Genomic DNA, 70985 nt, shown 5'->3' with positions numbered 1-70985 from the left:
GAGTGGAAAGGGGCTCTGCAGAGGGGAGACGAGGAGACAAACTGGGAAACCTCAGCTGTGGTAAAGCACTCTCATCCCCCTCTTGCCTCCCCCCTTATCCCTAACTTCTCCTCCACCCCTTCTGCCAAGGAAAGATCATCCATAAGCAAAGCTCTGATGACAGAACAGCCTGCTTTGGATATTTAGGTAGGCAAGGGAAAAAATTAATTTTCAGACCGTGTGTCCTGGCCAAAGAAGAGCAGTCTTTCCCAAACGGACCTAACTCCATACAATGTCAACAGTAAGCAACATGATATTAAACAATAACAAATCAAAGCTGACATCATTTGGAGCACGTCTGGACCCTCCCCTGTGGGGGTATCACTCTTCTGTGTGTCAACAGAGGGAAGAGAAAAGCAGAGGAAAACCTAATCTGAGTCAAATAAAAGACAGTGGGCCTAGGATGGTGTTTCTGAGAGAGAAGACCCCTCTTAAGGACTTGCTGTGGACACCACGAGGGTCACAGGGAGGAAGGATGGGGCAGGATGACCTGTTTCCTGTGCAGCAGATAATTGTCTAGAACAGCAAAGCCACCCTTGGTGCAGAGGGCTGGGACCATCCGTTCCCGCTGCAGCATGCAGGACACCTACCGGACCCCCTGCCTTTGCAGAGGGATCCCTTCCTCCAAACTGCAAGAGGGCTGCACACCTTCGTCCAAACCAGCAAGCCCAAGATCTCAGACACATATGGGGAGCAGCAGGGCAGAAGGGGAGCCCTCACAGTAGCTCTGGACTGGAGGATGTGGTGGGAGTTTGACAGTGGCGTAAAGTGCCAAAACAGCCGTCCAAAGTCATGAGGATGGCTTGGGGAGACATCCTTGAGCCAGCTTTAAACTAGCTGGGGACTAATGAGAGAGTATGAGCAGCAGCAGACAGGGCAGCTTGGCCTAGGAGGGGTCTGCAATCCAGCCCTCTCTGTGACACACCACTGCTGGTACCTACTCTAACAGGCAGAAAACTAGGTTAAAACTCAGATTAAAACCCAAGCTCGTTAGGGTGTGTTTACCAAGCTGCAATCCCACCTCTGGAATGCAGTGCAGACATACCCAAGGGATGACTGGATTTAGCTATCTCCTTGTAAAATACTAATGGAGAAGTGACTTAAGGGAGTTTTACTCCAAGGCCAGTCCTAGAGCTGTATACTAAGCACTTCAGGGTAAACCTACGATTTGGTGTCTTTAATGGGAGCAGAAAAATGAAGCTGTTTTCACAGCAAGGGACACCAGTGTCAGGAAGGTGTGCTGCAGATGTGCTTTCTGCTCGTGTCTCCGCTCTACAGACCCCAGGTCAGGGTCTGACACATAGAAGTCCCTTCTCTCTCTAGTTTGGTGCTCTCATCAAGGGCGTGTCCAAGAAACCAGCCAGCAGGCAAGGGAAAGTTGGCAGGCAGATGGTGTTCAGAGACCACAGCTTCACCCTAAGAGCTGAGGGCATCTCACAGGTGCAGATCTACAACTGTGCTATGGGCAGCGTCAGCCCAGCGCAGGGCAATACACAGCGCGCAAGAGCAGTGCTGTCCTTCGGCTACTTCGGTCTTTATAAGAGGTTGCAGACATCGGGGTGGATGGCTCTGAAGTAACCACAGTCCAAGGCAATGGTTGAAAAACGAGCGCTGGATCCCATCACTGACAAGCCCATCAGGCTGGAGGGAGCTACTGGGGGCCTGGGGCTGGACTGGCAGGAGTGGTGGGGCAGGAGAGAGGGGCAGAGGCAGAACCAGGGGGCCTGGTGCCAGGCTAAGGGGGGGACGTAAAGGGGGCTAAAGTGATGGGGTGAGCAAATATCTCTGTCACTTGGTTCTCCCACCTCCCTTCCCTCTGGCCACGTGCACTCCATTATAATTATTTGCTTCCAGTGGTGCTGGAAACTCTTCAGACCAGAGACTAGTTCTCCAGAAATGCTGTGCAGCTCCAAGAACCAGGGATTATCATCCACAGAGCTTCTCTCTCGGCTGCCATCACTGCAGACACTGAGAGGTGCACATGGGAAGAGAGGTGGTTTACAACAAGGAGAACAAATAAGGTGCTTGAGCTGCTTCCTTTCAGTTTTAATGGGCTTCTGGTAGGTGTGCCACTGCTAGTGAGTGTTGAGTCATGTTGGCCAGAGCTTTCTCTTGCACAATCTCTCCCTGCCTCCCCAGGTTGCTCTGTATGTGCCCTCTGATAGTGCTATACCTGATGACTAGGGCAAGCACCACTGCCAGCAGCAGGTTTTACACAGTATTTGCTGAACTTTACCAGAACGGGACCCGATTGTTTCACTCTGGTGGCTGTTTGCTCGGCCAGCTCACTGTTTGCTCGGCCGTTCCTCCCCGCGGCCCCTCCAAAACCCTCCCCAGGCGCCCTTGCCACGCTCATGGCAGTGAAAGGTGAAGCAGCCCCAGCCAGCCCAGCGTGCACCCCTCAGCAGCTCCCCCCTGCCATCGCCCACACCCACCCTGCTCGCCAGCACCCGCGGCCCCGCTCCCTGCCCCGAGCACGGGAGCAGCCACCCACCCGCCACCCGAGCTCCGCTGCCAGGGCCAAACCCCCAAGCTGCAGGTGAAACCGGCTCTTCCCTGCTGCCCCGGACCCTCTCCCATGCAGACCCCCGCACAGCATCACACCAGCACCCTTTGGCCCTGCCTGGGCACAGATGAACCCTAGCAGAGAACACACCAGCTCAGTGCAGGCACAGCTCACACCCCAGCCAGTTGGAGGCAGCCAGGAGCTTCAGTACAACATGACCGGCCCCCAGGCACACCTTTTTTCCCTTTTCTTTCATATTTCTCTTCCAGGCTGTCAGCGGAGGAGTCGCACGTGGCAGGCAGGATCCAGGAACCCCATTCAGTGGCATCAGTCCCAGCAGGACTTTCCTGACAACCTCTGTGCACAGGGGAGCACTTCTCAAGCTGGTGCTTGAAACCTCTTATACCAGGACTGTGAGCCCAGAGACACCGTGTAAATAGGCAGTGTTCCCTTGCTGATTCAGCTAAATGTACTGGCACATCATGGGGAAAAAGCTGAAGTATTTTCACTGACTCACACGGTTCCAGAGATCCTGTTAGATCTATCCCAGGCTATGAGAGCGAGTAGAGCCTGTCTCTGCGTCTCAGTGCCTTGGGATTGCAACAGGCAGGAGAGGAAATCCCTTGTGGGGAGGAACTTGGATCCTGTCTAATACACCAAGGAGAGCAGAGACCTTCCAACCTGCAACAGGCGCAGGCTGCAGGGCTGCATGATGCAGCGCCCTACGCCAGTTTAGACTCGTCTCTGAATCCCGCCTTCAGTCTCCGAGTGGCTCCGCATGCCAGGGCACAGTGTCCCGGCATTAAAAATACCAAGGCTGACAGATAGTGTTTATTAATAGCACAAGTGGTGTTTATTGCTGAGCAACAGTCAGCAGCTCGGAGGTTACTGCTGTTACAAGCCAAGGTCTGAGAGCGTTGCCACATTGCTTCGTTCTCAGGGGAGCAAGGCTCCATCTTTGGAGGCAGGAGCCATGGGGACCAGGGGCGAGGTGGGTGCCCAGCTACCTCGGGGAGCTGCTGCGTGCAGGGGAGGGGGTTACAGGCAGAGCATCCTGACCTGAGGCACAGGGCAGCCCCCACGGACTGGGGGACCCCAGCTTCCCAGGGTGACCTGCGTAACACACAGCACAGCTTGTGCGAACGGGTGGAGAGCAGACGTGCCAGCGCTGGGCATCCGATTTCTTCCCATTGCCTGCACTCGGCTGCGCTGGAGGCACCATCCCCTATCCATGAAGAGTCCTGGTCTTCTGGGGTCTCGCTCAGACCTACACGTGGCCCTGCAGCTCTGCCCCTGCCCCTCGCTCCTGCCCCATGACCCCGACAGCCTTTGGGCACCAAGCTGCTGTTTAGGAGGATGTCGGTTTTAACATCCCTGTTTCACAGTGAAGGAAACTGAGGTGCAGAGAAGCGTGATCTTCTGCCTGTGTTCCAGAGATGATCACAAGATCTGGCAATTACATCTTAGTGATCCAGAAGTGATGAAGTGGGGTGCTTCACTGGGTGTTCTGCAGAGATCTATGCATCTGACTTGAAGAGCTCTGAAACGCCCCTGGAAGAGGGGCAGGGGTTCAGAGACTGAGAGAACTGGAAACCTGATAAGCAGCTGTCATACCCCCAGACTCACAGTTCATACTGTGGAGGTGGAGGCCACATCCCGCTCTCAGCAGACATTTCTTTCCAGTCCCTGATCTTACCCTCCCAGCAGACTTTGTGTGATGCTTTGCACTCCCCAGGTTTCCCTCCGCCAGAGCTGCGCTCCCTAGCTTTTACCAGTTTATGGTTAAAGCACTACAGCCCCAGTATGCTACAGGCAACATCCCACTTTGCTCTTTTTCTCCTAGGTTACTTCCCTTTTCTCTGTCATCACAAGCAACATGTGGGGGTCTCCTAGAGTACGTTACCCCTGCATTATCTCTTTACACATTGCTTCAGGGGAAGACAGTTGCATCCTGCCCACACAGGCTGCTGCACACCTGGAAATAACAGCACAAGACTGGTGAGCGCTTCTCTTAATCAAGCCGTGACTTTCCTTCGGAGCCACGCAGAGAGAAGCAAAGGCTCAAAGACAGGCTGCAAAGTAAGCAAAAATCATGCTTTGCACAGCATGCAAAACTTCGGCTCGCCACTTGCTGCCCACTGTCGTGCAGTCTCTGAGCACCCGGCAGAGGCTACCAATTAACCCGTCTTTTAACTCCTCACCATTAATTCACTCGCAGATCGTCCCCCAGGGTAGCTCAGTATTGTTATCGCCTCTAACAGATGAGGAAACTGAGGCAGAGCCCAGAGACCAGAGTAGTGATTGACACCACCCTAATTAGCAAGCGAGGCACAGGGTTGGGAAGAGGACCCAGGAGTCCCAGATCTGGCACAGGACCAAGGTACAGGATCACCGCAACAACCCCGTCACTTTCAGTCAGTTTCTTTTACACCAAGAAAAAACACAGGATTTGGCAAAAAAATTCTTCCATAAAGGCTGAAGTTTTGGTTCATCTCAGCTAAAAGGTCCTATCCAAAACTGCCTTCATTCTCTGTAGCAGCCTCCAAGCAGGTTTCCTGTCATTACCGCAGCTTTCTTCTTTACCCGCATCCCCTCACACTCAGCGAGTTAGAGACCAGTCATCCAGTGCCAGCTAGCACCCTGGATGCAAAGGATCCACTCTTTTCTGGTGCAGGGCTCGGTCTGCCTGGCCACCTGGGCTGGGAGAGCCACAGACCTGGTTCAGAGGTGCCCGCAGACCGATTTTGTCACTAACATGTTCCACACGCTTATAGTCTGAAGGAGAAAATGAGGAGCCTCTGGACGCATCAGAGCCCGTGCATACAGGCAGGTCTGTGTGGAGATGCCGAACAAGCGCACAGATCTCCTGTGCTCCCAGCATAGCAAAAGCGAGGCTCCTTCTCTCCTCCCCCAAGGAGCCCAATCCGGGTCAGGGAGTCGGACCATGTGTGTTTAGTCTGGAACAGTCTGCGGGACACGATTTGGTGGTGTTCCCGTGATATTTCGCACAATAAGCTTAGAGAGGACAATGCAGTCGCTTTGTGAGACATGGTGATGCTGTGTCTTGTGACACAGCCTATTAGCAGATTGGCTAATGCTGGGTGTGCAGCTGCTTTCTGTCACGGGGAAGGCTGAAAGCAGCCAGAATATACCTGTGAATCCTGCCTCTAATTACTTACAGCAAAAAACACTGTGCTCCTGGTTTTCCCGTATCCGAGTACCTTGCAGACACATGCAAAATAACAGTCAATAACCAGAACAAAAATCCCCTTCTATGCCTTACTAAAATCCTGCTCAGTAAACAGGATTATACTTGAAATAGGCTGCGACAGAGATACAAAGAAAGAGACAGATGCCCACATTTCTTTTCACGAAGACAACTTGCTAAACAGCTGAATGGATTTTGCTACTTCTGCTTCATCCCAGCTGCCTCTACAACCCCTGTTTCCTTTTTACAGGGTCTGTCTGGCAGCCCTCCATCACTGCCTAATTTTGCTGGGGTGGGATGCGAAACAGCTCGAAGAGGGAACATCACTTTTTTCCATTCATTTCACCGAGGCCGAGATTTCCCCTTCTTGCTGAGGGTGGCTTGGTGGTAACAAGGATCCTGGCAGCGAACCCCCTGTGAAAAGATGTGAACGGCTCCTCTCCCGGAGCGAGGAGACAACATCTGAGGGCTCTGGACGGAAAAACGAGGTAGTCGGCTAATAAAGAAAATTAACCCAGTGGACATGATTTGCCCGCATTCTCCAAAGCTGGAGTGCTTTTATAAGATTTGCCACAGAAAGCTCTTAAGGATAACAACTAATCCCTGAATAGGGGTCAAAGTTCTTGCTGGGCATTAAAACTTGGTGACGTGATTAAAGAAAAAGTGAAAACTCGCTGCACAGAGCAAAGCCTCCAATGAGGAAGCCGCAGGGTGCCAGTGCTCTGGTCGCTGCTGAATGGTCCCAGGACACTGAGGATGAGGAGCTAATGGGTTTGGTTCATGGTGATCAGATGTCTGAGGAGCCTGAAAGGGATGTAAAGATGCTTTGGAGTGAAGCAGAATAACAGCCCTCTGAAACGGCCCCTGGAAAGGTGCAAGGTGACGTACCCTGGCACATAACAGCCAAAACTTCACCTCTTCACCAACTGGTCTTGAAGGTCCCCTCTGGAAAAAAATATTTAGCAGTTGCTGTGGATACCTCTGATTGAGGCCTGGGTTTTGTGTGTATCTACAACCCAAAGGGCAAACAGGGCTCAAGTGACTTAAAACCGGGAGAGAAACTGTAAAAAATACTCACAGTGAGACAAGGGCGTATATATGTAGTCCTCTTCCAGGCTTAGGAAAGGTCTGAGATTGACAACACCAGAAGATGGGGAGTGGATTAAAAAGAGGGTGGGACCTGGTTGTAAAGGGATGTGGCGAGAGCCTGGAGAGCAGAGTCTGAAGCATGCCCGAGAGGACTCCGTGGCAGGATTCAAGGCTAGGAAGGAAAGTCATCACTGGCAAATCACCTGCCCAGTTGAACTCCACAGCAGTTTGAAAACTAACGCAACCTGGGGACGTTTGCCTTCCAAGCTTTTGAGTATACTTCGGTCATGTTGGATGATTTCATTTTTTTCACGAGTATGAAGGACTGAAAGCTTTTTGGTTTGTCTAAAAGCAGGCAGCCTTGTACACCGCATGGCTCTTGTGCTGGTGTAAGCAGCACAAGATTCTCAGCGTTGGCCACGCTGGGCTCCAGCTGCTGCCTCATGGCCTGCATGGTCACCCCGCAGAACAGGGAGACGCCAGGGAGTCGGTAGCCACGGAGGCAGCCGTGCAGCATCTCACAACCACCCTTGTCGCAGCAGGGCTCTCTGTGGCACTGGGAGGCTGAGGGGCTGCCCAGGGAAGACTCCCCAGTTGTGGGTGAAGCTGGCAGCTTAGGCATCCCTGCAGACCCCAACTACAAGTTTTCCAGCGCTCAAAGCAGTTCACACTGGCGAGAGATGCGTCCACGGGAGTGCAGGAGGTTTCGTAACTGGGAGGGTTCCTGCGCCCAGGGCTGCCCGATAATCTCAGGCCTGCCGCACTCCACTCCTGGGACACAGTCAGCCGATTCCTCCTCATTCTCCCACCTCACAGGACATCTCTTACCTTCCATCCTCATCAGTCTTGCACTGTCCCCTACCTCTCCCAGCCAGCAAAGCCCCTCCTGAGCTGTGCTTTGCTGTTTCCCCTCCCCTCCACCCCCATACCCCATACGCTCCTGTCCCCTTCCCAAAGAGCAGATGGAAGGAGGTGCTATCGGTACCAAAAAACCTGTTCAGGTTCTCTCTCAAATGATGGAGAGGAGCTGAGAGATGTGACTGCAGCTGGGACTGGGTGGTGAGGGGACAATGACTTACCTGCTTTTTGGGGAAAGTACACAGGGATCCCTAATAATTTCAGCAAGATGGGAAGCTTTCTACTAACTGGCAATAAAATACAAAGCAGTGAATGGCACTCGCTCATCTGTCAAGGGTCCTAAAAGAGGAGGATGGGATTGTCTTCTGCGTGGAGAAATGAAGGCAGGGAGGGAAAGCTGAGCAGCAGTGGCCCAGCTGAACCCAGTTCCCTCACTTCCCACACCTCTGCTCCGCTCTCCAGACTAGGACCCACTGACTCCCATGGTTCCTCCAGCTGCGCTAGGCAATTCCTATCTGATGGTGAGGGAGGAATACAGCTCACCAGATGACTGAACACAGCTACGTGCAGGGCTGCACCTGCGCCCACACTGCGGGGCACCGCTGGGAGCCACAGCACCCTCCTGACTCAGCAGCGCCAAGGAGAAGGTCCGGCCATCAGCTCCCCGAGCTGGCACCTCCAGCAGAAGAGCTTGCGAATTCCAGGGCAAACTGAGAAATCCTCCATAAGGATTTAGAGAGATTAGAAATGAGCAGGAAACAAAATGAGATTTAACTTGGGAAAAGATAAGCTAACATATCTGGGGCAAAGCTGCTTTGCGGTTGGAGTGGACACGCTGGAAAGCAGGACTGCCAGAAGAGGCTGAGAAAGAGCAACCACGCAGAGATGCATCCAGAGAGGGACACAAGGGGATATGTTCAGAGCCAGCTGTCTGTTTCCTCTTCTGCAGTTCTGGAGTGATCCATCTTTGAGTGTGTTCAGCAGCAGACACCTTTTGAGGGAAAAGGAGTACTATTGCTAAATGTGAAAGGTGTCAGGAGATGAGGAACAGGAGTTATCGAGGGCAGAGCTTGATGAGCTAATACCAGGGACTTTGAAGAACCATTTTATGTCACCGGCTGAGAAACATCCTCAGAGGAGACGTGATGAGACTCCACAGGCATCTCAGGGGTCTGTGTCAGAGAGGAAGGGAAGAGATCTACTGACACATCTGCAAACTTAGAGCAGCAGGGTGAAATTAAGGCAGAGAAAACAGAGGCGAAAGAGCAGGACAGAGTCCAGGCAGTGTACCATGCTAGGCTGTGGGGTACAACCTGAGCAAAGATAGACATGTTTGGAACAGCAGCGCATTTGATACTGGTTGACAAGACAACCTAAACCCAGAAATTGTTCCTCTTGGGATGTCTCTGGGTCCGTGACTGGTCCCAACAATTCAGCAGGGGTGTGGATGACACTTAGTCCCACAAAGTGACTCACGAATGTCACAGCCTCTCGCACTGTACATCCAGCCACCCCAGCGGGTAGTGGTGCAGAGGGCAGTGCCACTCCCTGACTCATCAGCACCACCTCCAGCAGCTCAGCCAGTTCTCCTAGGTGCCATATATTGACTAGGTCCACACTGCACATTCATAACCAACAGCTCTGGCAAGCCAGTACTGCCTGCAAGACATTGGCCCTCAGCCTCAAGACCAGCCTCACATTAGTCACTGAATAACTCAGGATGATCCTATGACTTATAATTTATGGTGCTTATGGAGACTGGAAACAATCAGATCCAGTGCTGTTGACCCCCCCATTCACTGCACTTCCAGTGGTGAGATAAATCAAAATAAGTAGGAGTTGGCTCATTATTCCCCAGGAGCAACAACACCTTGGAAGAAACATGATCTGCTCAGGAATCTCCAGGCTGCTTCTCCCAGATGTGAGGTCCTCGCAAGGCAAAAATAGAAGGCATGAGCATTCCAGCAAGCTGCCCAACATATGGAAGGGGACTTGACAGAGGAATAAGCCAATTCAAGCTGGGGAAAAAACTGTGGAGGTGATTGACAGCAAGTTGCTTTTCCAGAAGTTAGTACCTGCACTGGCCCCTGAGCAGCCAGGTGAGTGGTTTCTTTGCAAGAAATGAGTCCATCGTAAAGCTCTGTTGGGGCTTTTGCTTCCGTCCTCATGGAGTCAGAGCTGAGCACAGGCAGGAAGGGCACGGAGCGGTGCTGGTGGGAGCCCACCTTCTGGAGAAGAGGCCGATGACACAAACACATACTCCCCAGGTATCAATATGTTCGTGGCACGGGCTGCCTCCAGTGCCAGCAGGTTCTCTGTGGGTGAGGAGGACAGGAAGGCCAGGCAGTGAGACAGCAGCTTGGGTACCTCTGCGAAGTGTACACCGCAGCTCAGGTAGGAGTCATGGGCCAGACAAAGGAGAAGGGCTCTTGTTGGTTCAGGCAGGTCACATGTCGGCCCTTAAAATCTCTGAAAAGGTGATGGAACTGGATTATTTGTGTAATATGATCACTGTACTCATCTTGTGCCATCTCTCCTGAGCTGTCCATAGGGCTTGCAGCTGAGAGGTTAGGTCTTTTGCCCTTTTGCTTAGATAATGCTCCTATTTAACGGGGTTGCACACAAAAGGCCCAAGGGCTTGCATGAGACACACCCTTCCATCGCCACAGACCCGTTCAACCAAGATTCAGAGGTATTGCCATCCGCAGCCAAAGCTTCTCACCTCCAAGGCACCACACAGGTTGGGAGCAAGACATCTTGTCCTGCATCCCAGATTATTTCATCATTGCCTGGGCCTCCCTGGGGAGTGCTCAGCAGTAATCACCACTCATCAGCAGTCCTGGCAGGCCACTCAGCAGAGCCAGACACCTTTCCCAGCCCGAGTCCCACAGAGCAACACACTCCAAGCGAGAAGCGCACCAACAGCTCCCAGAATAGCTAGCAAAGGAGGTGTCGAAGTAACCCCATAGATGAACCCCTGCCACAACGCCTTCCCCCTGCTGTGTGCACCAGCCTTGGCCAGGAGAAGGGCAGTGCAGGGTGGGCAGCATAGGGACCCTGGTGCTGAAGGCATGTAGGTGCCGACGCAAGCAGGTTGCAGCGGGCAGCCCCAATGGCTAAGGAGATGCTTGGGCACTCCCAGGTAAGGGAGGGATTGGGCTTTTTTTTTGTGTTTTAACCCTCCAAAAAGTGTCTGGGGCATCCGAAAGAGCGAGGTAGAAACAAAGAGCATAAGCCAGCAAGATTAGCCCTGTACCACAACGTACAGATATAGCACAGAAGTGCAGTAATTTCCTCACGCGTCCCTCAGCCTGGATGTACAGAGGTGGCTCAGGCAGCATGTCAAAAGAAAACCTTATGAGAAGGCTTTTTGGGGCTCAGATGGCCAGCCTTGGGCAGGTAAACGGGTGGCACATGCCCAACAAGCCCATTTGCCAAGTTTGCCTGCATAAACCTGTAACCTCCTCACAGAGATGGCAAGCTGCACCTCTGGGAGATGCCTTGGGAGTCCCTCCCTGACGCGTGCAGCCAGCAAACCACTGGCATTTGAGGGGGGACTTTACCCTCGTCCCCTCCATGGTGCAAAGCCCCCAAGGTCCTCACAGTTCCCTGAACTGAAGGGAAAGCCTTCCCCAAAGCTGTGGTCAGGCGCTCTTTGCATTCCTCTTGCACCCTCCTTCACTGCTGGTGTGGGCGATATCAGCTCCCCGCTCTTATCCACAACTCACCACCTCTGACGAGATAGGGAGGAATTGGCTGGAGGTCCAGGCACAAGTGCCTGGTCCCGCTGGGATGGCCGGCAACTCAGCCACCCTGCTGTGCTGTGGGGCATTGGGTGCTGCAGGGCACGGCAGCTGCCTGTGGGGTGGCAAAGTGCTGCTGGGGCCACGCTGGCCCAGCCCCAAACAGGGTGCTGGGAGCAAGCATAGTGCCTGCGCGGACTGGGACTGCAGACCTTGTGCTGGATGATCAGGATTAGCCTTAAATTTCAGGCGTCCCAAGCACAGAAAAGCTGCCTGCACGCTCGCCACGTGGTCTGGCATAAAAATACACATCTCTCACTACCAAAGGTCGCACAGGTAGACGGTGGAGGACGTGGCCTGTGGGATGGATCTCCTTTGGGCTTCTGAGGTGCTCCATGGGACCACGCTGGAGGACAGAAGATTACAGGCATTTCTAAGAGAGGTGCTGCAGCTGTTGGCGGAGCCCAGGTAGAGCCTGACTGACTTAGAGCCCCGATCAGGAGCATAACACACTAGCAACCAGGGGTTGAAACAGCCAGCAAGGTGCCAAATGGGAAAGACCGCAGGGGTTTCCAACAAAAAGCACCCTTTTCCCACTGCTGATGGGGATTTCTGTCATGTCTGCCCAGGGCACCTTTTTCTCCGACTTGAGGTGCCTCTGCTCTTTGAATCCTGCAGAACAAACAAAGTGGGCACGAGGAAAGCACCAGCCAGCTGCCCGGAGATAGCATTTTAATGAGCCAGCCACCAAAATGCGGACGTGACCAGAAGCCTCTGAGGGAAAGTTCTCTTGCGCAGGCTGAATGGCTGCGTGCTGGGATCAGAGCACCAGCCTGCAAACCTGGCCTCACTCCACACGTCCCCGCTGCGCCTTGGCACGGGGCACACGTGAGCCGGGAGCAAGACACGGGCTCAGGCTGGGCAGGGTGAGGACAGCCACACTCCTGCATCCCAGCTCCTCCAGGAGCGGGGTCCTCACCCACGAGCGGCCTCCCCAGCGAGGCGAGGCTCCGCTCCAACATTGAGCTGCAATCGCTGTCCTCATGAGAGGTGACAGCCCAGCCATATCCACCCTGGAGGATAAAGGAGAGGAGCTTGACTGTTCCCAGGGCCCCAGGTACCTCATTCAGAGCTGGCTTGGGCAGGTCCTTGCTGCAGTGGTTTGAGGCAGCTGCCTCAGCTCTGCTGCAGCCACACGCAAGTGAATCCTTGGAGGGGGGAGAGTTGTCCCAGTCAAAGCATGCCACCCAGCCAGGCGCAGACACAGCTTCACGGAGTAGGTGGCTACCAGGTCACCTGGCTCTGTAGATGTCCTGCTTCTCCTGAGCCCTCATAGGTAGGAAAAGAGAGGGGTGCAGCATGCTCTTCTCCTCCAGGCACCAGGAGCAGCCAGCCCAGATTGCCATCAACAGGCAGGGTTTGACTTGTTACGATTGACAGTAGGGACCCGCTGCCTCATCCACCCAGGAGACACCTGGATTCCTGCATGCTGAGGTTTTACATCCAGTGAGATCTCTGCAGCTCAGCCCGCAGGAGCAACACTGACCTGCCAGGTTCAATCTTTTCAATATCTGATGACTTGTAAACATGTCCCAGGTCACACGGAGAAAACGTGGGTTTACTGAGGATAGGCTTGCTGTCTTTGACACTTTGCACAGCCATCTGCGAAACTGCCCATAGATCCTCATAAACCAAAAGCCAGTGGCGAATATGCAAGGGAAGCAATTCCTTGGGTTCTTCACGCAGCAGCGTCCACAGACGGTTCCCGCTCACCTTCTCACCTCATTGCTGCACTCCATGAGAACAAAATGAACCAGAACCTCCTCAAGTACTTGTCCTCTTTCCTCCCCTCTGCTGTCTGCAGAGGCTGTGACTGCAGATCCACTTGTTCAGCTGCCTAAGTCCGCCCTGAATAAAAGCCGTATCCTTCACCTTCACAAGAGTAGGCCCGAGGCAGCCATGAACTCAGTGGTCTGTATCAACCCGGGTGAGTCGCCTTCCAGACATCCATGAACATACTGTACGCTCCCTTCCAGCATGGCCAGATGATTGACAACGTGACACACCTCCATGGCTGATGAGGACAGGACACCATTTCCAAAGAGCTTTTCCTCCCAAAGACTCCAAAGCACATCACAAAAGACGCAACGGTATCAAGATCCCTCACAACGAGATGAGTGCGGTCAGAGCTGCAGAGTCCTTTGTTCAGCATCGGTCAGGATGGTGAGGTCCTGCTGAGCCATCACTGGCAGCGGGTTACACACACAGTGCTCCAGCTGCAAAAGCCGAGTCCGTCACCAGTGAAGGGAAGGCTCAGAGCATTACTTTCGTCTCAGGTTGTAAGCTCCACCAGGATCGTGTCTACTCGTGTCTATACAGCACCCAGCACGTGGGGCTCGGCTGCTGGCAAGATAGAGGCAGGGCTGGGACCATCTCCACGCTCCTTGGCATCAGAGGCTGGGAAGGAACCCAGAAGTCCTGCCCCTCAGACCACCCTCTTCTCACCGAGCAGGGACCTCGGGCTGAGCTCCGCACAGGTATTTTGGTGCCTACCTCCCATGCATTTCAACAGACTTTAGGTACCTAGACGCTTTTGGAGGCTCTGGGCCCAAATCCAAGAGTCCGACTGGCAGGTTGCTGGCGCCCTGTAGCCTCCAGAGGCAATGCTGGAGGGTCTGTTACACAATGGAAGAAAAACAGGATGCAAGGCAGAAGGAGAAGGCAATGAAAATCAAGGTCAGAATTAAATTCTTTAATACAAAAAAAAGTTTGTTTGTCGTCGTCGTCGTCGTTTTTTTAAGATATATCTGTAATTTCTTTGTTTAAAAATAAATATGTGCTAAGGAATATCTTGAAAAAATTCACTAGACACAATATGTAGTGTTAATATCTTTTTTCCCCGCAATTATTACAGATAAACAGTAGCACCAATAAATAAAATGATAACAAATATTAAAATTAAAAAGGAGAGAGATTCAAGATGTAGAATTTTCTATTTTTCCTGTTTCTTCTTTTTACATATATAAAAAAATCGTAGCGTCTATTTAATCCGAATCACACATATACATAAACATATATATATATATACAAACACATAGCCAAATATATATATAGTATGTAGATGTATATCTAACCCTTGTCTCAATAGGAATGTGTAGGGGTAGGTGTTAGAGAAATTAATTAAATAACTGCCCATAACATGCTACTGACTCTGCCAACAATTGGGGAGAGATGGGACGGAACAACAGGAAGGTTAAATTTATACACAACCAGTACAAATAAAAAAAAAAAAAAAAAAAAAAGGAGGTACGGCTTATAAATAGTTGAAATTAAATATTAACAAAGAATACTGAAAAATCCCTACTCTTTAATTAAATTATCTGTTTAATTTCTAATTTAAAAAGGGATATTAAATAAGTATATAAAACACTTTCTCTTTCCTCCCCCCCATCGGAAGCCTCTGTCTTGCACACGATGCGGCACGAGTATTACACATTGCAGCTGCAAGCACCCACCCGTGTGTTTCCTCTCCTCCTGAAAGCCACCAGTCGGATGGGGAGTTCCTAGTGGTTAGTAGTCGCTTGTTGTGAGTCTGTTTTTAGACTGTCTTGTCTTTTTGGAAGCTTTCCGTGTTGTACATTATCAGGCGTTGAAAATTCAATTGCAGATGATGTTTGGCAGCATTCTGACACAGACCGAGTACCTTTTTGATTATTATTATTATTAATAATAATTTTAATCACAGAACTAGATTATATATATCCACATAGATGTACAAACACGCTTTCAGGGGGGTGTGTGTGTGCACGCATGTGTAAGGTGGGTTTCACATACACCACAGCGTATACTGCAGATACACACATAGCCAAGATTCTCGGACACGGCTTAGGGATTCCGGCTGCCTTCACATCCGATTCTGCAGCCCAAGAAGTGGAAAAGGGGCCTGATATTTACAGTACGTCATTTAAAAAAAAATTAAAAAAAAAATCGTGACGTTCTTACGGGTCATTCACACTGGGCACGCACTGAAGGCAGCAAAAGTTGCTTTCTTTTTCCCCTCTTCGATCTTGGCGTACATATATATTAGTTTTTTATATATATATATGTATAAAAATAAATATATATATATAAAAAAGAGGGAGAAACACAAACACACACACACACAGAGACACAAATGCACACATTCACATACACACACACACACCCCCCTACTGTGTATATACTTTTGATTAATATCCCTTTCCAGAAATGTTCAGTAAGCATCTTGGATGCTCTTGAGTGGCAGCTCTGTGCATGAAGAAAGCAGACAGTGCTGAACAACTGTGTGGCTATGCACCGGTCCCCATTCTTGCTTCAGCACACTGTAGGCCTTGTGTCCTTTTGCAGCCACCAAGGGCGGGAAATCTAGACTCCTGTGATACTTCCTTGAATGGAAAGTTAGTGCGCATCAGCTGCCCACCATCCTTAAGAGAAGCCAGCACGTCTCTCTGGCAAAGTTTCTAGAGCGAATAAAGTCAACGCAAAATGTACACTGACATCCCATGTCCCAGCAAGGCAGGGAGGTTATGAGACGAGTAAGGGCGAAGGTTGGGGAAGAGAGGGGAGGAGGAATCCTTGATCACGCAGATGGCCATTTCCTTGGCCTTTGACCCATCGCACCCTAGGATGCCGTTCTTTGGAACTCCCTGCCCGTCCTCTCCGGCACCTCTCCTCCCTGTCCCAGGCAAGGAGAAGGCGGTTTGTGGTACAGCACACTCTACAGAGAAACAGCGGAGGCCGCACAAGTCAGTTAGAGTTAAGAAGTTTACACCCAGCGCTTCTACTCAAGTCCAGTCTTAGCTTGTTTCTTATGCCCCAAGTAGCCCGCTTGTGTCCACAGCAGTCGAGTATTATCCAGTGAAGACACCAATAACATTAGCAATGTTAAAAAAAATAATCAGTATATATATATATTATATATATGTGTGTGTGTGTGTGGTTAAGATATACATATATGTATATATAGATGTGGTTAAAATATATATACATATATATATATGTATATGCATGTATACACACATATATATGTATGCACGGGAAAACCCATCAAATACACCCCTATAGTCTTCCTGGCTCTGTTATTTAGCAGCATGAAAAGAAAAATAAAATAAAACAGTTCAAAACCCAAAGGTGAATTCTGTGCGGCGGGTGCCTTGGGGAATGTTCCTTCCGGAGTCCATCGTCCGTACTGAAAGTGCTGTGCTCTACCGATCCTTCATTTTTAGGGTTCATTTGGATTAGTGTTTTGTTTTTTTTTCTGTCCAGGCGAGAAATCAGGCTCCAGAAACAGGGCTGTTCCCCCTTCTTTTCCGCTGCTCACCGTCTCGGTTTTTCACATCTGTCAGAAAGGAGAGGGAAGGAAAAAAGAAAGAGAGGAGCGGTTAATGTTTGTGATGGGGGTGCAAGCAGGACAGGGAAGGGAAGGAAGGGAGGTGGCTGATGTGTTTAAGAGCGCATGGTGTTAAGACATGGCATGACGTCACTGGTGGGGTGAAGTGCTGTGCAGACGGGGCAAACCAGCTGAGAATCTTGACGAATTCTACTCCCCTGGGTTCACCTAGACGGGGCAGGGGTGGGGATACTGGTACAGAGGTGAATTTAGGAGCAGAATCGGAGGCTTCCTCACAGATGAGCTGAGTGTCTTGTTTGCACCCTCTCACACCATGCGCACGCGGATACGCACAAACACACAGAAAAACAAGGCTAAGCGATGCATGCAGAAAGACACACTCCCTCAGGTCTCCACCTAGCCTGTTGCTTGGGTTGGAAGCAGTGCAGATAAGGAGGCCTCATGCAGGCAAGAAGGTGAAAAAAAGAACCTCTCATTCCACTAGCTGCCATGAGCAGGGGTTAGCACCAGAAAACAGCAGCAGCAGCCTGAAGAAGCAGCGGGAGAAATGAGAATTTACCCTCCCCTGTAGTGCCCAATTCTAGTTCTACAAGAAAGAACAGGAGGAACTTCACCTTAACCAGCTTTTTATCTGGAAACAGATAAGCTACCCACTCCTATGACTCCTTCCTATCTTTCTGGCCAACACACCAGCTCTGCAAATCTCCCCTGGTGCCAATTATCCCACCACAGAGTAAGAGAAACTAGTAAACCCCTTCTATCATCACGACTTCTTTGGGGTATTGTTTGGTGTTTTCTTTGTGACTATTTCTCACTCTTCAAGCTCTGTAGGGTAATTTCCAGTTATTCTGGGGTTCGGGAACAAAAGCAGAGGGAAAAGGCCAAAGTTAGGACTGGTCTCGCGCTTCAGAGGTTACGCTCGCTGGGAGCAGTTTATCTCCAGAAGCTGTTCTGTTCTGGCCCCTCCATCAATTACTTTCCCGCTGAAATTACAGCACCCCAGAAAATTCCTCTGTACGCAGAGCAGTTTCCACCACACTGGCGGTGCAAACGCCTCTCTGTATTGGGCACAAAGCATTTTCACACCGCAAGGAAGCACTTGCTACTTGTAGCAGCCTTAGTCACCTAGCCAATCCCAGGCAGGTGAATGGAGGCAAGTGGATGTCTTCTCTTTCAGGATACAGCCACAGAGGACCCTGGATCTCTCTCCCTTACTCCCTCCCATCCAGCCACTGCCACTGCAATACTCCCTTGACAGGAGGAATCTCCTAGATCTCTAAGAAAGGGGCCTGAGTTCAGAGTCACAGTCAAAGGCTCGTTAGCAACCCCATTTCTGTGTCTCTCCCTGGATAGGCAGGATGATCCCACACCAGAGATGCACACGCAGCTGGTGCCAGTCAAAGGACCCCACGGAGTTCACCAAAGCGCTCAGGTGAGAACCAGGAATCAGTTTCTGCACACATCTATGCCACAGACGGTGTGTGACAGAGAGCACTCGGATGACACATGCACAGTATGGATCTCTGAACAAACACTAACCACACGGTGTCTGTGCCTCCCACTTCACAACTGAAATACAGACCTCTGCCTGCCTTCTCCTAGAGATAGACTTAATCCTGCTGTATCCCACGTCACAGCCCTGAGCGCAGCCCCTCAAATCACAGCTCTGGCCAAGACATGGACAGGGAACTGTGAGCACAGTGCAGAAGGACAGGGTGCTCTCTCTGGCTTTTAAGAAGAAAGTGGCAAAGGAGAATGTGGGGATAGCCTTGAGGGAGGCTCCTGACTTGGCTTTCCTCACTCCGCACACAGCAGAGTGTCCACAAGCCACATAAAAAGGGCTTGGAAGGCAGGGGTGGTCAAATCCCAGTCAGCTAAGGATTTGGTTTTGTCCAATGGTACGCTCAGAGTTGCATACAGATAACGTACAGAGGGCTACAGACCTTCCCCCTGGCTAACTCAGCAGCATGAACTCCATTATCTTGTTTTACGGGAAAGGATACCATAGATACAAACGCCCTCTCTCTGGGAGCCGTCCCCGTCCAAGTCCTGACAGCACATCTGAAACGCACAGCCGCCCTTTGACACAGGGAAACTCTGTCCTCATCTCAGTTAGCCCCTCTGCCCTCTGGCCCACGTAGGACAGAGAAAAGAAGTAAATGTATAGCACTGGTGCCAGGAGTCAGCAGGAAGCAAGCTCCCCCCTCTTTCTCTTTCTCTCTCTTTCTCTTTGTGTGTTTCTCTTTCATCCTTCAGGACACAAACCTGCAAGTGCGCTCGTTTAACTCAAGCTGCCTCGACTTGCAACGTGAGTCTGTGAATTTGCAGGAACATTTACAGGTCTGGGGATCTTGTACAAACAAGTGCTTTCTCCTCTCTGAGCAAGGCTCACAGTGACTGCAAAAAGGCAAAAGGAAAGATGTCTAAGCTACAGCGCTTCAGCAGAAAGAAAATACACATGCAACACCCTAAACATCAAAGCAATCCCCTTGCCCCCTCCCGCAGCCCCCATGCTGCCCACTGGAGCGTCGCGGGCTGATGGATTTTCCAGCAGCACCCCCGGCAGCCCCAGGACAGCAACCCCTTGCATTAGCGTAAAGAGAAAGAAAACAGGCTCTCTGCACAGTATTCACAAATGCTGCATTGGATCCATTGGCACAGGCCAGAGGGAGGAAGAAGGGGAAAGCAAGGATGGGAAGGTGCGAGGTCCCAACCAGCTACTGAGGTCTCGATGAAAGGAATTCTCTGAAGTGGGCTATTCGAGCAGAAAGAGGCCAGTGGCTAAACGAGTTAAATACGCAGGGTCTCTCCTCCCTCGGGAAGCAGCTGGGCTCCAGCATCACGTGCTTATCCCTGCAGCCTGCACTGTCCTCCTTTCTGTAAGCCCCATCCCAACCTTGCCACCTAGGAATCTCCTACAGAGGGGCCACGAATTTACAATGCAGAATTCTGTGAACCACCGTGAGAGAAGCAGAGCGAGAGAGACGGAGAGAGAGACAAGGAGAGAGAAGCCACCAAATCCAGCAGAGAAAGAGAGCAGAAAACAGAGAGCCCCCCCCGCCCCAGTTCCCCAGCACCCCCTCTCCGGCTTCCCACCGTCCCACCTCTCCTCTCCGCCTGTGACTCCACCAGACACGCACGCACACGCGCGCACACACGCACACACACACGTGCATGGCAGATGCCAGCCTGCCTGTCGCCGGCCGTTGTAGCAGTGAGGGCACCAGACGAGTGGGGGAAAGCAGACGGCAGCGTTGCAACCAGAAGGCGTGGAAAAGCGGTGCGGGGCGCTCACCCACCCACCCGTGCTCTTGTGCTTTGGGAAAATGGTCGCCACCGATGATCAGAGAGCCAAGCAAGCTAAAGCCACCTTCCCTGAGATACCCTCAGGCCAGAGCGGTGCCACCACCAGCGCTGCCCCTGCAGAACCTGCAGCCCACCAGTGACTGGGAGGGGAGGTGAGATTTTGAGTAAGCAGCAAGCAGGCGGTTTGGGGAGAGGGAGGGAAGAGAGTCTGTAAGCAGAGGACACAAACGTACAAGCTGGGTGGTTTGTACCGGCCTTTCTTGCGCTTTCTCTTTTGACCCTTCCCCTTTCCTCGCTTTGATTTTCTGGAAGAAAAACAAAAAAAAACAGAGAAAGAGAGAGAGAGAAGGAAAGAAAGGGAGAGACAGAGAGAAAACGGAAGAAAATGCAAGGAAGAAGAGGGGAAAAAAATACAGCCATGTGCCTTGCTGGGTGGGGGGGGGGCACATGAGGCAGGACTGGAGAGCAAGTCCCAGGGCCGAAGCACAGAACTCCACCTCGCACACTCTTTCGCCGGCCCTCCTGCGCTCCTGCCAGCTCCGCAGCCGGCCTGCCCGCAGCCCAGCCAGCAGCAGGGCATCGGCAGAGACCACCTCCGGCACGGCTGGTGCCAGCAGAGGCGGATCTGATGGAGTCTCGGAGGGGCACCCGCCCCGCCAGAGAGGGGCAGTGGGAAAGGGATGGGGGGTGCGGGGCAAGGACCAGCAAGCTTCGTGAAAGCATCACGCAACCGCGGTGAGTGCAGACAACCGTTCCAGGCGACCAGCACGGGCACACGCTGACTGACAAGAGGCAACCTGAGCAGAGGGGCTCTCCCCAGGGAAAAGGAAACTGCTCTGACCTGACACGCTGCCCGACACCAGGCCTAGGAAGGGGCAGCTGAGTGCCAGCAGCTCTGCTGCAGGACTGGGTGGTAATCCTGCCTCGGGACAGGCGCAAAGGGGGCCCTGGCCTCAGCTCCCCCCAGACAAGGGGAGAGACCTGGTCTACACAGCAGTACTGTGTGGGAGAGGGCTGTCTAGCCTGAAGGCTCTGCTCACTCACCCCACCTCCTGCCTGTGGTTCGGGGACTCCAGGAGACCTCGCTGGATGTCTACTAGCCTCACCTCCGGAAGCCTCCATACCGAGTACCGAAGGGGAAGCACGGAGCCCTGACCTAGTTATGACAGCCAGGAGATAACCAGCAAGCAGCTTTCAGATCCCCTCTCCTTTCCCTCCCTCCCCTTGCACATGGATCTGATGAGTGGACAGAGCCAAGGCACTGACTCTCTTCTGAAACATTCCCCAGCGGCTTCTGCGTCTTGGGCAGGAGCTGGGACAGGCAGGGGCTAGGACGTGCCAGCCTGGACACTAACCATGGATCCCTACAGGCCAGCGAAAGCACAGGGAGGGAGGGAGGCTGGAGCCTGCGCTGCTCCTTGAGCCACTGCTAGCACAGGACCAAGGGAGAGACGTGCAAGGAGAAGGCCCTAGGCAAAGCACCAGGGCTTGTCAGGCAAACGAGCCCCAGCGCTCTGGCAGTTCAGCAAAGGCTCCCTCTTTCCCTGGCATAACCCACCTCGGGAGGGAGTTGTCAAGGGAACATGTGGGGACAGAAGGGAAGCACTGCAGGTGTTTCTTAGGCCCTGCTCAAGTCGCCTCACTGGAACAAGCGTCAGAGCATCAGCTCGCTCCCAGCTTCTGCCCTACATGTCAGGAGTCACAGGAAGGCAGTGAGGGGAGGAAAATCGACCTGAAGGGAGGAGAGGGGCACCAACACAACAGGACTTTCAACCTAGCACAAACCAAAGCACACCGATCTCTCCCATCCCTTCCTTCCCCAGGGAGTGCAGAACCAGCAAAGAGCAGGCAAGGTGCTGTTAGAAGAGGAAAGGGAATGCAACACAGTCCGGGCTGGCTGCTTCACCCACACCCCATTTTCACCAGAGTCCACACAGACCCAACTCTCGCACACCTTCAAACCACAGAGCCACGCAGACCGACCGTCCCCGACATGGCCCTGCACAGAGAGGAGTGTTGGCTGCATGCAGCCCGATGCAGCCAGGAGCAGATTTTCAAGGGGAGGAGGAGAGGCTGGAAGGCAGCTAGAACCACCAGGACAGCGGTGAAAGAAGTTCTCTCACTCTCCCGCTTGCTCTCTCTGTCTCTGTTTCAGCCTCCTCTCCCAGTATTCAGCCCCTTCTTCTCCAGCTCCGCACCTCTAAATGGCAGAGTCGCTATCCCAGCCATGCGCAGTCCAGCTGACCCTCTCACCCAGAGAGGTTACTCTTTCTTATCGATGTTGTTTCACATTTTGTGATCGTCCCTGCGACTACTGCAGGACGAAAGCTTATTTCTCTACCTTCCACACACTTTCCACTTTGGGGAGGAAGGAAAGGGAAGGTTGTGCCTTAACCTCCTTCAGGTCACCGGAGCAAATCCATCAGATATTGAAAAAAAACTCTCATGAAAGCCTCCACCAAGAGCCGGCTAGGACATCCACCTCCCTCTATGCCCTCCTGGGCCCCCACTCAACCAAAACCAGCATCACACCCTGCATGGCATCAGTCCTGCCTCCACCAGGCCTCTATTGCCACCTCTCCCTGTAGCCAGCAGAGTTCCTACCCAAGCTGCTGTGAAAGAAGCCAGCAAGTACTCACTCAAGCAGCAAGAAAAAAATTAATAATAAAGAAAGGCAGTGATTTGCAGTAACCAGAAACACCCCAGGAAGAGGGAAGGGAGAATGGGGGCTGCACCTTGAATCCATTCTGGTAGGACACACACGACGGGACTTCCCTGACTCGGGATAAAGCATTAGGAATGACTGCCACGGCCGTGGGTCATGCAACCTCCAGGTCTGGGGTATGAAGGAAGGACCGTCAGATCTGGGTTTCTGTGCCCACCTGGAACGGATTCAGAGTGTCGCCCCATGCACTACCACATGCCATTTCCAAAAACACCTTCTCGAAATGAGTATCTCCAACCAAAGAAAAGGGCAAGGGGCAGTGGGGAGACGAAATGCCAACCAACCACCAAAAGAGAAAGGAGGAAAGGCTTGTCACTTACTTTTCTTGTTTGTTTTTGACATCTTTCTTTGGTCTGTGGGGGAAGAGAGAACAAAGGCCTCATTAGAAGGGAGCTTACCACATATGCTTCCAGTACTATCCCCAGTTCCCACCAAGTCCAGGGACATGTACAGCTGGCACTGCAGGACGCCCACGGCACAAGTTAAGTGGTCTTTCTCAAAGCGTTTGTTCTCCTGTTGCACCTCACTGGCAACCAGTGCCAAAAGACCCCAGGCTGCAGGCTAGCATTGTCCACCTCTGATATCTAGAGATGGAGGAGCCTCGCCAGCAAAGGACTTCTTTTCTCAGGCTCAGCCATCCCACTGCAAAACAACTGAGGAAACTGCAGAAGCCTCTGGACAACAGTCCCAACCCAATGGCAGAAAAAAGGAAAAGCTCAGAGTAAGTTTATTGCAAGAGGAACCAGTGCTGCTCCATTCTCACCTGCAGTCACATTTACTGTGCTGTAAGAAGCTCATGTGCACTATGTGCTGACTCTGATGGGGTTTAATTCTCATGATCTGGAATGAAAGAAACAGAGAGGGTCACTGCCCATTCACTATTTATATTCATAGCGCCAAATCAGCCTGCTGCGCTGCAAAGCATTTGCACCCCAGGTGCTCCTGGGAAAAGCATGGAAGAGTTTGAGCTGGCTTTGAGGCCCTGTTCTCCCAGTCAGGGAAGGCCTTTGATCACAAGCAAGCGGCAACACCAGACTCGTGCCAAAACTCTGTTTGCTCATGCATGCAAGGTGCCAGCATTGGTGGACTGCCTTGGAGACAGGCATGGGAGAGGGTGTAACACCATAGCAAGGTTCTCACTGAGCCATCCCTGGTCGATGCCAGAGAGACAGTAATGGAGCATGCAGCCTGCTCTCACGTAGAAACATGCTTCAGTCTAACGCAAAGGCCCAAAGCGAAAATTCCATATCCAGCCAGTTTTCCCTAAGCCACCATTCCTTCCCAGATGACATCTTACTTTCTCAGTGACTCAATACACAACATAAATCTGGTGATCTGTGCTTAAAACAGCCCTGCAGAGCCAGACATTGCCCATCCCCCAGCCCCAGGCGCCTCCAGGGAAGCTGTATTAGAAGCTACGCATGTGTTGTCACAGTCTGTCAACCCGGAGGCTGGCTGGACCACTAGCTCTAGTATTTGCACCAGAGACCTGCTCATGTGCCTCTGACCATTTACAGGCAGGCAGGCATACCAGCCAAAAACTGTAATTCAGCAAGGAATGGTAGGGAGACAGCCATCCCTAGCTACACCATCCTAGTATGCTCTGGCCCAGGCTGGAGCCTGCAAGTGGAAAAGCAGTACGGGGACCCGCAGAAGGGCATAGACAGGTTCTACGCCAGAGTTCAAACACAGCTCAAATGACAAGTAAAAAGAGCTTGCTGTTTAATCACTTAGTCCTGCATTTCTCTCCTCCATATCAAAAAGCAATGGCAATATTCGAGAGGCTGAGGGACAAAAGTAGGTAAGGGAGCTATGGGTGAAGGGTAATGGGCACCAGCACCATTGTGGACACAAACTGGGATCCAGGCTGGCAGACATGCGCAGTGACAAAGCTCTCTAAAGCAGAGTTTGCATCTTCCCCACGTCCCCTCAGCCTTTGCTATCACGGCCATCTCCATCTCTTCCAAGGAATGAATTCAGCAGCCTCCAAACAAAGGAGGAGGACGCCCAGAGGCAGCAAGTCTTTTCCACTTGACACTGAAGCAGTGTGTTTCTTAGAGCCCCTTTCCACCCCTGCTGTGCCAATGTAGCTAATGACCCAAATCCCCTGCTCTGTTGGTAAAGGCTGACCTCACATGCCCTGGGGGAGAGAGTACTGACAGGCTTTCCCCTTTTCCACTACTCAGCTGCCTTCACAGCAACAGCTGTGGGGACCAAACGCAGAGTTAAGGTGGAGCAAGGGCCCAAGCAGTATCTTCTTTGGGGCCTCAGAGACAGCAACATCAGAAATGCTCCTTTGCATCCTCCTTTGCAGAAACGCTCCTTTGCATGCTCCCAGCCACTGTATTTGGGCACTAGTGAGGTCAGAGCCAAAAACTAGATTCTCCTCTTAGCCTCAAATAGAGATGGGCAACTCATCTTACATGCATAACCCTGCATGGTGTAATGCTGGGCACAAGGGTCAGGAGAGAAGTGAGCCCTCCTGATCTGACAATCTCCACTCCCTTGGTTAGGGTGCCCTTCCTCTGAATTAGCTGGGAGCTGGGACTTGGAGTGGCTGTGATGGCTGACTTGCTTCCTCCAACCAAGCACGCCAGCTTGCAAGCTGGGCCCTCACCTCCATTGTGACGTTGTACACATCCACAGGGACACATTCTAGGCCCTCATCGCCGCAGCAACCCGCACATCTCATCAGAGGCACACAGGATGGCTTGAATATGTACTCCACCTCATCAGGGTACTCCTGGAAAATGTCCACCAGGGTCTCAATTGTCCTGCAGAAGCTGCGCTCGTAGACTTCCAGGAATTTAATAACTAAAAGGAGGAATGGAGGGAATAAGTTAGTGCAAACGTAGCTCAAGAACACCTAGTGCTTCACCCCTTAAAATGAGCCAGATAGTTGCAACACATCTACCCTATGCTCTTTCACTACAGCCTTACAGGCCCAAGTCCTTCGTCTCTGCCCTACACACAAACAAATGAAGTAAGGAAGAGAAAGAGACAATCTCTTCCTACCACTGCTTCAGGGCAGAGACAAGATAGACAAGAAAGCCTCATTATTTGCCTCCCTGGCACCATGATGTGTCCCACAGGTGACTTCTCCCCAAACCCCTTCCCTGCTATCCCCCATACTCTCAGATACGCTGCGACTAAGCATATTAGCTCAGCCAAAAGCATCTGAGGCTGCTGCAGATGGTCTGCACTCTGGATTAAGGCCCTTCACCGGTTTGCCTTTTACCCCCTTTCAAAACAGCTAGTGGATGCCCCAGTGGGTTTTAGACAGCAAGGGGACAAGCCAGAAGTATCCTCTCTACAGACCTTGGCGCAGAGACACTTCTGGGAACAAGCAGAGGGTTCTGAACCGTGCATCCACATATCTTCACTCTTCCCATCAGCTGCCTCTTTTGCCCATGCAGAACGTCCACCTCAACAGGCCACCTCAGAACCACAACAGCACCTGCTGCAAGTCACAGCCTCCATGCCTTCACACTGACCACTCCCCCAGGCCAAGGAATCAAGCCACCCACTGAAGGATTCAAAGCAAGCCCACCGCACCCCCAGGATTAACTAGACCATACACTTGGCTGCTGAACCGCGATGAGGCAGTGTGGGAGGGGGAAGAGGGTGGATCTGCCACTATCCCCTGCCTTCCCTCTGAATGGAGCAAACACTAACTGCTTGCGATCTGCACTGATTTCACAAGCATTTCCCAATGTTTCCCAGTCTCTTGCCAAAGCTTCGTTTTGCTGCTTGGTCAAGGGTTGGAGAGATTTAGAGAGATGAGAGATAGGATAGATAAGTACACACGCACAAAACCCAGCTGCTAGTTCTACAAACAGTGAGTACCTGGAGCCCTCCAGGCCTCCTAGCTCTACCAGCATGCAGGCAAAGGAGGATGTCTCGAATGGAGCAGAGGATAAGAGTACATACAAAGAGACAGTACCTGCCCCACGCTGTTATGCACTACAATGATCCACCTGTACAGTATGCAGAGTCCTACAGCACCAAGGTTGATAACTCTGAGCGATAAGCACAAACTGCTTGCATCATGGAAAAAATGGTCTCCAGTAAGCGTTTCTAAAGTGCCCTGAACTTGTGACAAACTGGCATAAAGGTTACTTTGCCACAAAAATGCAAAAGCGGCAGGGCTTGGAGCTCACAGCCCGCAGTTAATTGTTGAAAGTTAATTCTAGGTCATGCAGAGCTGACAGTGCCACGGTGCTGAGAGCGGGTGCAAGAGGGGAGGAGCTTCCATCGAGGGAGTTTGAAGTGTCAGAGAGCATGAGCAGCTATTAAAAGAGAAAGTGGCTTGTGAAAGGGAAACATAGCCTGGCAGGCATGGACTGCTTGTTGATATTCCTCATCTAGAGGACAGCATGCTTCTGTTCCTTGTCCCTTCCCTTCCTCTTCCCTCCTCTGCTAACTGCAGCGTGCCTCCTGTCTGTTCTCCTACCTTGTCTGTGGCTACCTCCTTCTTCCCGTTCCCCTTCAGAGTGACCTTCGTCACCACCCATGTTCCAACAAGTTGAACAATTTAATATGTGGGAAATTCTGCAGGCACAACGACAGCCACTGAACTGCCCTGTTGATTATTCACGCTGTGCCAGCAGAAAGGATCTGGGAACTCTGGTGGTAAAGGCACAGTTCTGGATAAAAATGCTTACAGACCTACATCGAGGGGAGAGAGGGAGGGAGGGAGGGAAGAAAAGAGGGAGGGGAAACGGCAGTCACCTGCGCACATCAAACACTGCTCATAGCAGTAGTCGGGGCATAAAGAGGCAGAAACCGAAACAGAGCAGAAAAGTGAAACTGATTCCCGTCTGCCATGCTTTCTAAACGTTTGCACCGCGCAAACAGCTGGATTACACCAGAGAAGACTGGCCACAGAACAGCACATTCAACTCCTTTTGCAGAAGGTTTGCTTTCATGGCTGCAGTTTGATAACTATACTTGAGACCTGGGAGATCTGACAGGACCAAATCCTCCCCATAAAGAATCTGGGAGTTTTTGCCAATTTACTTTAACGTACGATGATTTTCCAAACTCTGAATCAGCCTCTGAAAATGAAACGGGGAATCCTTCTCCAGCTGCCAGTCAGAACGTCCCACCGCCACAGGCGCGTTGCCTTGATTTCGCTGGACACAGAGCATTCAGAGACTGTGGAATGCTCCACAGTCACTTGCACAGCTAGCACCCAAACCGGAGCGCATGACCGAGGTACAGTCATCCTCACTGCAAAGCCCTGCCTCTGCTACCATACCTAGGCTTACTCCTATGTACCAGGAGTCATATTCCACGCTTTGCTGGGCTGATTCAGTCCGTGCTTCCTTTCCATTGGCTGTGTCAGGGACGGAAGAAGGTCTGCCTTTCATGGGGAGACACAGGAAGGTCACTGAAGGACTAACACTAGCTGGCCTGCTCCCTTCCTGCAGATTGGGCTTCAGCCCACGTTAAAAGTTAATCCCGCATCTAACCCACACCCCTAACCTGCAAAACACCTCCAGATTTGAGCCAGACGTTCTTCTTCGTGAATGGAGGGAAAAGCAAGGTTAAAAAGCACTCAGGGCCCACATTAACTCTTCAGGGCAGACATAGTCACAGCAGGCAGGATCAAGTCCAAATTTGGAGCAGTCGAGTGGGAACATGCTAGACTAGAAAAGGAGCGAGTCTATGATCATTTTGCCTCCCTCCCCGTCAATGGCTTAGCAGCAATACAGACACACTGTTCTTTTAAAAATAAACGTGCAGCCACAAGTGCTGGTGGTTTCCTTTATTTATACCAGAAAATCTTTTCTCGTGGAACAAACAAAGAGTGTTTGTCTGACTCCTCTACAACTTCCCATGCCACAAAACATGTGGAAGGCTCTCTTGAGCACAAAAGGGTACAGGCTGAAGCTAAAATTACAGTCTCTATCCAGAGTAGGTCCATCCCAAATAAAAACCTGTCACAGCTCGACATCTCAGAGCAAGCGTAAAACGGCCAAAGACACAAAATCACCTTTCACCCCAACCCCAAGGCCCGCAAGAGCTTCAGTGGCAGGAACTACAGGGCTGTCCTTGTGGAACAGAGGCACGTCACCGTCTCCTTTTCACAGAGGAGAAACTGAGGTACTGAGACAGAATCTCCAAGGTCATAAATAGGGCAGAAGTAAAGCCAGGAAGGTAATGTCAAGAGTCCTGATTTCTAAGCTCACAGATATATCTGCACCACAGAACCAGAAATAGCACCAAGGCAATAGCACCGAAGTCCTGCCGCTCACATTGCCAGACCAGCTTCTCCTGCGATCCCATCAGCCTTCTTGTGACAGGGAATTAAATTCTGTTCAACTCTTCCCCTCCCCAGGAAGGTAGTCGGCCACAATGAATGGCACAGATGAGGACACTACCTCTTTTCTACCAACCGCAGAGGACTGGTTACCAAAACAAGCCTTGCAGCAGGCTCCATCTTGATCCCTCTGGAGTCACTGAACCTTCTTCTGTTGACTTCAGCAGGAGCAAGGGTCAAGCGCGACAGACAGCAGCCCGCCAGAAAACCAGAAATTTTGCCCATGCAGAATGGACACCTATCCCAAACACGGCCTGCCACAAACCTCCGGCAACACACACGCAGCCTGTCACACCAATAAAGTTACAGAAATCGAAATCGAGTGTGACAAAAACAAAAAAGCCAACCTAGGCCCACACTGCTAGAGCCCTCTGCTGACCTCCGGCTGGAATAACGCTGGGGGTCACAACCCACGGGGACCCCGCGAGAACTCTGCCAGGCCCTGCCATGCAGCCAGCGGCCTGCCGCGCTGCGAAGGCACGGAAAAGACGCGGTCAGGATGGTCTTCAAGCAGCTGGCGACCACCTCTGCCTGAAGGCTCTGAAGTCCACGGCCCTTCGACGCCACTTCTGAACCGAGGGCTGCGGACAGCAAGCCAACCTCCCGGTCTACGTTCGCTTGCAGAAACCAGCAAGGCGGAGGGGATGGCCGCAGAAAATCCCGACGGCTGCAGAGGCACCACCTCGCCCCCTCACCAGGCGACGGTCCCACCCGTGCCAGGCCACCAGCGACGACGGGGGCAGAACCTCCCGGATCACACCGCTGTCCCCCGCGCCTGCGCAGCCCGCTGGCTCAGACCGCAAGAGGAGGGTGTGTTTTTCGAGCCGGGCTCCGCGCAGCGCTGAGCAGCGCCCTGACCGGGGGTCACCCGGGACTGTCGGGAGGCACGACCCCATAAACCCATCCTCGGCCGCCCTGTTTTCCTCCTCTCCCGCCGGAGACCTGCCGGCTGGGGAGAGCCGGGGCGCAGCTCCGGCCTTTGTCCGGGGATCCGGACAGGGCTGGGGAGGAGGCGGGCGGCCAGGATGACAAATCCCTTCCCGCGGCCCCGCGCCGAACCCTGCGCACACCGCTGCTCGGCTCTTTGTGCGCGCGTGTGTACATATACACATACATATATATATATATATATATATAAATGAACTTGTGTGTGCGCACGGGCGCACGCACGCAGATTTCCCCAGAGCTGTGGGAAGCTGCGGGCTGGGCCGACCCCGCTCGCCCGCCCCGTCCCGCGGCCCTCCCGGCCGCCCCGGGCCCGCAGCGGGGGCCGCGCAGGGGTTAATGGCGGCGGCGCCTCCCGCCGGCAGCCCCCCCCCCGCTCCCGCCGCTCCCCGGGAGGTGGCGGTGTTGGCCGCCGCGGCTCCCGGGGCTCGGGCCTGCTCTCCCCCCGGCCCCCGGGCAGCCGCCCGGCGCTTACCTTCGTTGGGTTTCCGCTCCCCATCCCCCAGGGCAGGAGCAGCCTTCGACAACTGCAGAGAGAACAGAAAAACCGGTCACGACGCGGGGAAGGGGGCGCGGGAGGGCGGCCGGGCCCGCCGCCGCCCCGCCGGGCACAGAGGGGAGACCCCCGGGGCGGAGCCGCTCCGGCGGGCACAGAGGGAGCTTTTGTTCGGCCCGTCCCCCGGGGAGCCGAGCGGGACGGCCCCGGGCCGGGGAAGGGGGAGCAGGAGGAAGGCGGCCGGGCCTCCGGCGCGGCGGGCCCGGGAGAGACCCCGGAACGAGAAGCGCGTGTGGCCGAAAACCAGAGAGCAAACCTTGGGCCCGGGGGAGAAAAACACCACGGTAAACACCGCTGGCGTGACCGAGCGCCACCGTTTACCCTGCAAAGGTGAACTCAGCCCGGGAGGGCAGAGGAGGGAGAAGGGCGGCCAGGAGAACAGGCACTGCTCCCCTCTCAGTGCCACAGACGCCTGTCGCGGAGCGGCGGTGCCCACCGAGCCGTCGGTGTCCGGCCGGGTGTCAGGGCGGTTCACCGCGACAGCACCGCTCCGCCGACCAACGCTGCCACACTGCCCCGGTTCCTCGTCCGGAGAGCCCTCGCCTAACGGGCCTGGTGCTGCCCGTGGCGTGGCTCGCGTCCCCGGGACGAAAACCAGACAGGCCCCACGCTCTGGACTCGCTCCTCGCTGCCTGTCGGGACGAGGGGCATTTCCGCGCCGCTGACTGACGGGTAACCCACCCCCAGAGCGGGACGGAGGAGCGTTACGCCGCTGTACTGAGGAAGGCTTTTCAGTTCCAGGTGAAACAAAAACTCCACTCTCCCTGCTCTGCGGGAGGGTTCGAGCTCTGACGCAACTTTCCAGCCAAGTCAGGTTTCCCCCTGCTGTTCTGTCCTGAACCAAAACCAAAAAATGCCCGGCTTTCTTCACTGCTCCAAGGTCTGTTGCCACCTGCGTGACGCCATCCACCCCAGAACCTGCTGCCTTTCAGCTGCAGAGGCCCAGCAAGAGCGTGGCAATACAGACACTGTTTCATCAGCAATACGCTGCACGCGCAGGCTTCGAAACAGGCCCTCTGGTTTCACAGCCAGAGACGGGACTGGACTGAGCAGGCAAAGTCCACCTCGAGCTCACGACGGTAATCTGCCACCCATGGTCTTCCAGGCAGCCCCCTGCCCAGGGCAGCCCCGCCGTCCCAGCAGCCCCGAGTCTCAGCTTCTGGAAGGAACAGGCAAGAGAGCGGGCGAAGCCCGAGAAGCCCCTCTCCCAGCCGCTCCTTTGTGTCTGCACGCAGTTCCCTTTGTCTAAGGTCCCCCTGACCAAACTCCTCGCTTCTCGTTTCAACCAGAAGTCTTCCTGCACCCGGGCATAACTCGACAGCCCGGACCTGAGCCACCCCGCGCGTGGATCTATTTCTCCTCTGGGGAGGAGAGGGCTGTGTGCCCAACCTCAGCGCTGTGACAACAGTTTAAAAAGTAGGTTCCTGGAAACAGCTTCATTCCTGAAGTGTGAAGGTCACTGCAACAGCACAAACAAAATGGAGGCGGCGGAGGTTGCAGCGGCCTTCCAAAGCCACAGAGCGCCTGACAATCTGTGGGGTCAAAAGAAAACCGCATCAAGGGCAGAAAAGCCTCAATCTGTGTCGTAGCACAGGAAGAGGATCATGAGCCAAGTCAGTTCCATCCAAGTCACAACGGCCCCAAGACCATTCGCAGAGGGATTTTTGGTTCACGCACGGAATGACCGGGATGGACTGAGCAGAATTAGCTCGGAGACACCTTGAGAGTTGTTCTGCCCGTTCTCCACATGGGGCTGCCCAGCCGGCTGCCAAGCCCACCACCTCCTCACGTGCAAGCACGTGCGGTGCACAGGTGGTGGGAAGCAGAAGCAAGCCACACACTTCCACTGCTCGCCTGTGCCTGGCCGGCACCTCGCCCTGCCCCTGGCGTACTGGAGCAGGAGCCAGAACGCTCGCCCAGTGCTCACCGACACCTGGGCTGATAGTCCACCCCGAGGCTGGGAAACAAGATCAGTATGAAGCCTGCAGAGAGCTTCTGAGCAACCCCAAGGGGAGCTCTCTGCAGAAACCCGAAAAGGTTTCCCAGAACCACCAGTAACACACTCTCTGCTCACTATACCAAGGCTCCTCTGCCCTTTCGGCAGTGCCTCTCACCTGTGGCTACTGCCCTCAGAGCCCGTTCACTGGAACGGCAGGCGAGGCGGGGGCTTTTGCCTGACTTTAAACCAGGCTGCTACGTATCAGACAGGGAAATGGGGAACCAAAGGCCTTCCAAGGGACACGAAGGTCCAGCGTGCCCTTCGGTGCGAGCCTGAAGGTCACACTCTCCTCTGCTGGCTTTTGACTTTACCCAACAGCTCTGTAACACAATTTCCTTCCAATAGATTTTCAGCATTTCACGGAGGTGTGGAAGCAACCCCTGGGCTCGAGAACAGGACAAATAACCCCGGGAATGGGGCTGACCACGGGGAAGCCCCTTTCTGTGCCCTTTGCAAATGCACATCTCGCAGTGGAGTAAAACCCTCCCTAACAAATCAACTCCCTTCACACCACCCGTGTGCCTGCACCTTCCCTGGCCCCCTCCTCCCCCAGTCCCTGTCCAAAGGGACAAATTCTCTGAAGGGAGAGAAAAGGTTAATCAAGTCATTCCTCTCCAACTATCACCCCCCTCACCACCACCACCAGCACTCTTTCTCTCCCTTCCCCTCCCCCTAATCTGTGCAGCCTCATTAAAAGAGCTTTGTAACTGTTTAGGACTGGAACAAACAATCCATCCACTTTGAGAGGGACTCTGGGACAGGAGTTAAGGCACTTTTCGTCTTAGGTGCTAGAAATTCTTCTCAGCGGTTTCTACTTATGGCAGGCGGGGAGGCGGGGGGAGACGGGGACAGGACTCGCTGCACTCCTTCTCCATTGTACACACAGATGGAGGTCAGTAATCCCACAAGCTGCCAGCGCAGCCCAGGCACCTCTGCCACGGAGCGGGATGGACAGGAGAACAGATTTGGGGTTGCTCAGCAATCGGCAGGCCACCCCCCCAGAGATGTCAGTACGGCCTTTCCTCTCCCCTGCTCCCAAAGAAGCGCTCCTCCTCCCCACCTGTCCTCAGAGCACAGGCCCGGAGCAGCTCAGGGGAAGGTGACCGGCTGCGTCCCGGCTGCCCGTGGGCTGGGGACGCAGGTTCTGGTGGCTCCTCGTTGTGGCCTGGCGCAGAGGCACACCAAAGGCAGGGAGCCTGGTGGGTGTGCGACCATTAGCAGTCTAGTCACAGGCTCGCACTCCCTCCCTCAGGGTCTGATCGCTGCCCGCTCCCTATGGCAACACAGCTGGTGTAGCTAGGTCCCTCCACCGTTCAGGACAGGAACGGAAGAGTTCCCAAATCCTCATCAAGGGTGATCGGCCACCAGGCTGCCACCAAGACCCTCAGACAAATTAAGACAGGGAACGACCCGCCATCCCCCATTCTCTAGGAAAGGGGGGACTGTAAGGGGACAACAACGCAACATCTCTGACCCTGTGGGGCCGTGCACCACAGCTCAGCATGGGCAAACAGATGGGAAGGTGGCACTGCAAAACCACCTTTCCTTCCCTCTCCAGCACAGAAGGGCTATCGCCACCCGTGGAGGCAGACACCTGTGGCATCAGCGTCGCCCGGCCCCGACCATGACACAATTTCCGACCGTCCCAGCCTCGCCACTGGAGCGACCGTAACAACTGCCTGAGCAAGGAGGCATCCCCCTGCCGCCTTCGGCAGAGGAACACAGCGATTCCTGCGTCCCTCCTCCGTCGCCTTCAGAAAAGCAGCCTGGCACGTGCCGGACCCCGCTTTCCCAACTCAGCCTCTGCCAGGGCTTTCATTTAATGCTCTCCAACGCGCCTGGCCAGCTAGATAGGTTTTATTCAGCACAACAGTCAGATTAACAGTGCAGATAAATATTATCATCAAAGCACAAAACCCTAGTCCCCGCGTGAAGAGTCATGCCTTCTGCCATGCCCAGAGCCATCGTCAAGCTGCCTACGTGAGATCTGCTGGTATTTCTAACGTTCCCATCACCGTGGTGCCCAGGCGATCAACGGACAAATAAGGACAGAACCGAAGGGCAGACCTCACCGTCGATCCGCCTGAGCACTTATATGGCCCACATCACCCAGCTCTCTGAACACCTCGCAGCCTCTCACGTATCTGTCCCTGCAACACCTCCCCCCAACCCCACCGACACCCCGCAATTCCCCCCTACTTTTCCCCCCCCCCACCGTGACACTCTTTCTTTTCTCATCGGCACCATCCTCCTGCCTGGGAGAAACGGCAGCACGAGGCTTCTGCGCGACTCCTGAGGACAGACAGACCTGGACTCTACCTGCTCCGCCGTCTCCTCCTCTGGGGAAGAGGAAGGGGAGGGGAGAAGGAGCAAGGGGAGGGTTAAAGGCTATTATCACTAGACACCGACACAGAGTTGTCTAACCTACGGCGGGGGAACGGACGCTACTGTACAAGTTTACCGAGGAGCTGGAAGGCAAAGAAACCGCCGTTTTAGGTGACGGTGGAAAAACTCTGGGAGAGCGGAAAGAATTGTCCTGGGAGCCAAATCTGGCAGGCAGGCAGGCTGCACGGAGCCGCTCCGTGCCACATGCGAGCGAGAGCTGCGCCTCGGTTCCCATCGAGCACAGCCGAATGTGCGGCTGTCACTGGAGAAAGTGGAGATATAACAGGCTCGAAACAAAGCGCACAGTGCCTGCATGACTTCAGTTATAGCCGAAATGGCTCCTAATCGGGGAGTTACCTTCCAGCATGGGTGCTGAACAAACAATGTGAATAACTGATCAGTTTGCAAGCGACGTTTATTTTCACAGTTGTGGGAGACGATCCGGCCCGCGTTCTCTCCAAGCGCCGAGAAGAAATGGCAGGGGAGAACTAACTTGTTATAGCCTTTAAAACGTGATCCACGTCCGCCTAGCGAACAGCCGCTTTCACGTGGGCACAGTCTAAACCCCTTAATATCTCTTGGCAACGCAGCCCTCTTGACTCTTTAGAAAACAGATTTATAGGACAGGTTTGCACAGAAAGCTGCCTTTTTTTTTTCTTAAAAAAATAGAAAAGGAGGAAGACTTGGTTTCTAATCCCTCAGGAATGACAATGTGGCAAAAGTAAAAGTGGCTGAGGAGGAAGAGCAGAGAAAAATGCGTGGTTTTGTAATCTCGGTGCAGGAGATATATATTTCGGGGGGGGTGGAATCAATCTGGAAGAAACTCCAGATCCATTTTGTCCCCTTTGATCTCTATTTGTTTTTCCAGCTCGGTATTTTGAACTCCAGCCGGCGGCGTGAACCCGAGCCGGGACCCAAGGCAAACACGGCCGGACACCCTTTCGCGGTGCCAGGCGGCCGGGGAACGGCAGCCCAGGCTGATGCAAGCACCCAGCGCGCTGCCTCCTTTCCTTCCCTTCCCTTCCCCTCCCTGCCCCGCTCCGCTCCGCGCCCCGGGCCCGGCCCCGCGGGAGCCCCACGCCGGAGGCGCGCAAGGCGCGCACACGTGCGCGGGCACTCCGCACGGCGCTGCCGGCGGCTCCGGGGGCCTTCCTCCCCCCAACCCCGCACACGTGTGCGGCACCGACCGAGCAGGTGGGAGGCAAGGGGGGGGGGCGAGGAAAAAAAAAAGAGGGGGGTAGTCTTTTCGGCCGCCTCCCCCCAACCCGTACGCGGGGCACAAAGCCCCCGTCCCGCCGCCGCTTACCTCCGCGCTCTGCAGATACAGCATCGCCGCCAGCCCCCAGTGCATCCAAGTCAGCAGAAAGTTCATGGTTGCCGGTGCGCGCCGCGGAGCGGGGCCCGCCGCGCTCCTCCTCGCCGCCCCGCCGCCGCCGCCGCCCCGCCGCGCTCTCTCCCGCCGCGCCTCCTCCGTGCCCGCCGCCTCCCGGGGTGCCGCCGGCCGGGCGCTGCGAGGGGCTCCGGGGGAAGGGGGGTTCCTCTTCGGGGTCTCCGGTTTCACCCCTCCATAAGCCCGGCTCTCCGCCGGCCCCCGCTGCTGCTGCTGTCGGTGGGCGCTCCGCCGGGCCGAGCGCAGGTTCCGCGGCCGCCCCGCCGCCGCCCGGCCCCCGCCGCCGGGCAGTGCGAGCTCCACAGCGGCGCCCGGTCCGCTCCCCCCGCGCCGGGGCGGGCAGGCAGGCACCCGCGCCGCGATCGCTCGGTTTCCCGCACTCACGCCAAAGTTTGCGCGGAAAGTTTCAATGCATCTCTTTTTTTCTTTTCTTTTCTTTTCTTTTTTTTTTTTTTTTTTTATGTGGGTTTTTTTCTCCCGCGCCCCCCTCTTCGCGGCTGTCGCCTCCCCGGGGGGGGGGGGGAAGGGGCTGATCCCGCCGCCGCTCGGCCCGACCCCCCTCTCCGCAGGTCGAGGTGGTGGCGGAGGGGACGAGCAGAGCGCTTTCCTCCTGTCCGCCGCTTCAAAAAATTATTGAAAAACAAAAAAAATCAGAATATATAAAAAAAGGAAAAAAAATCCAAACTGGAGAGAGAGGGAGGGAACTGGGGCGGGGGGGAGGCTCTGCAGGAAAGGGAGGGGAAAAAAAAAAAAAAAAAAGAAAAATCCCAGCGGCTCAAAGTATAGGTGGGAAAAAAAAAACAAAACACAATAAAATAAATTAAGCGAGAGGATAAAGCCCGGCGGCAAGCCAACAGCAGGTCCCGGTGCCCGCGGCGCGCTGTCCCCCGGCGCGGCGCAGCCCGGCTCCGCGCAGCGCCCGCTCCCGCGCCGCGCCCGCCCCGCCGCCCGCTCGCCGCCGCTCTGCAGCTGCTCGGCGCGGCGGCGGGGAGAGACGCTCCGCCGAAGTCCCACCCTCCGCGGCGATTCCCCTCCCTCCTCCCCTCCCATCGCTTTCCGCGCCGGGCGAAAAGGCCACGGAGGTAAAAGGGGGTACGCGCGGCCCCCCCCCCCCCCCCTTACCGCCGCGCTGCCCGGCCCGCCCCACGCGGGACCGCGGCCTCCCGGGGCTCGCCGCCGGCATCCCCGCCCTGCCTTACCCCCCCCCCACGGGCCGTGCTTCCTCCACCCTGTCTGCCCTGCCGATGGATGCGCGTTCCGGGTCAAAATTCACCTTGCCCGTGGGAATCGCTCCAAAGTCCAGCGGAGCCATTTGGGGGGGAGGGGGCGGCAGGGGACAGGCTGTGACCACGGCCATCACCCGCCCCCCCCCCCCCACCCGAGGCCTTCGCTCTTCGGATGGCGCGATTTCTTAGCACCTCCGCGCTGAAGGGGTTGGGGGTCATCCTCAGCTGGTTTTATTTCTCCGTGTTTTCTTTCGCCTCGGCTCAGGGGCCCTGCCTGCCACGGCCGAGCAGGACCACGGCGTGCAGCAGGGTGTCGGACTGAAGGGGGGGAAGATTTTTGACAGGCAAACCCCACCCTGCTTTCTGAGAAGGCGTTTGAAGGGCAAAAAGGCAGCTCTGTCTCACTGGGGTTACCGCAGGCATTCCCCAGCCGAGCTCCTTCGCGCGTCACACGCAAAATTTCCTCATACGGGATATATAGTGACAATGTCCGTGTGTCGGCGCGTATAAATCTCTCTCCTGCCACCGTCCTCCAAGGACCTTGGGTGGCAGACGGAGTGGCGGTCCGGGCTGGCAGGTTCCTGGGGCTCAGCACGGGCTGGAGGAAGGGGAAGGGGAAAAAGGCACGGAAGAAAGAAAAGGCCGTGTTATTACTGGAAAGCAGGTATTCCAGCGCCGTGCCACGGGCTCCTGCCGACACAGGCGAAGCGTTGGCTCTATAGAGGCACCTGCTGGCTGAGGGAAACACATGAAAAGAAAATAAAAATTTTATATATATATATATATATATCTTTGCTTTCGGTAGCTTTTAGACCCATTCTTCCCTGTGTTTATTTTTTTAAAGACTTTGTGTCATGCCTTGTCGCGGGAGGTGGGGATGTCGCCCGGGCCACACGGGTCCCGAGGAGGGCTGGGAGATGAGCGACGGGTCTGTCCGAGCAAGGAGCGACTCCGGCTCCCGCCCGGACCCTCCGCTGCCCCGGCTGGGCCCGCCGCCTTCCTGCTGGGCCAGGGGACAGAGCCAGCCTCGTCGAAAGCCTGCAGGAGAACATAATCCCTTTCCCCTCAGGGATCGCGTTTCTACAGAGGAGTGGTGGATCTTGTTCAAACATTGCAAAAGAATCCTTTTTTCTCTCCGTTTTGGGGTGGTTTTTTTCTAACTATTTGTTGCAGAGGGTTTCTAAAAAAACAAATATCCGTCCAAAATAACTGGAGTTTCCCGTATTTAGAATGCAATTGCCAAAGATGTCTTCCAAGAGATAGGGAGACTTTAAGCCCCCGCCTGGGAAAAAGAGGGGATATTTCACAAACTGAAGGTAAAGCCAAATTAAAGTTCCCGGAGGCAGGAACCGCTTCCGACTCTGTCACAGTTCACTGTGAGCAGCTCCCTCCTCACACCGGGTCTCTGCACTTCAGGTCAGCAGCAAGCAGATAACTCGGTACTTTTTTCTCTGTGTTTGGTAGAAGGTCCTAGGTGCCTTTTCCCTTCCCACTGGGTGAGCGTTTATGAATGAACATAGCTCTACTGCGAATAACTTTGCAATTCTAACACTCCTCTGGATGGACAAAATCCCACCGGCTGAAAGTCCCACCCAGAAATCTCAGAGAAAAGAATAAATGCACGGGTGTCAAGGGGCAACCTTATCCCCTCAAAGCCACAATGTACTGTAAATAATGTACAGAACCAAGCTTCTAAAATTACCACTACGGGATTGCTCATCTCGTCTTGCGTTTCATCTGGATCCTGTGATCTTCCCACCTGCCAACATCCTGTTACCAGGAGAGCGGTGCATGTGAAGTCTGTGCAAACGGTCATGTACTTGCCTGAGGTCTGGCGCCAGCAAGGACATTCGTGTGCCTTCCATGTTAACGTTACACCGTAATAAATACTGACATTGCTATAGAATCCGCGGCGCTCGTGCTAGGCACCACTCACTGAAAAAGCAAATCAATGCGTGTCCTGGCTACGCTTCTTTATTAGCCTTGTTATCTTTCCCGTGTCAGTGGCTCCTGAGACAGCAAGAAAGACGGCATCAACAGGCAGGCTTTTAAATATGGAATACCTAAAAGCACGAGCTCCATGTTTAGGCACTTAAGGGAAGACGCGTGATTTGCAAAGCGGCTGAGTGATGACTTATTTGGAGCAGTGAGACGCTGAGAACTTTTAAGAACCTGACCATAATTTAGGACTTCGTCTTGCAGACTGAATTCAGCGGAAGCTTTGGCATTGACTTCAAAGGGCACAAGATCAAGCCCTTATTTAGGGGCTCAAAATATAAAATTGGGAGCCTAAATTTAGGCATCCATTTTTTAATACCTTGACCCACGTTAGTAATACCCTTTGTCTAATCCCTCTATTTGACCTGAAAAGACAGGAATGTCAGTAACTTTGTACCGGCTCGCCTAAAAGAACCTGCGGCTGACAAGGGGGAAATGCAAGAAACGCATTCCCCGCACTTCGTTTATTTTTTCTTCCCTCTCTCAGATCCCCAAAATAACAGGCGGAGCAATGTGAGCGGAGGAGCTCAGGCCCACTTTGAAATTGGAACAGGAAATGTGAGAAATGTGGCCATTAAAAAACAAATGAAACAAAACAATATTTTCTTAGAATTCCATCTTGTAGGCGAGTGGGGGGGGAGGGAATCTGGATTTGGATAATCTAAATTAGGAGAGAAGTCAGGGAAACAAAGAGTAATTTTAAACATTTTAGTGCCAGAGCTATTTCTTAACACACAGCTCACCCTCTGATTTCAAATATAGTCCCTCAGTGCTGAGCCCGGAGAACAGCACAAGGAAAATCAACGTCTCGATCCGGCCTTCTAGCAGATGTGGGAAAAAGGCCAGAATGGAGTGAGCTGTTGAGAGAAGCGGCCAGGCGAACGGATCCTGAACGTCCTGAGGTATTTCAGGTGCTTCCTTCCCTGTAAGAAATCAGAGGGACGCGAGGCACAATAACCAGGCTACGGCCAAGTCGGCTGCAGCACCGTCACAAGACGGTGAATCAATTAACCGCACGATCCTTATTGTTGTGATTATTTTTGTGTCGGTTGCGCTAACCGGCAAGGGAGCAGCTGTAGGTATAACAAAAGGTTGCTCCTCTGAGATGCTTTGCCAACGCTCCCTCTGCTGTGGTATAAATAGAATACATGCAGCGGGCAAGGGCAGCGCTAGGCTTGTGTTTGCAAGCGTTAGAGATGCCCATGCACCACCCACTGGCAGTTTCAGTTGCCTCTATCACTCAGGAGTTTGTCCAAAGATCTTCACCTCCTGGAAAGAGAGAAAAACGCTCACGAACGCGCAGCACCGTCACTCACTCTGCCCTTCTGGGTTGATTTTGTACCCTGGGTGCTTCTCCCATAGTCAGTAATTACAGCAGGTTATGAGGAGTCGCTCCCCTTTCCTTACTCTCCATCTCTATTTGCCTGTCTCTCACTGGATCTTTGTACGATCCTTTTGCAACAAGCAGCAGAGACAGGGACAAGTGAGCAGAGGTAACAGGACAGATCCTCAGCCATCAGCGGGATTGTTTTAATATCTGCAGAGAGATCAAGAGACTGAAACAGCTTTTTTTTCCTGCCAAAACTACATGTGATATCAGCCGAAGGGTACAGACATCTTGACCCTGACTTGTATGTCCCCATCTAATAGAGTTGGTAGGAATGTACAGATGCAGTTAGTGCGATAGTACTTCACCTTACACTTACATCACAGTCCCTGGAGAAGCATCTGATGGGGCAGCCTTACGTATTAAATCATTTCCTGGAGGGGAGTATTCATTTGGGCTCATTTATTATCATTTGTGCCGGAGCTCGTATTTTACACTCCCAGCATGAGGAGTGGGTGTTATTCATGGCTATGGGTCTAAGAACCAAAGGCTCATTTCAGAAAAGCTGCTCTGTTGTTTGAGGTTGATCACTTGATGTTTGTCCCAGGTGCTAGACACATGTTGCTTGCTGAAGGAGGTATGACTTGGCCTCAGATGTCAACATCTTGGTAACCACCGAACAAAAATAAAACTAAACTCCAGCATGCCTATCCCTCCTCTGCAAATCAAGTGGTCATTAATGATATTGACTTGGACAATAAATAAACCTAGACAACAATCTAATCAGAATCACATCGATGACACATCAAATGAGTACAGTAACAGAGGGACACAGAAGTAGGACAGTCAGCATGTGCAGTCCTCTGCAAGGACAAGCAAATGGGACTTCGGTCCAGAGCAACCCACAAAGCATCTATTGTGTTTTCCATGGGCTACGGAGACCCTCCCAGCACCTCACACCGTACTTCAGAGCCGCAAAATGCCAAGTACCACAAACGTAACACACCACAGAACGAAAGAAGAGCGTAAGGCTCTCTCCAAGCCCTGCAGTGGCAGGCTGTGGTTTGCACCAGTGCCCCACACAACCATCAGAAGTTGTCAGCACCAAAGAGGAAGGAAGCAAATCCCAACCAGTGGTGTTTATCTGATCAAGGAAAAACTGCCTCCTGCCCACAGATCTGACAGTCGCATTAAGAGCCGGGGACACAGGGACAAGGTCACGGATACACCTTATCACCTGTCCGCTCATTCACCAGTGCTCCCCTAAAAGGAAGAAGCTACAGCAGAAACCCAGAAGCCCCCTTCCCCTTCAAAGGCAGAAGAAACCCTTCCTGCCTTCCTTCAGGAAGTGTGGGATTAGTGCCACATAGGCATGGTGCCAACGAGTGTTGACCCAACCTCCGCTCAGATCTGCGTGGTAAGACTCGAATGTTACCCTCTGCAATGAGGGGGGGAGATTTGGCAGTTGTGAATTCTTTAGGGTGAAAAGCTGGGGAGCAGCTACTGGCCAGCCATTTGTGGTCCCTCATCCCAGGGTACCAGAGAGGCGTGAAACATATATATACCAAAGCAACACCCATGTCTCTTCCCCAGCAATTAGGGTCAGAGGTAGAGAACCTCCCCATCCCCGTCCCCAAGCACCACTTCCCCAGAGATGACTCTAGACCTCCTTGCACCACTTCCTCCTCCCATCCCCTTGCCTACAGGAGCTAGTGATCATCCCAGACTCACCTCCACGAATGACCTGGGGCCCAGTCCCTTCAGAAAATCCTGCCCACGCAACCATGCAGGCTATAAAACCCAACCAAAGGATGCTCCAATGAAATCTACAACTGGATGCCAGTTAAATACTTCCATACTGAAACTAGATTATGATCTGATGTGGAAACCACAAACCATACATAGAATTGTAAAGCTTGCATATCAGAGGTATATTAATGCCTGGCTCAACAGTCCAAAAACATGCAATTTTTTTAAAATAACAGACTTCAACAAATTGTTTTGGATAAATGGAAATTTTATAACTCTTTTGAATCACAGTTTACACAAGAAAGTATTTCAGTTTCGTCAGCACCTTAAGTAGCATGTACTGAATACAGTTCAGTGAGCAACTTCATGAAAGCACATGGGGTTGCTCAAAGCAGGGGAGTTTTCTTAAAATTCCTTCTGTCTCTGGGCTCTACAGATGCCCACACACCTTGGCGGCTGTCTGCCCAGAGCCACACCTTCACACTCAAAAACAGGCTGGGCAACACTCCAACTAATAAAAGATCACAACAAGGGCAAATAGGCTGTTAGGAGATTCCTAAAATCTCCAGCTCTCAGTCTCCTGGGGGAGTTCTTCTCAGCTCTGGAACCGAACTGCAGCCCATACAGCATTTCTCGAGAACAGAATTTGAGAGCGAGCCTTCCTCATCTTTGGCCAAGATCATCAGCCTCCTCCTTGCTAATGATAATTTCCTATATTTCTTTTTCCTCTCAGCATTTCAAAACTGAGTTCTCAGGGCAAATCTTCGAGGAAGGAACTTTGGTCCAAACAGCTTCAGCTTGAGTCAGTTCTGGGAAAACTTCCTTTATGCTAGTAGGACAAAACATAGCCAAGGTTTAAGATGCCTGAGATGCCAGAAATGCCCCTTTTCTTACAAATACGATATTCGTAAGTAAAACTACTTCTGAAGAAGATTGGCAAAATCTGAATTGGGTAATAGGTTTTCTGATGTCACCAATTCACAGAAAGGTCACTGCTAAAAGCCCAGATGACTTAAAAGAAAAACCACAGGGGTAGCTACTCGTACAACTGCCACCCATCAACAAAATTAAGGTTCAAACATATGATCAGTTTCATCACTTCCAGCTTGTTTTCTGCTCATGTAAAAAAAAGTGTTTTTTCTGGAACTAAGCAATAGGTCAAAGCTTAGCTTCTGACATCCATAATTTGATAGAGAAGTTGCTTTTCAATATTGTCTATATTCCCACATATGTTATTTTTCTCCCCAAGGGGCAGTATTAACTCTTCCAAAGGGCGATGGACAGAGGAAGGGATGCGAGTTTGCAAATACCCAGCGAATCTAACATATTGTCTCTATCCTGGTAGCAAAAGATACAGAGAGGCTTTACCCCATCCCCTTCCTGGACATGTCACGAGAGTTACATTGTGGGTGGGCTAGCATCTTACCCACTCACATCTTATCCATCTGCATTCTGTTGCAGGGCTGCATAGGACCATCAGGGCAGTGCTCGGCACCTGCACAGGGCAGTGCTCTCTTACCATTACGTGAGGCAGCAGCACTCGGAAAGAGCAAGCTGCCTTCCTAGCAAAGGAAAATACACAGTCCTTGGTCCAAAAAAACTTGCTATGAAGTACCTAGCAGTTTGTTTTCCCTGAAAGTGAGCCATGAAACGACTCTTACAGTAATGCATTTGTATCTGGATAGCTCGTTTCCAGAGCCTACCAGTTTGCAAATGCAAGAGAAGTAGGCTGAGTTGAAATACAACTTCCCTCACCCTTAAGAAATAACAGCATGCCATTTCTTTCCATCTTCCTTTCTCACCCCCCGAAAGTTTCGAAATCCCCAAAACACCCTCTCTATCCAGATGCTTAAGCCACTTTACCTTTTATTGCTCATAACCCTGAAGCGTGGATGGCAAAGGACCCTTCTGCCCATTCAAAATACCTTTGTGCCACAGCTGGAGCTGCGTGCCATTAGTTTTTGGGGGGCTGGCTTATATGTCTCCCGGCTGCCATGCGCAGTGCTGTGCTGGGGCCCCAGGACACGCCTGACATCGGGAGAAGACAGTCGTTCTCTGAGGCAACATCCCGAGTACATGTCACTGGCTGGGGACCAGGGCTGTCAGCAAAACAGCTTTTGCTTCACTCAACATCAGCCCAGTTAGGTGAAATGATGTGAGCTGAATCCCGTTTTCAAAGAAAATGATTGCACAACCCAGTGCTATCTGTGAAAACAAACAACTAAGCAAATGAAGCCAGGCAACAAACTCCATGCAAGAATGAGTGTGCTGCATGCAGCGCCATGCCTGGCTAGCTAGCCCTGCACTGGGGACCAGCAGTCCCTTCTCCGACACTTCTGCTCACTCTCCCCCTTGCACACTGGCCGATCTCACTGCGTTTCACTGGGGGAGTTTGCTTTGATGCTTTGCGGTTCAGGCATACTCAGCCGAACGGACCCTGCAATGGCGAACGGCTCCAGCTGCAAAGCTCCACTGAAGGAGCGTTTGGGACTGTTATTTAGCTGGCCTTTTCTGTTCAAAAGGAAGGAAAAGGACAGCTTTGCAGCCTTTGAAGGGAAGAGGTGACTTCCAGAACATAAATACACTTCTTGTTCTGTACTTCAGTTCTTTCACTAATGAACTCTTCTGCTGTGCGTGTACCTGTGTTCCTGCCCTGCCCAGGGCTGAGGAGAGGTCTGGCCACGTGAGGCTGGGCTGGGCAGAGAGTGCATGGTGAGGAGATGGAGCAGAGGCTGCGAGAAGAAGTGCTGGTGCAGGGTCTATAGCCCTTCACCCAAAGGACCATGCCTAGAGGATTTCGTGGGAAGAGGACAACACGTCAGCTCACAATGTAACAGAGCACCTCTGACACGCTGGAGACATTGAGAAGCCCAAGGGCTACCACCTCAGAAAACAACATGGTTTCCAAAGGAGTTGTCTTCTTTAATAACATACATGCTTGACCCAGGTGCAGACCACGCGCAGACTGGCCTCGCTGCTGGACAACATCCTATGGCATAGAGAGCTGAGGCTGCTGGCTGGGGGCTCGTGCCAGGTTTCGGTCAAAAGCGCTTGCCTTTCATTTTGCTCTGGACTGAGCAATGGGAATGGAAGAGCTGCATCGGCCTGCGCCGATTTCATCTGGTCAAATGTTTGGTGTACGCGGGTGAGTCAAGAGTCATTAAGCAGCTGCTGAGGCTGCCTGAGCCAGCTGCGTTCTTCTCCGACAACGTGTGCCTATGCCTCAGAGAGCGGCTGTTGGGTCAGCTACCTGCTCCCCTGGGTCTGCAGCTCATCCTGGCAGGGGAAGGACTGGGACGGTCATGCTGGCACTTCTCTTCTGGCATTCCACCTGTACATATCTGGCCACCTTGGGAAATGAAGGTCTCTGATGGGGTCACCAGTGGTGCGGGCCCCCAGTGCAGGAGCAATCTCCTCACCAGATGTGGCCAGGCAGCAGAAACCAGACAAGAATCAGGACGTGGGCCACGTGGAGGTCCCTGCACGCTGCTGGACAACAGTTAGCCAGAGGCACCCAAGCACACGGCTGGAGCCGGCCAGCACAGTGACTCTGTGCCATCTTGCAGAAGATGGCCTGTGCTCTGTCATTTCAGGTGCCTTGGGGACAGTCACCTGCTGACAAATGGGGAAAAAGTTATCCAGGGAGGTTTCCTGCTGGCTGCTCCTGTCCCAAAGGCACCAAAGCATGTCTGCCTGCAAAGCACTGCAGGATCAAGAGCAAAACAGCCAGTTGTGTCCCAGGAGACTTGTGACTTGTGTGTATTTTACTCTGACCAGCACTAGCAGCATCTTGGCTAATTCAGGACGTGATCCCACAACAGCCAGCACACATCTGCAGGCACAACAGGGCAGGGTGCAGTAGGAGGGGTAAGGGTGGACCTTCCAAAACACCTTCCTTTGGTGGAAACTCATTCTCTATTGGTATTCCATCCTAGATGAAGACTACTAACTACAGAACTAGAAAGGAATTATTGATTGGTTAAGAGTCAAATGAGCGTGACTCAATGTGATTTGTTATGGGCAAACAGAATAAAGTCCAAACTGCTAATGTGCAAACCTGGAGTTTTAAAAGGGCCAGTTTCCAAAGCTGAAAACAATTCAGCTTTGCGCTAAATCAGCTGGGAGAGAAATGCAAACAGAAGAAATGGAATAGTTGGGAAACTGAATATTTTTATTGGTAATGAAATATCACAATTGAGAAAGGCTGGTTTGGAGGGAAAATAAAGCAGTCTCAAAAATTAAATATGTAGACGTTGCGCTCTGTATGGATTTGTGTGTATGTAGATATAAGGGGGGGAGAGCAAAGCTGGTAGCAATAATGAATTTGACAGATAATTTAATTGACTGCAACTGTAGAAAATTGATAGGGGGAGCAAAAGGACAGGAAGATATTTGTGGACAGTAGATTTCAGGACAGTAGGACAGCTTTTTTCAAGCAGAGTCAAAACAAAGGATATCATAAAACAATCCTGGTCCCTCTCTACATGGAAATAGTTGTGAAATAATTATCCAATAATAATACAGAGAACAGATGTAGCCAACAAATATGACTGTGGCAGACTTTGGACAGTGATGGCACATATTTCCTTCCCAATAGGGACTACAGAGATTTTTAAAAATTTAACAGAAGTGTAAGAAACCTAAAGGCAGCAATTTAGATTGAATCACCCCCCACCCCCCCAAAGTATTAAAAAGAGCTGTCAGACAAAAGGGTTTCATAGGCCTAGAAACAGGGTGGCATAGTACCAACATTACAATGAGTATATAAAGAAGGTTGTGTGGCGCTGCAGCAAGATACCCAGAAAGCTGGTGGACCCTTTGTTCCTGAGCTTTTAAATTAGTAAGAATGAATTAAATGGGATAGCATAATTCATATCAGTGAGCATAGATATGTAGAAAATGGTTCTGGTTAGAATAATGACCGCTTCTATCAGTGAGATTCCAAGTTTGCTGGACAGAGGTAACAGGGTTGATGTAATTTACTTGGACTTCTTCAGACCATTTTAGTTCATGCCATAGGATGATACAAAACAAACATGGATCTTATTAAATTGATTAAAAACTGGCTAACTAGTAGGTCTAAGGAAGTGATACTCTAAGTGAAGAGTCACCATTTGGCAGGTGGTGCTTTTGACCCAGCTCCTTCAAATCCAACTCAGAAAGATATATGGAACTATTCCTACTGAAGTCTGAAGATGGCACAAAGAGGGAAATATTAAGTAATGAAGAGGACATGTCTTTGGTGCAGAACAATATAGATTGCCTGGGCTCACGCAAACACAATGCATTTTAATACATGATTCTCAGCTGTGGAAGAAAGCAGACCTCCTACCAAAAGGAGATTTCTGCCCAAGCAAGCCAGAAAACTGGGGAGGACTTGGAGGTCATGGATGTATCTGCCAGGGTGAAATATGGTGTCAAGGGTGACAAGATCCTGGGCTGCAAAACAGGAAACATTAAACAGGAGAAGGGACACTGCATTATCCCAGCCTTCAGCACCAAGACAACTGCTGCTGGGATCACTGCATGGGCGGGGAGGAGTCAGGAGGGTGCTGAGAAGAGCCAGAGGATGACTGCAGCACTGGAAAGGATGCCGTGGAGTAGAGCTGCCAGGGCACAGCCTGTTTGTTGGATGAAAGAGAAGGTCATGGGTGATTTGGTCATGGCCTATAAGAGTCTTACACTGGAGACAGCAATGTAATAACAAATGATTCTCTTTGGTTTAGCAGTTACAATTATTAAAAGAGCCAATGAGGGGAAATGATGCAAGGCAATCTCGGAGATTAGGAACGAAGAAAAAATACATCTGAGGAAAATTACAAGAAGCTTTGGTGGATTTTTTGAAAACTGGAGATATTTCAGTCATTTATTTTCTAGAAAGGAGCTTTAATGTTTCTCCTTAATTCAAACAGGGATGAACTCAGGAAGATCCTTCAGCAGGTGTTCTACAGATCAAACGAGATGGTGACCACAGTCCCTTCTGCCCTATGTTTCTGAATCTGTGCTCTGTTACAAAAGTTCATGGATTCTGTGGGTATATTTGTTGCTTGCACTCATTGCATTAGGGGTTCATGCCTTCCTGCTGGTCAGTCAGTGCTGGTTTTCCACATCAGCAGTGATTCCCTTCCTGATGGCCTCTTTTCCTTCTTCATCTCTGTAGCCAGAAGCAGCAAACTGCTTCATGACCTTCCCTCCTGCTTTCCACGAGGTTCAAATTCTCACAGGACGCTCCGTTCCTCTCTCAGTGTGCCCAAGTCTCCACGCTCCTCCAGCCCTGCTCCTACTGTTAAATCCCAAGAGTTGTCTGTGAAGGAAGATGCTACAGATGCCCTGAAAGATGCCCACGTCTCTCTGGCTACTTGAGTCAGAGGCCAGTTTTTGCACAGCTGAAGGCAACTTTTGAGCAGATAAGGCAACTCCCATGACAAACAACTCGCCCATGTCATACCCCAGGTTTGTGGCAGAGCGGGGAAGGGACCCAGAGCAGCCTCCTACCTCCTGCACCAGCATTCAAACCCTTGGACCATCTCTGGTCGGTCGGTTGGCTTCTCCCCAAGCAGCGAAGCGGCTGTAGGTTCGTGCTGCCCACACTCCCCTCTGCTGGTCACACCGGCGCTCGGCCCGCAACGCAGTCTGGCCCGTTCCTGAATCTGTTCCTTCTCCGGCTGCTTCGAATTGTGGAGGTGAGATACAGAAAAAGATCACGATGACACCCAGTCCCGTGCCTGGAGGTAAGTGGGATTAAATATCCCTCGTGTTTTGACAGGGCACGAATTTCAGCCTGGATGAGAGGAGCAATGAGGAATGCCTCTCTATTCAGCTGATGCTAGCAGGAAAATAAAGACCACGTAAACACAGTTGCCCAAGCCAAGGAAGCCTCTGCCTGCAAACACCACCATAGGAAAGACTCAACAGCATTAAAGAGCTACAGAGGCTATGGGGCAGGCGCGCGAACAGGAATGTCATTAACTTGAATGTTACCTCACGCTTTGCATGACTCATAGCTGGAAGTGGAAACACAATATCATTACCTGCACCCTCTGACAGTACGGTCATAACCCCGGCAGAAATAGATTGCTAAAAACTAACTTATTAGTATTGTTGTTGTTGTTGTTACTACTAAGAAGCCAGATACGGGAGTACTAACTCAAAGGAATGGCCTGTCCCATCCTGCCAGCCACTCTCTGAAGACAGGACTTTTCTGCTGAAGATAGGGATTAAGGAGAAAAATAAGTGAAGATTTCCGTTTCTGAGATAGCTGGTAATAATTAACATGCAGCTAATGCAGGGGCATGTTAGTTGGGCTTCCCAGGGAATGTATGCTAGCTGCGAGAAGATGGAAAAATTCCAGAGTGAAATACAACTGGCCTTACACCTCATATTTCTTGTGCTCCCCAGATCCCATCAGACCATTAGAAGGTCTGACCCTGAGCACACTGAAGCTACTCTGAGCATTTTCTTTGTGTGTAGAGGACTTTGGGGCAAGGCTGCTAAATCCCAAAGGAGAAAACCAGGATTATACTCCCGTTGAAGAGAGCTGAGGCTCAAGAAACCTGTGGAATACCTCCATCCTCCTGGAAATATCTTTCTGCCAAAATAACCCTGTCATCTCCTGCTGAAGCTCCTCCTTCAACCCACCCTGTTCTTTCTCTCAGAAGAAGTCAGATCATTGGGGAACATACGGTCCAGTCTTTCGTACAAAAGGATTCTGATACATCTACCAACACAACAGACCAGCGTGCGGTCTGGCCTGTGGGCTGCGCACCGTCACCAAAACACTTTGAATAAAGCAATAAGATAGCACAGACCTCGCTGTAACAGGGACAGCATGGCCCCACTAGTGATAAGCTAAATTTTTAGTATATCTCTGGCCTATCTGGCAAGGAATCCAGCACTGATTTCCTCTGTGGCTGGGCTCTTCTCACACTGTTAGCCCATACAAGACTACCAGTTTTCAAGCAGTGAAGAGCAGCTTCTCTGAACAACTGGGATTAGGCACATTTATATACAAAGAGTAAAAAACACCATCAGTTTGTGCTATCATTGTTTACTATTGCATATGCAGCAGGAATAGCTCAAGATAGTGTAAGAAAAATAGTTGAAGTCGTACAAACATATAGATTCTGGGGTATTTATGGGACAAGATAGCACAGTAAGGAAGGACAGATAAGGTGATGCAGGAAGAAAAGAAAATGAGAAATTTTGCATAGGGCAGTTGAGAGATTCAGCAAGACACAAATTTGAATGAGAAAGTTTTAAACATCAGATGATGTCCAAAGAACATTCGTGTTTTCCTTCTCCTTCATAAACACAGAAGCAGCATAAACGGGGAGGGAAAAACACACTGAAATCTTAATTCACATTAATAGCATATAAAAAAGAAAGTCTCACTCTGTGCAATTTCTTGCAGCTTTGTACAAGGAAAGGCTCACATGGGAAAGGGGAGTGAAGGACCATTAGTAATCACAAAACCCAATTGCCTGTGATTACCCTCCAACCTTTACACAAAAAGTCTTCACAATTTGCCAACTGTAACTGTAATTCTATTGTCTCTGCTCCCAGGTCCCTCGGCTCACAGTTACAAGACCACTCATGCAGAACGCCAGGTTATAATTCTGATAGCTAGTACAGACAAAGAGAAAGTCCATCAGGGAAAGATAAATATTGTTCTATAAAGATCACCAACCAAATCTACTCAAATTCCAGAAGATAAGAATCGTTAATAATTTCCTGCTCAAAGGGGTCAGCCCTGGCCTCTCCTGCAACCTCTTGTTCCCATGAAGATAACATTTTTTAATAATAATTTTTTAAAAAATTACCCCAAACTAAAGCAGTTTTCCCCTGAGTAAAACTGCTGTCCCTAATTTAGCCAATGTTGGCTTTAGGCCATTACAAGTCTTTCTTCTCTAGTGGGTTGTATGGTGCATTTGGAGAAATGCAGCTAAATCTGAAATGCTCAACCACTTTATTTTAAGCAAAACACAGCTTATACCCACCTCCAAAATATTTAAGTATTCCAGTAAGTAAAAGCTACCCATTCATCTTACCAGATCGCAAATTCTTTCATCTCTCTCTGGAGAACAAAATAACAATAAGTAAATTTTGAAGTAAATTCTGTCCTTTAGGGGCTGATGAAACACTTGGACTGCAACTATGCAGAATCGTTCTCCGGAATTGTTATTTACCAGCGGATTCCAGCGCTTTCAGACTCTCACACACTCCAATAGCTGAAAGTTTATAACCCTGGTGTTATTCTCAAGCATTTCCAAGACCGTTTGGTTTGGTGATACATTCTCTTCCGTTAGAGAAAACACTTTGCAGGAGCTGCTCTCTGGCTCTTCCGGCTCTGAAACATCCCCGCAGCGGAGTAGCTGCAGAAGTGATTTGCCTCGTAAGAAGAATTGTAAACTGTCTGCATCCCAGGACAGAGAAAACAGGACCAATCATTACTAGAACAACATCATATCATGGTCTGCAAAATATCTGTAGCCATGACCACTCCTTACAGCAGAGCTGAGCTCACTGTGCCTGCCTTGCTCTGGGCTTTTCCTTCTCCGCTAGCCTCGCAGGAGCCACACAGCTATGAGACAGAAAACTGGTTCGGCTCACCATATATGTGGCATTTTGCTTACTCCCATGCACTAGTGAGAACCACTTTTGGGAGCCAGATCCAAGGGCGGACTTGCGTGGTGGGCATTGGAGGTCAGTAAGTTATCGCTTTATTTGTAAACATGAGAAAATTTCATCTGGAGTCAATAAAAACACAGAGTCCCATGGGGCCATTTTCCCAAGTCAGAAGCAATAAATTCAAAGAGCTCATCCTTACAGAGAAGGGAAATTGGCAAAGAACAGCAGCGTAATGATAGGTTACATTGCATATCTACAGGCCCTTTGATCCCTGGATATTTACAAATATTAATGAGTCATGCTTCTCACGCACCGTTTTGGAAGGTATCATTAGACCATTTTCCAGATGGGGAAACCCATGGGAGAGAGAAGTGATCCGTCCATAGCCACACAGAGCGTCCGTGACACAGCCGAAAGCAGAAACCAGATATTCTTGCTTCCAGTCCTTTGTTTTTTAATTATAGCAACATTCTTCCTCTCATATTTTATGTTGCATTTTATAACAAGTCATAAATGAATACACCTATGTAGGACATTTCTCGCTGGTTCACTTTCCACCAGTCACACTCATATTTTAGTCATTATACTAAATTAATTTTAACTGACTCCATTACAGGAGAAAACTCAGGAACAAATATACACTGCAGTCACATAGAGAGTGTTCCTCACACAAAATAGTAATTGCTTTTACAAGCAGCAACAGGCCACTGAAAATTTAAGAACAGATGCATCTTTAATGTTTGAGAGGGAAATTTTAACAGAAGAAGAAAAAGGCACCTATCCGTATGAGTGAATGTCAAATAATGTTGTGTTATGCTGTCTTGGTCAAGTTCAGCAACTCTGCAGGTGCAATATCCTAAGGGATGAAATTTAAAGACGCAGAATTCAGTGTCTGTTGGTTTGATGGAAGAGCAGAGGTAGAAAAGAAAGAAATGAAAAAAACATGAAGTATTCTCAAGTATGTGAGAAAGCAGCTATCTATAGACTCCTTTGTTCTGGGGGAGCTGATTAAAGAAGGGGTCTTCTTTGGTGACACACCACGTAGCACTGCATTTTTGCTCCTGTTGTGGATAAGCAGGACAGTCATCACTGGGTGACCTAACCCATAGCAGCTCTGCTTTTCTGTAGAACACCACAGCATTTTCTTTTTTCCTTTTTTCCTTTTTTTTTTTTTTACTGTGTACAGACCCTTTGCATATAACATAAAGCTCATGCTTTAAAGCCAGAACATTATCATAGAGTTTAGGCTAATGGGATAGCTTCATTTACATACAGAGCCAGTACTTATTAGCTTATGTCTACAGAACAATCAAAACATTCAGATCCTCCTGTCTCCTCCCTCTGAAATCTATAAATTCTTCCCACCAAATCCATAGATAAGGGGCTAAGCCAGGCCTCTACACCAATTCTGTTCCTTACCAGCCCTGAAGTGATGTGGGAATTCGATCACTTTGCCATTTTCTCCCTGGCTTTCTCTTCAGTCTCACTCTTCTCTGCTCTAACCTTTGATTTAGCTGTTCGTCCTTTCAAGAGAACAAAGTAATTGCTCTGGACTTTACCAGGGGACTTTTTGCTAGTGGGATAAACCTGTCCAGATGTTGGCATTTACATCAGAGCTAGACGTCTAGACTCACTTTAACAGTCAACAGAGAGAAACAGGCATTCTGGGGCATAGGTAATCTCATTTTAAGGTAGATGTTGAAAAGTGCTTGGATGAACCAAGTCCTGGTTCCCTCTCCATTAGCTATAAAGATTGCCTGGAGCAGAAGCTCAAACATGAACATCAAAAGTTAAGTGAGATGAAAGTGTATGGAAAGTGTATGGTCCTCAAAGTGCCTAATACAAAGGCACTACAATAGTCACCGGGCTTTGGGTCTTTTGTAGTGAATGAAGTAATATCTATGCTTGTACCTTCCATGGTGTGATCAAATAGTAACAGAAAATAAGGAAGCGGCTTTTCTGTGAAGGAATCACAACCCTGTACTCCTTGTTTGGGAGTGGTATCCACTCACATGCCTAAAGACAGTTAGACTTAAGCCTCAGCCTCAAACCCAACAACTTTGGTTCAAGTATTTCTGCTGCCACCAGTGAAGTCAGATTGTCCTCTCAGCAAGAGGAAGAACGGCTCCACAGCAAACTCTATTCGAGGGAAGAGCTGCTTATCTGGTGCCACTGAGCAGATGCCAATAAGATGCAGTCTTCCAGAATGCTAGCTCATGTTTCCCCAAAGTAATGTGAGGCAAAATACTTCATAATCTCTAAATTTATATCAAGAAGGTGCATGAAATCATTTGCCTTCATTAGCACAGTTTGCAGCTTGTCACCAGTGAGACCTCATCTTGTCCACCTCATGACAGGGGGCCACACTCAGACCCCCTCCAAATCACGTCAAGCGTAGACATTGCAATTACTACCCCCACTGATGATGCAGCCAGAGACAGTCCAGCAACCCTACACAGCAGGCTTTTAATCAAGCTTGTAATCACAAAGTACTCTCATATTTAGACACCAGAGTAATTATAACGACAATATTATGACAGGCAGTAGAATAAAACTCAAAAGCCTTGCCACCCCCCTCCCCAAACCAACCATTTCTTCATGTTCTTCACACTAGAAGACAGCAGACAACCATTTGTGCAGATTCCTGTTTTTTCTTTTCTTTAGTAGCAGGGCTGACTGTCATTTTATCTATATTTTTTTTCGAATTTAGCTACGTTTGCACAATGTCAGCATCTTAAGAAGATTAATAAAGACACCAATACCACCCCTAACTGAAAAGCCTGGTTTGTTGTAAGGATTCTTGTTCCCCAAAAGCAAATTTTCCAAAAAGGTCTGAGCAAAGAGGGAGGGTTTTTGTGAGCTCGTTCTAAGCTACATTCCTAATCATATGGAAGTGTCTGGGAGATTTTGCAACTTGAATGGTCTTCTACTCTCTGCTCTTCCAGTATTCAACACTGCTTAAATTTAGCTTGGGTCAAAGGCCTAGTGGAGTCCAAAAAGCTACCCACAATATTAGTTTTTCCTCCTTTCAGACAGCCAACCAGTAAGGAGTAGCACTCTCTCTTTGCATTATGAACTAAGATTGTTTTTCTCAGTTTTCTTCTTCTTGTTCTCTAGGAGCACTTATTGGCAGAAGTGTCTTTGTTTCTTAGAAGTTCATCGGTTCTCACCATCTGTTTCTCCCATGATGTCACCGCTCTCACTTTTGCCTCATCACTATTTCCGCAGCAATCAGTCAGAATGGGATGCCTCAAACGTCTGACCTCCAGGAGGAATTAAAAACCAGAACAGAAAACATACAAAGAAAAAAAGGAGAATGGGAATGAAAACAGGGAAAAACAACTGCTCAGACTCTGTTTGCCTCTAAATGTGATTCTTTTTCTAAATTTCTATATTATGGCATCATCTTTCAAGAATGTTTCAAAGTTGACCTCCAAAGAAAAGCTGTTTGAATGTATAGACTTTTAGAGGTAGATGTTTAGTAATGTTTTCATAGAGTTTTTAAAAAGAAAGATTTCTCTTCGTTCTCATATTCAGCCTCCTACAACCTGAATATCAAAAGATGGTGTGAGAACTATTGACAGTTTTTACATCATAAGAAAAAGAGAGTAGCATGTAGGTGTTTTAAGTTGAAGGATTCATTTCTTTTTCTTAGTATTGGTGCCTAATAAATCCAGGAAAAGAATAATAACTTTGTTAACAGTGGCTTTGTGAGTTTAAACATGAGACATCTGTTGGTTCCGAAACATACATCAAAATCAAGGAAGACCCAAATGAAAAAAACTTTGTTGTTTCTAGCTGAGAAACAAGCAAACCATTCCCTCTTCCCATTTTTCTTTCTTGTCTTGATCACACTATGTCAACAAACAAACAAGGCCATAAACCTGGTTGTATTTTGACTTGGCAGGGCACCTGCAGCCTGTGCTTGCTCTTACATAAAACAGAGCTTTTTAGCTGTTTTTTATTGCTCTCTCTGGTATCAAGGTGCCCATAACATTCCATCCAGGAGCTCTCAGCTGCTTCTGGGGTTGTAATGATGCCAGAAATACCACTGCAAAAAGGAAGGCTTCCTTTCCGTACACCAGAAATAATATTTTCAGCAGATCCCCAGCTTGCACAGGTTAGTGTGACCACAGGCGTCTTCCTCAGCCCCCTGTAGCGTCTACCACGATGAAAGCATTTGAAAACGCTTTGTACACAAAACTTCCTGGAACCGACAGGAGGGCTCAGTATGGCGTTTTGCAATCTGAGCATCCATCTAAGCGGCCGTGTTCCTCGTGAAGTCCCAGTGCTGCGTATGCTGCATATCTGCGCTAGCAATTACTGCAAAGGGGTGCAGCTGAGCCTGATCTCAACACAGCTGAAGCACAGGCACTGCCAAGAACAGAGTGTGTTCAGCACTGTTTTAAGAAGTACGGTTCATCTTCATATGCAGGAGCTCTCCTTGTTCTCATTACCTCTCTAGAGTGCCAGAGTTCCCTGGTCACAGTGAAACCTACTTGCCTCAGTTTGGAACACCATTTAACTAGAAATTATCCCCTCTAGATGTTTGCCTGTCGTCACTGGAGGATCTGGTACATCTCAAAGTACACATCCGTATGTGTCCATCCAATAATCTCCATGAGGAACATTTCCTCTGCACTTGATAATGGAGGCATCTCTTGTAGTATCTCTGGTTTCATCTTCAGATTGTTTCATGGGTCTTTCATTTCATTATACCCTTTCACCTCCCCAGGAGGAGATTTCTTTCCTCTACATCTCCTACTTCAGAGTGGAGGAGAATGAGTACAAAGCTTTCTACTGGCTTATGTGTTTGTCTCTTTAGTAGCATACCTTGCTTGGTGCATTAGGATGAAGAAGTTGTTCTGAACAGACCTCTACAGATGATTTGTTTTTTTTTTTTTCAGTTGAAGAGAGAGGCTGTTGTGGGACATAAAGGTTCGTGCTTGCTGTTTGGCTATTGTAAGCCTAGCAAAGCAAAAGGATTTATGGTCTTCAGAAAACGGTACTTGAGTTCATCCCAGAAAGTGAAGTGATAAGACGATCATTGTAAACATATGAAGGGACAATGGCTGCATTACTTCGTAGTCACCAGACCCGTCTGGGTGGCCCTTTCCAGGAGTCCAGTGTTCCCCTTGTACAGTTTCGAGGAAGACGCCCATCAGTGCTGCCTTCTTCAAACATCACATGAGCATACACAGCCTTGTTCAGTAGTTATGGACAGCCACACCGATTCTGACGGCTGAATCAAAGACAGCCTCCATAATCTCCAGTTGCATCATCTGTTTCCACATATGCATACCCTCCTCCTCTACTTCCCTCTGTCCCCCATCCTTGGTTTCAGCTGCCCTTTCCCTCATCAGTTACTCTCCACATCTCACTTTACAGAATCACAGAATCAGAATCACAGAATAGTAGGGGTTGGAAGGGACCTCTGTGGGTCATCTAGTCCAAACCCCCTGCCGAAGCAGGGTCACCTACAGTAGGCTGCACAGGATCTTGTCCAGGCGGGTCTTGAATATCTCCAGAGAAGGAGACTCCACAACCTCCCTGGGCAGCCTGTTCCAGGGCTCCGTCACCCTCAGAGGGAAGAAGTTCTTCCTCATGTTCAGACGGAACTTCCTGTGCCTCAGTTTGTGCCCATTGCCCCTTGTCCTGTCACTGGGCACCACTGAAAAGAGCTTGGCCCCATCCTCCTGACACCCACCCTTCAGATATTTGTAGGCATTTATAAGGGGCAATTACCCTGCAATATTCTTCATCCATATCCCACCACTCACCCTCACATTCCCAGGCCCTACTAGACTCAAAAGTTTAGGGTGCAGATTTTTTCTTGTGCGTGTGGACAACTGTAGGTGGAGTGGCTGTTGAAATCTGACTGGATCTGTGATATGGGCAGCGGGGTCTGTATGCACTTAAAAGCAAAATCTTGAGGGAAATGCTGAAGCCAAGCTAACACGTCAGGATTTCGCTCAAAAGGCCAACAGATATGTAGTTGAGAAAATGAACCCCTGGCACCGAACAAGATAAGCAGGGGATGTTGAAAGTTAGGCTGCTTGCCTAGAAGTCTTTCGTACTAATCCTTGCCTCTGACTTTGAGGGTGATCTAGAGGGAGGCTGTTAATTTGCCTCTAGATGATGAGACAGCTTCAGGAGGAGGAGCAAGGAAGACCTGTAGCATCTCGTTTCTTTGCTTCACCTAGCCTGGCGATGACCGCGTCACTCACAGCTGCACTGACCCAAGTGTCTGTTTCATCAAAAGAAACCAGAGTTCAGCATCTATTCTGGGAAATACAGACGGGAGTGAAGAGAAGGAGGGGGGAGACCCGTTTCCATGGTTTCAAGCTCTTTCTTTCTCGATGTTGCTTCCCTCCTTTTCAGCAGTTAATTTCTCCAGTTTCGGGGCTCAGGCCCAGCCCTGCCTCGTCCCCAAGATTTCCTGTAGCATGGCAGGGTCTTTCACACCTGGGCAAGTCCTTCACTGAGGGACATGGCGGGGAAGTGACCAGTCGGTTCCTGTTCATGACGGAGCAGGCTCTGCCACAAATTGCACCCCATCTTTTGTTGAGTTTTCAGGTTGTGGTGCCTCACTGTGGCTTCCTCTTTCTCTTCAAGGTGCCCCTCACACAAATGAGACCCAGCTGCACATCTGCCTTGGCTGCCCTGAGCCATGGGGGATGTAATACCTCTGGGATAAGCCACAGCCCTCATCTCACATCCCTCTTTCTCCAGAGCAGGAGGCTCTTTACAGCCCCGTTATTTCCCTCTCTTAGTGCCACTGAAAGGATGCCCCAGCAACCCTGTCTTTTCAAGGACAGCGGCCCGTCAGTCTAACTTCCTTAAAAGCTGCATCCAAACAGGTCCTGCTGGTGGCATGCGGGGTGTCCTCCTGGCAGGGGCTGAGCTCACCCCACTGCAGTGCCCTCCATCCTGCTGGCCCGTGGCAAAACCTCTTAGCACTCTCCTCCCAGGCGCTCCCTCTCTCTTTCTCCCAAAGTGCCTTTCCCAGCAGATCCTCCCCACAGAGGCAGGCTTCCCCCCTGGAGACTCCATAAAGGAAAAGAGCCACCTCAGAGAGATCTTTGGTATTGCCCTGAGCCCAGGCTGGATTTTCCTGGGAACACCTCCCGCCTGCTTTTTCTTGGAAGGAATCAATGTAGAGAAGCTTAGAGTTAGTCTCATGGCTAGAAGTCATAATATATGGAAAGGGGAAGTGGGACTGAAAAGCTAGCTACCCTACCATTAAAATATGAGAAGGATTATGCTTATCTTCTTCTTAGGAAATAGAGAAGAAGAGGGAAGTAGCAGTGTAAGGGGCCTACAGCTGAACAAGCTTTGTTTGCAGGATAAGCGGCTTTTATTCCTGGTGAGGAGAACTAAGCCATGTTTACAAATAATGCTGACGGTCCAGCCCCAACTGTGCTCCAGAAATGCAGCATCCCTGCTCCTGGATTGCCTCAGCACTGCATCCCCAGAGGCAGGGAGAGCAATAAATCAGCGTAGCAATCCAAATCATGACACAATTTTTGAGCAATATTTTCTTGTGCCTTGTGGTACATAGAGGGCTGCTGTCCACACATCCCACTGGCAATTGCTCTGGTAACAAAAATATTATTGTCTGCACTGTGATGGACAATAAAGACCCCTCGGGCTCATTGTTTTAGAGTCGGGATTTAGCCCAAGTATCCTTACCACGCCTCTGCCTCTAAATGCTGTGATTCAGCAACTTGGCTGTGAGCTGGAGAGCGGCTCCCTCCCATCTGCTGCATGGCTCAGCCCTTTAGGTGGGACAGAGGTGAGGGCCTTGGGCTTCCCTACAGGACAAGGGCAAATTACACCCCTGTGGAAGATGGTGCTTCAGAGCTCTTTTGGAGGAGAGTAGTTGAGAGGTGACCAGTGTCACCTTCACCCTCTTGCCCAACCCATGGCTCTAGAGGCTCCTGTGGACTCCATCCTACATCCATGAGTTCCTAGGTCCCGTGTCTTCTGAACCCTAGAGGGTACTAGAGAGCAATATTCAGCCTCCTGAGAAGCAGGCTACTTGCCTGTGGTCCCGGAGGTGTCTTTTGTGAAACTAGGAAGCAGCCCTGTGTACCTTGGAGGAGCCTTGGAGGCACCAGGGCCTAAGCATCTCTCTCTTCCACCATCACTCTCTGAAGGAACCCAGGCAGACACCATTCAGTGTAGGGAACATGCAAAGCCTAGCAAAGATGTACTTCCCTCTGGAATTTCAGTCTCTGGGCCCTAGGTGATGATAAGAGTGTTAACACATGCACCTGTCAGCATTACCCTGACTTAAATAACCAGGGATCCCTTCGTTATCACTTTCTCTGCTTTACAAGACATGTTGCTCAGATAATCTGGTGATGGGGACCATATAAGAACAAGACTCAAGTAGACGAGGCAACCTGTACTGCACTATTCCAGCCCTCCAAGCAGTGACTCCAGGTATCCCAGGACAGAGAAGAGCACGCAGTGTGAGTGCGTACCCTGCCCTGCCCGGAATCGTCATGCAGAATGGGATCATCCTGAACCCATCCCATCTAGGCACTCATCCAAATTTTAAATGTTCTGCGAGTTCAGACACAAGAGAAACTTTTCTGCCCTTTCTACTTTGCCCTCTGAGCAGAAACAGAAGAGCAGCAGAGACCGGGTGGGAAGTAAGTCAAGAGGACCCCGCCAAATGATCTCCTTGAAAACAATGACCAGTCTTGGTGACTTGTTTCTCCCTCCTGGACCACGCAGAGTGCTGACATCAGTAAAGCCCTTCTGCATCCAGAGAAAGAAACATCTCTGATTCCTGACAAGCCATGGTGACAGATGTTGGCAGTGCTGGGGAACATGCTGGCCCTTTGCCAGCTTCTTGAGGTTGGCATGTTAATTACACCTGAACGTATAGAAGATTTGAATCAGATCTAACTGCTCACAGTTATAGCTTTCTATTTGGGCAGCAAAAGTATGCAGAATTTCACAAAGCACGGGTTGAAACAAAACATGCTTTCAGAGCAGCAGCAGAAAGAACCTAAAGAACATCCTAAAAAACTGAAGAGCAAAAAAAAATGTGCCCTGCTTATTTCTTAGCCCATTTTAACCTAGTGGAACTGGCACACATGCTGTGTTGCACAGCTGAGCCTGTCCTGGAATCTCTTTTTGGAGATCACTTCTTAAAGGTAAGATTTTCTTGTTCACAACTTCCTTCCTAGCCCTGTGGAAGGAAGGAGCCGTATTTCAGTGATCCCTGATGTTGTTCCCAGGGCTCAGAGACAGACAGAAGTGAAGTATTAGGAAGCAAAGAGGGATCCCATCTGATAGCACTTCATGCCATTCCTTCATCCCTTCTGGGTCTGGGCTTCTGCTTTCCACCAGCTGCAGGTCTTAGTGTCCTCTTCTTGCCCATGGCCTCCACTGCTCAAACCTCTCCTGGCTGTTTTCCCTGCACAGCTATGGGCTTTTCCTTATTTCATGCTAACAGCAAATTTGGTCCTGACATCACTTGCACCAGTAACCTGTTTAAAAGAAAGAAATGAAGGAAAGCAGAGGCTGGGGTGGGATGATTAGTGTTTGTGAGGTAGCTAGTTAAAAAGCTGTTAGGAAGAGCTCGAACAACATTTTCGCCAAGAGAGAACAGGTCTCCTGACCGAAGCCAGGAGATGTCTCCTTTCTAATGATTCAGAAGTTCTAAGTGGTCTACTTTGTTACTGGTTTTGCTGTTCAGATGGATTAGAAAAATAGGATGTCGCCAAATATGTTCACAAACCATTTCAAAGAATGCCAGACACACCCAAGCCCTCCTATGGTCCTGGATGTCTATCAGTCAACAGGCATTGACAATGATGCACAGCGGGGTCATTTGCGAAACCTCATTCCCATCTTAGAAAACTAACAAAGAGTTCAGCTTGAAGATGGAAATGGATCTGCAGACAAGGTGAACTTTTTGTGTCCCTGAACAGCTCTAAACAGTTCAGCAAAGCAATCTTGATATTCCCTGTGCCTTTCAGTATAACCATTGCTGTCACCTTGGTATTGCCTGAGAGCTTGAATGAAAAATGAGAGACGTCATTTTGCAGAAGAAATTTTTGAAAAAATCCCACAATGGTTTTGTTGTCATCTTGCAAGCAAGAAAAGAAATAACTCATTCTTTGGCCTTAAAATGTGAAAATTTAGTATAAAAGACCACTTAACTGCCTCTAAAAAGACAGATCACAATGTGCCTTGCCATCTTCAGGTACTTCATTCTTTCATCATTATAAATGCCTTTTTTAGTTTCAGAAGCACAACAAATTGTACCAAAAATCTGGGAAGCTCCAGACAATCCTTGACCACGCTATTTACCTACAAAAGGTGTAAGACTGCCATGATCAGCTCTCTGCCATCTGACAGACCTCACTGCTTTAGCAACCATTGAGGATTTACTGATTCTCACATACATTTGCCTAAAGTACCTGTTTGTGGTCACCCAGATGAATTTTGTTTGCATGCACATAGCTTGAGGGAGGCCCTGCCAGGAAGTGGTCTAAACCCCAGGAAGCTCCCTGAGCCCAGCTCCACGCAGCCATCCCCACCCATAGGTGCAGAGCACCTGTAGGTCAACACACACGTGGCCACACACAGAACACCCCACAGTCACTGAAACCACACCACAGACACGAGGAAAACCAGGTGGACACCAAACAATCTTGGTCATAAGTGCAGGCTCAGGCCCAGAAGACACAAATTCAAAGGGAGCATCCCTTATTAAACCGTGGAAGAGGCAGCAACTACTTTGACAGCAGCAGTCAAAGCCCAGGTTTCCAGCAGGCCTTTAAAATTGTCAGACCTCCTGCACTAACCCAGAGAGGTAGGCACATTCAGAAGCTGTTTATTGCACTTCAGGTTCTGTTTTTGCTCCAAAAAGAAAATAAATGTTTTGGCCATGAACACAGTCAGTTGTTTGGCTTCTGCTATGCATACGCAGGGAAACTTCCTAGTAACTTCTTGCACTGTCATCAAATACCATGAATTTGTTCCCTTCCACTGAGCTAGGCTCAGGCTTGGATTCTCAGTTCATAGACTTTGAACTTGACTCAGGGTGACATTGGTTTAGCTGAGGTTCACAGCCTCTTAAGGCCACAGAGGGCCAGCCAGAACATCTCGTCTGACCTGCTGCTGCCTGTGGGCCACAGACTTCAGCAGTTCAAGAGCTGTACTTGGTTTCAGCAATCTCTGCTAGCAGTACCGGGAAGATCCCCAAGACTTTTGTTTTTCAGTGAAGAGAAGGCAAGACATTGGGTGTTTTTCTAATGCAGCTTTGACAGAAGGAGCCACACAAAGACAGAAGTATGGTAAAACCTTCATCAATCCAGTCCTTACACCCCATCTGGGTGAGGACAGACCAGACCATTTCCAGTTGTTCTCCTGGATCTCAATACAGCGCTCAGGATGAGGCCTCTTAGGCCAGCAATTCAGCCATTTCTGGTGCATAGCCACTGGAGCATTTCCCTGCTTCTCGCCCCTACTCTCTCCACCCCATCCTTTCCCACTGGTTAACCCACGAGCAAAAATGACACCTGAAAAAACAAGGCCGATTATCCACCCCTAATAAAAAAGGCTGAGAACTCTGTGTAATTGCAACTAAGAAGCTGTGTTGTAAGAACTAAGCTCATTCATAAAGAGAAACAAAGCGAGAAGCTGTACACAAGGAACAATTCACAGAGCACAGCTCCGTCAGCTCTGGCCCTTCAGACCCTCCGTGGACCATTGCTTTGGTACCCATTCACACAGGCTGTTCCCAGGAAACCTACATGCGAGAACAGAGAAAAACGTGAGGTGATCTCCTCTGCTCACAGGCACGAAACTGAAACTACGTGAAGATTTACAAGATACTTTTCTCTTGCTTTCACCATCTTCAGAGATTCATAGAAACTGTCGCTAGTATGAATGCTCACGGCCAAATTCCTGTGGGAAAAATTCTTGCTGAGTCAAGCTGGTGGAAAAACAGAAATTCTGCTTTGCGGGAAATTCCAGGACCTCTGTTTTCTCCCTAAATAAACTGGAAAAGTCAGAAATAAAAACTTTCTGCAGAATGACATTTCCAAGTATTTTTCTTGAATAATTGGAAGAAAAGATAGGCCAGTCTGAGTTTCACAAGCCACAGCTCTGTGAGACGTGTGCCAAGTATAAAACCTTTTGGGCATTTCTATCCTGCAGTTCCAAAAGCCACGCTACGCTGCAGTAAACAAGTGCCGCACCAGAGACAGTGCTCCTAGCAGCATCAGATTGCCCTGCAGAAAATGCAGTGTCTGTGCAGGCAATGCCTGTGACCTCCCCGTAGCAGAGCAGACACACCAGGTTGGATATTCCGTTCCTTGCAGGGCCATTTGTTGGGCTCTTTTGTGATATCCGTCCAAGGTGCAAGTATGTTCACATCGTGAGTACTTTCTCCTGCCACTGTAATTACCACTCCCACACACAGCGTGTGTTCCAGTGACGTGCAAAGGAAGTTACAGCTGACACAGGAGAGGGACAGGCTTTTAAGATGGTCCCCAGAGCCTTGAAACAAGCACTATTACAAGGAACTGTCTGTGCTTCTTCCAGTGCGGAGAGTGCATGCACACCCACGTGGCAGCTCCTGAAGCCTGAATTGTGCAATTCTGTGCAGCACCAGCGAGGCTTCGCGCAAATAGTCTCATATAGCATGCGCTGAACTGAGCTCATGAGGCTGAGTAAGGGTGACTTCAACCCTGCATCCTTTCTCTGCATCGAAAAAAGGGAGTAATGGTCAGCGGCAGGCAGCTTCATGAGGTGGTGCTCAGAGGACGGACCGTTTCCAGCATAGTAGCACATGGGACCGCAGTTTCCAAAGCCCAGGCTGGAACTGGGGTGGGAAGAAGAACAGTAATAGACCGAGACCTGATGCTGCTCCTCTGTGCCAGAGCTGCAAAGGCTTTCTCTAAGTCAAGCCAGAATCGAGCAGAGATTTCATTAAACAAGGCAATCCCAGGACAAGGCTTCTCCAAACGCCCAGGCATCACGGACAAAAGATGGTTTAACAGAGTAGGATGAAATAATTGTTCTGTTAAATCCAACCAGCACCTCCTGCTTCCAGAGTGCTCTGTGGCGTATTTGTAACAGCAGCATGCTGGGGAGACTGCAAACATAGGCGTTAAAAGTTACGCTATGTGGTGCCGGAGAACTTTAGTTAGTTTAGGCAGTGAATTTACCGAGGACTGACTGGAGCACAAAGGAAGTGGCGGGGGGGGGGGGGCTTTTCACTGGCAGACAGAAACAAAAAGCATAACAAATCACTGCAAACTCCTAATGGGAATGAGAGGACAGGAGGGCTGCGAGGCATATACATGGAGCACACAAAAAACAAGCAGTGGACCCTAGGAAACCGAGTAGCTGGATTATTTCTTCCTGAGCTGGAGCGTGAACTTCCTGTCTTGTAAAGGTGCTGTAACCTTCATACAGCCCATGCACCAGGAAAGCAACATGGGGCCTTTTCAGTGAGCTATAAGAGGAAATAACACAACTACAAGATGGGATTTCAAATTGCAGATATTACTGTCAAGGTATTGCTATGTGTTTCTCACAGGTTCCTTCCCCTGCTCCACCTCCAGACGTGGTTAACTCAGATGTCCACTCACAGATTGCTCCTTGCAAGAGCAGGGCCAGAGTGGTACAAACAAATTCTGTTTTGGGGAGTGACTTTTAGTGAGGCTGAAAAGGCCTGGAAGAGGTGTGAAACTTCCTAAAGCCTTCATCATTCTCACTAATTCCCCCAGAGAGGAGAATGAAAGGCCAAGTGACTTGATCACATCCCTCCTCTTTCCTTCTTCTCAGCTCAGGAAACAGCAACAGCAGCCTGCCACAGCGGCGAGCGTGCCCCGTGGCTGCAAGATTACAGGGAGCAGTCAATGCCCAGGAAGCTTTCACAGAGCCATTGCTAAGGGGTTTCTAGTGGCAACATTCTACCAAAACTGAAATCAGGCAGCATAAAGAGAATAAAAAGGGGAGAAGGAATATAGTAGAGTGACAGTCATGTGATGCAAAGGGCTAACACTAGCCTAATCTGACATTTTAGCTGCCTTTAAATAAGTGGGGAATGGTTTGGGCAAAAGTGAGATTCCAGTGGACTCCAGCTTGGTATTACTTTCTCTGCATGGGATTGAATTCCCATCAACACCCAAAAAATACTGTTGTAAAAAAGTTTCCTAGCTCCTACCAAACTCTATAGGGGAGGAGAAATGAAAAACAGCAGGACTGACAGCATATTGTGAGACTTTCCCTAGTTGCTCTACTGCAAGAGCCAGCTTCTAGGATGAGCAGGGTTTACACCAGCAAGTGTTCATCCGCACGATGGAGTTAATTCACATGGTTTACAGTCCAGTCCCCCTCTCCAGTTAGCTGACTTTGCAGAAAAGAAGCCGTGCCTCACTGGCTTCTCTCCATGCTTTTGGGGGGCTCATCCCACAGCCCCAAGTACTGCGCAGGAAATGGCATGGCTCTACAAACCCTTTCCCAGGGAACGGGGAGGAGAGGCATCTGTCTGACCCAGGGGAAGGGGGGGGATTATAGGGAGCCCCCGGAGGACTCAGCAGCAGGGGAGAGGGGCTCGCCTGCGCCCGCATTGCAGAGCAGTTAGGTCAGCAGCCGTGGGGTTGCACTCTAGCCCATCCCCTTGGCCGGCCAGCCAGCTCAAGTCGAAAAGCATCTCTGATTTATAGGGATGTGGGTGTGGGTAAGACACAAGTTACCAGCAACACTGGAGTTATGATCTTATTAACTCTGCAGTGAACACCCACCCTAACTAAGCAGAAAGGCCAGGGAGGCAGGGTGACTCCGAAAAAGCAATAGGGCAGCCTTCTAGTTCTGGTCCAGTTGTAGCCTTCCCACTCTTATCCCCTTCACCCCACACACCCAGCGGTCCCAGTGCCACTTGCGCATTCTACGGGCAGGACGTGGCTTTCCTTTCAGTGTCCAGGACACGGCACCTGAGCAGCAGGACCCCCTCCCCCTGTCCATATTGCAGCCACTCATCCCTCCTCCACCTTCACCCCGAGACCCCGCAGCTGGGCCCAGAGCACACAGCCAGAAATGGGAGCTGTCAGCGCAATCACCATGGGTTTCACAACCTCCTATTACTGCAGCTTTACAGTTTATTTGCTCTGTGTGCCAACTTACGTGGATGCATGCTCTGTTCCTGTGGATATATGTGCATCTACGTGTCCTGCTACCCACCTCCTAAAGCACAGGGGAATATGAGGCCTGTGAAAAGGGGATGTCCATGGTTTGGCAGCTACACGTTTTGTGGTCGCTCAGTGTATCAGATGGACATGGGAAGTTCCGGCTGGACTCTGGCAACAAGTTTCTCCCTTGGCTAATTTTTAATGGCAAAGGTTTTGTAATCACCATCCGAGCCTGAGGAGCAGAAATTCCTGAGGGGTAATTGGCTTTGTCGGTCTGTTGGACGCACTCAGCCTTGATCTCTTCAATTACTGTACGCATGTACCTACTCTCACACTGACATGCTGGTGAGGACAGGCCTGATGGCTCCATGGATGGATGCGTGTCTTCAAGCAGTGCAACCGCCCTGGTAGCTAATGCAATGCACGAGACATGGGGCAAGGCTAGCAAGCAACACCAGTCTCAGCTTGGCGGCAGCTACTTCGCGGAAAAGATCACAGAGGAGGCAGGACCTGTAGGAACAGGGGGACAAATGAAGTGGGCCACCGGTTGGTCCTCTTCTACCACTTGACTCAGGTTGCTGGCCACAAGCTTTTCCACCTGCCACCACACAGGGCACCTCGTTCTCGTTGCCAGTAAGGCCTTCTTCACACTGAAAACTGGTCAGTCACTGTACCAAACAATCCCCATGGAGACTCAGCTTCCACTGGCAAAAAGTCTGCACGTGCAGGGTGGCTTATCCCAGATGAATTTGCTGCCAGCAGAGCAACACATCTTCTTAAGACTCTTGCCAGCACAGCTGAATCGATGGGAGGGACAGGATGACTTTTCCTTTCCTTAATTAATGGGGTTATGCAGGCAAAAAATTATTGGGAATGGACCAGGCTGATGACCCCTTAATGCTGCCTCATCAGCATGCAGCATGTAAAGGATGTGTATGACATTGGAGCATGCTTTGAAGCCCCTCTGTGGGGCCCAAGACGGCTACACATAGGCACAAATCTTCAGGCCCAACATCTGTTATATCAGATTACACACTGGCGTCTCGGGCACAACAGCGAGCTCAGGATACGCGTGCACCATCCTCCTCATGCACCCCAAGCCTTCATCATGGTCTGACCAGCGTGCTCCTCCACACCACCTCCCGTCTGCATCTGTCCCGCTAGTGTCCCCCCTGTCCCACATCCCGCTCCCATCCTGCTCCATGCTTCTCACCTCCTGCCCACGGCAAACTCTTCACTACCGCCATTCCCCCTCTAGCCCTCAGGCCTGCCACCCTTTCCTGGCTGGCCCCTGGAGCTGCTGCTCCTCTGCCAGCGGCCGGCGGGTTGTTCCCCAGCTCCACCGTCCCCGAGTTCACTGCAAGCAACTTTCACTCCCTCGTCTCCTCTAATTGCAGTCGGCACCCCCCGGGCTGGGGGAACTCATAAATACCGCAGCCTTGTGAGGGAGTCTTCCAGCCAGTAATTGACTAAACTTTCCAGATGCGCCTCCAGCAAGAAATTAAAAAGCAATGTGACCCTTGTCGAGGGCATGGGCACCCCCCGCAACGCAAGAACCCTCTCCCAGGAAAGGCCCATCCTGTCCCCACAGACACGGGGCTGGCGGGGCTGTGGGAGGTGCTGGGGTAGGATGGGGGGGCCATCAATCAGGCCTCTCCTGGCCCCCGCGTCCACCCCGGCCCTTCTCAGCGCCGCTTGGCATGGCGGGCACTACAGGAGGGACGTGAGCAGGGCAGGCCCTGCCACCAGCAGAGATAAGAGCCACAGTGGGGCAGTCCCTGCTCCCATGGGAGTCCTCGCGCCCCGCAGCTCTGGGGCAGCGGGCCTGGCGTGGTGGTGCCCTCCTCCTCCCGCTCCCGGCCCTGGCTCCTGACAGCACCAGAGCCTGCAGCCTCTATGTCCGGCTCCTCGCTCTGCCTGGCCCCGGGCAGGCTGTCGCTTCCCTGTCCCCTCTCCCCTTTGTCACACCAGAAACGGCCTCGGGCCTTAATGAAAAATAAACAAGGCAGAAGCTGTACGCTCAGGGAGCAGAAGGGCAGCACTGACAAATGGCCTGACGGTGCGCGCCTCTGGCAAGGCACCCCCTTCCCCGCAGGGCCTGCCTTGCCGGGGGCCACCCCGGCTGCAAGGCTCTTTCCCTCCACACCCAAGCGACACCGTCGCTTTCCGAATGAGCTTCTTCTCCCTCCGGCAACGCTGTGATGGGAGAGGAGGCGTAGCGGAGTCTCTCTTTCCCACTGGAGGCCTGACTCTCAGCTCAGGCTCCAGAAAACATGGCAACACCCGGCAGAGCTGCCGCCTCACTGGGCTCCGCAAGAGGCCAAGGAACGGGGACAGCACGGGCTGCGGGCAGAGTCCAGGCAGGGAAGCCAGAGGTCCTTGGCTGGGCTGCTGCGACCAGTGGGGTCTGGAGCCCTCGGGACCGGGGCCAAGGGACCGGAGGAGGCTTTGGGAGGGAAACATGCCCTTCGTGTGCCGGGCTTCTGCGCCCCTCGCTCCCGCAGCGCAGTGACTGCCAGGGCAGACATGATGGTCTGCAGCTGTAGGGCTTGCGGGCAGGGAAGGGGATCCAGCCTGAGGGCAGTGAGTCCTTGAGCACCGGCGGCGGGGGCTGGAGATGCAAACCCATGCGTGCTGCGGCTCACTCGTGGCGGCCGTGGTTGGTGGCTGGGAAGCAGAGGCCATGACGGGTGCAGGGAGAGCAGCAGAGAGGTCCCTGAGGGGCGGGATGGGCTCTCTGGAGGGGGCATGGAGAGAAGTGCCTGGGAAGTGCCAGTGATTCACAGCATGGCGGGCAGGCACAGATAAGTGGTTGAAAGGTCTCGTGCCCTTCTAATCCCACTTCCCTCCGATAGCTTTAAATCCGTCACTTAAAAATTCAGTGTTTCTCTGTTGGAGAGCTGGGTGGCCTACAGGATGAATGGAGCTCTTCACCCCTGGGGCAGCAGGGAGACTCCAGAAAACAGGGCCAGGAAGGTGCTGGCACGTTAGCACGTAGCTGGGTTATAATTTAGACACATACACCATATGCTTACTCCCATTAGCATCTCGGCTTGGAAGGCACCCAGTCTCCTTTCACCCCTGAAGGAATCGACCTCATTATAAAGCACTCGGAGGCCTACGTGGCTGTGTTTGCCTGCAAAATAGAGGGAGCTGCGCCGAGACCAAAGGCAAGCCTTGAACATCACGCTCGCTCCCCTTTGATGGTGTTAGAAAGATGGCACTTTTCACGGTGGGCAATCTCAAGCTGGCCATTTTCCCTGAGGGGATACAGCTCACAAAGACATCCTTGCTGCAATTTCAGTGACCTCGGGTGGCATGCAGTAGGGATCGTTTAGGTTTGCACATTTAAAATAACACCTATGAGAGATTGCCCAAGGGTCCAGTAAAGATCAATTAGCTGGTAGGAGAGAAGTCTTTAACTGCAT

At 51.1% G+C, this 70985-nt stretch overlaps 1 protein-coding gene across 6 annotated transcripts; it reads right to left on the bottom strand.

Moving 5' to 3' along the window:
- Window positions 1-14180: 14180 nt before the first annotated feature.
- VEGFA (vascular endothelial growth factor A) lies at window positions 14181-37082 on the bottom strand. Of its 6 annotated transcripts, XM_075412761.1 has the most exons (9): window positions 36380-37082; window positions 30609-30660; window positions 25481-25677; window positions 23627-23703; window positions 23184-23216; window positions 22874-23020; window positions 20372-20443; window positions 19098-19229; window positions 14181-16820 (listed from the first exon to the last, which is right to left on the bottom strand). In XM_075412761.1, the coding sequence occupies exons 1-9, from the start codon at window positions 36443-36445 to the stop codon at window positions 16799-16801; spliced, it is 798 nt and encodes a 265-aa protein (XP_075268876.1). In that variant the 5' UTR covers window positions 36446-37082; the 3' UTR covers window positions 14181-16798. The 6 variants fall into 6 exon arrangements, with proteins under 6 accessions (XP_075268876.1, XP_075268877.1, XP_075268878.1 ...); XM_075412762.1 differs by lacking the exon at window positions 19098-19229; XM_075412763.1 differs by lacking the exon at window positions 22874-23020.
- Window positions 37083-70985: the final 33903 nt, after the last annotated feature.

This window comes from Opisthocomus hoazin, chromosome 2 (genome assembly GCF_030867145.1).
Source record: "Opisthocomus hoazin isolate bOpiHoa1 chromosome 2, bOpiHoa1.hap1, whole genome shotgun sequence".
In the NCBI taxonomy this organism is placed as follows: Eukaryota; Metazoa; Chordata; class Aves; order Opisthocomiformes; family Opisthocomidae; genus Opisthocomus; species Opisthocomus hoazin.
Note: the sequence above shows the minus strand (reverse complement) of the source record. Positions and strands in the feature narration are given on the sequence as shown.

Coding starts and splice junctions, on each gene's coding strand:
- VEGFA (XM_075412761.1), bottom strand. CDS start 36,445: ATGAACTTTCTGCTGACTTGGATGCACTGGGGGCTGGCGGCGATGCTG. Junction 23,021..23,183: donor GTCAAAAACAAACAAGAAAA/GTAAGTGACAAG, acceptor AATCCGTTCCAG/GTGGGCACAGAAACCCAGAT. Junction 16,821..19,097: donor TTAAACGAGCGCACTTGCAG/GTTTGTGTCCTG, acceptor CCTTTCTGACAG/ATGTGAAAAACCGAGACGGT.